The sequence below is a fragment of the Canis lupus genome, chromosome X (genome assembly GCF_003254725.2).
Source record: "Canis lupus dingo isolate Sandy chromosome X, ASM325472v2, whole genome shotgun sequence".
Lineage (NCBI taxonomy): Eukaryota > Metazoa > Chordata > Mammalia > Carnivora > Canidae > Canis > Canis lupus.
The window spans coordinates 92,801,594-92,873,682 of NC_064281.1; the positions used below are offsets into that span (position 1 = coordinate 92,801,594).

At 42.6% G+C, this 72,089-nt stretch overlaps 1 protein-coding gene, 1 long non-coding RNA gene and 1 pseudogene across 4 annotated transcripts; 1 reads left to right on the forward strand and 2 right to left on the reverse strand.

Moving 5' to 3' along the window:
• Positions 1-14,087: 14,087 nt before the first annotated feature.
• Positions 14,088-51,608, reverse strand: LAMP2 (lysosomal associated membrane protein 2). Of its 3 annotated transcripts, none has more exons than XM_025431209.3 (9): positions 51,359-51,608; positions 40,468-40,586; positions 39,602-39,815; positions 35,264-35,422; positions 33,708-33,895; positions 32,409-32,531; positions 28,111-28,174; positions 27,433-27,597; positions 14,088-15,142 (listed from the first exon to the last, which is right to left on the reverse strand). In XM_025431209.3, exons 1-9 carry the CDS (start codon positions 51,420-51,422, stop codon positions 15,000-15,002), a joined length of 1,239 nt encoding a protein of 412 aa, XP_025286994.1. In that variant the 5' UTR covers positions 51,423-51,608; the 3' UTR covers positions 14,088-14,999. The 3 variants fall into 3 exon arrangements, with proteins under 3 accessions (XP_025286994.1, XP_025286996.1, XP_025286995.1); XM_025431211.3 differs by lacking the exon at positions 14,088-15,142 and adding an exon at positions 17,435-17,946 and having other exon boundaries at positions 51,359-51,568; XM_025431210.3 differs by lacking the exon at positions 14,088-15,142 and adding an exon at positions 22,342-24,879 and having other exon boundaries at positions 51,359-51,568.
• Positions 51,609-52,094: 486 nt separating this feature from the next.
• On the reverse strand, positions 52,095-53,059 carry LOC112649155 (eukaryotic translation initiation factor 4E type 2-like; annotated as a pseudogene).
• Positions 53,060-54,703: 1,644 nt separating this feature from the next.
• LOC118353762 (uncharacterized) lies at positions 54,704-59,408 on the forward strand. The gene is made up of 3 exons (XR_007409538.1): positions 54,704-54,856; positions 57,654-57,835; positions 58,964-59,408. It is a non-coding gene; the product is annotated as an uncharacterized LOC118353762 (long non-coding RNA).
• The last annotated feature ends 12,681 nt before the right edge of the window (positions 59,409-72,089 follow it).

Consider the following 72,089-nt stretch of genomic DNA (forward strand, 5'->3'; position numbering starts at 1 on the left):
GCTGTCAACTTACAGCAGTGTTCATACTTGTTTCTTGATTTATTTTTACAACATTCATATCCAAGGGCCTGTTCTTTGTGTCTCTAAGCTCCAGGAACTTTGTATGAAGCTGAAGAAACTCCAGCTCCTGGTGTGTGAATGAATCCTTATGAAATACCCTCTGGCTCTCAGCAGGCTTCACCTCAGTGAGACTTTAACTGGTTGGAGCTAGTAGGAATGTGAAGAAATCAGGGGAAGGGAGACATTCTGGCCACATCTTGGAATAGGGGAAAGCAGATAGATTTTGTTAGAATTTGATCCTTCTGTTATGGAAAAGGGATTGACAGCAGATTTCAAAGAGGGGCTGGGAGGGTAGTATTAAATGTTAGAGATTATAGCACGTTTGTTGAATTTTGTTCATTAATTCATTGAACAGTTATTGGTTGCCCGGTATGTGTTAGGAACTACAATTATATGTTATTATCTGGTGCACACATTATAACCCAATTGGAGGAGTTTGGTTAGATGACAGAAGATCCTAATTTGGGATTCAGTATACACCAGGGGTGTCTTCTTTGCCTAGCATATAATGTGGCATTTGGGTGAACTCAATTGAAATAACATCAAGATCCATTTCTGTGATTCCGGAGGCAACGTCAAAGGCACTTTCGTGGAAGGACTTGAATGACTGAACTGCTCAGCACACAATCCCAACTCAGACAAACAGGCAGTGGTAAAGATGGGGGGAGGGAAGTAGCCTCACAAAAGTACAGGCGGGACTTTTCTGAGACTCCTGCTGATTTACTCCCTTGAAAAGGACTGCTAGTTTCCTGGTTGTCTGAAAGGCCACCAGGTTGTCTTGAAGAAGGAGAGTGTTGGCTACACACTTGAGCCCTCAGCCTCAGACTTTGGCTATCCCAAGCTCCTTTCTGTTTTAGATGGATGAAGAACAAAATGGATTCCAAGGGCGGACATCATACTATGGATGGTTCTTCTGTTGGGAAGACTAATTGGATTAAAAATAGAACGGGACTGGGATGAGAACTTTGGAGAATGCCCCCCGGCCCCTTCTCTTCCACTTGGTGTGTTCTCTGCAGGCTCTCCACCACCCCCGAGGCAGGTGGAGTCCAGGGGGTGGAAAGTTAGATGGTCTCCAGCCTGAACGAAAGTTGTTCTTGAGTTCCCCCGTGAAATCCCAGCTCACCGAGCTCAGCATCGGTCACAGGTTCCTGATTCTAATAATAAAGCGTGTGCACTTGCCTGCTGTGTCTTCTGTGAGGTGTGCATCTCGGGGCAGGTTTGCTCTGAGGCGGTTTAAACCCACACCTTCCCACCATCTCTCTCTCTTTTTTAAGATTTTATTTATTTATTCATGAGAGACCCACAGAGAGAGGGGCACAGACGGAGGCAGAGGGAGAAGCAGGCTCCATGCGGGACGTGGGACTCGATCCCCAGTCTCCAGGGTCACACCCCAGGCCGAAGGCGGCGCTAAGCCGCTGAGCCACCCGGGCTGCCCATCCTTCCCAGCATCCCACCGAAGTGAAGGAAAGTTCTCTCATTCACTATTCGAGGGCCTCTCCTCTTCCAGCGAGCTCCCCAAGAAGGGCAGGGGGAGAGGCTTCTATGGAATCTTCGGCCCATTGTGATTGTCCCTGCGCCCCTCAATGTCCACACTGTCCCTGCTGCTCCTGGGCCCGCGGGGCACGAGAGGTGGGGGGGAGGGGGCTTCTGTCTAGGCTGGGAGCCCGACCGCCCGGTGTCCAGCCCCGCTCTGTGCACCAAGAAGCCATTTCCCAGAGGCCCTGTCTCCCAGAGGTCCAGTGAGCAGGAATGTCCCTCCGGCGTTTCTGCCCCGCAATGCACGCTCCCCTCCTTCCTATACAGAACCCCATCACGGGGCTCAGGATTCTGGAAAACAGCCAGGTTTATTATTTATTTTAATTTTTTTAATAGCAACTGTTTTTCCTTCCTGCGGGCAGTTGCTATGTATTTTTTAAAAGATTTTATTTATTTATTCATGAGAGAGAGAGAGGCAGAGACATAGGCAGGGGGAGAAGCAGGCTCCCTGTGGGAAGCAGGATGAGGGACTCGATCTTGGACCCCAGGATCATGCCCTGGGCCGAAGGGAGGCACTCAACCACCAGTCTGGCAACAGCCAGGTTTAGATGCCCTGCTAATAAGACAAATGTTCCCCTAGGCAACAGGGGGTGGAGCCTGGCTGCCTGCTGTATGGGACAAGGGATGGGGCAGGGAACTGACCCTGCCTCGCCAGCTTCCTCCCTCAGGCCTGGTAACCGAGAGGCCTTGCTTACCAGAAAGGAGCTCTGGGGAGGAAGAGGACCATCCGGGACATCAACCTAAAGCTAAGTTTTCTGGGCTAGGGGCTGGTTTTGTGATACTCTCGTGAGTGCCAATAGCTCCCTGGAATTTTGGGAAGATGGGGCACAGATGTAACTCGGGAATGTTATAGTAGGTTTTTATCTGGAGGTTCTCATTGTGTGGTTTCTGGACCAGCAGCATCGGGATCACCTGGGAGCTTGTTACAAATGCAAATTCTCAAGCACCATTCCAGACCTGACTCCAGGAAGTCCCGGCAGTGGAGCCTAACAAGTGTTTCTGATGCCTGCTGAAGTTCAAGAGCCTTTGTAATCCATAGTGTAGTGTGAACAAATCACCCTAGATTCCATTATGGTTAGTTCATTTAGGGCTTCACAACTCACTCTGATGTCTACTAGAATGTCTTTAGATCTATATGAAAATAGACTCATCCCTGGGCATAGCTCTTCCATAGCTCAGTGTGATTACCCATTATTTCAGGGCTGACTTTTTTCATAAAAACATTCATAAGGGGACGCCTGGGTGGCTCAACAGTGGGCGCCTGCCTTCAGCTCAGGTCATGATCCTGGGATCCAAGATCGAGTCCCACATCAGGCTCCCTGTGAGGAGCCTGCTTCTCCCTTTGCCTATGTCTCTGCCTCTCTCTCGGTCTGTGTCTCTCAGGAATAAATAAATAAGTCTTAAAAAAAAAAAACCTTCATAAGTCTTTGGCCAGAATTATTAAGGTTGGCTCTTAATTATCCCTTCATTCTGGGTGGGCACATGCATGTAAAGCCAGTAAGTTTAGTCTAAGGGAAGAGCCTGGGCTTTGGAGCCAGAGAGACCCGGGTTCACGTACTTACTCTGCCATTCACTAGCTGTGTGACCTGGAACAAACTACTGAATTTCTCAGATCCCCAAAAAGTGTTACTTCCTTCTCCATTATCCCACTGGTGACTGCCACAGCTCTGTGAAGTATAATAGATTCCACTATTAATAGTTCTCCAAGGAGGATATCTTCCTCCCATTTTACAGATGTGGCAACTCTATAACCTACCCAAAATCATTCAGCGGGGAGTTGGTGAAGCCTGGGTTCTAGCCCCAATCTGCCTGGCACCAAATTCCATGCCCTACTATACTACATCAAACTTATACCCTTCCCAGTGACTAGCAGTTAACAGGGTCTGTCAATGCCTTGCCTGATAGAATTGACTATAATGAAAGGACTCTAAATCATAGAGGCAGTCCGTTGGAGAGGGAAGTGGGTGGAAATGGCAAGAGTCCGGCTTTGGTGGCTGGGGAGTCTTGGTGATAGAAAATAAGGTACTGGAAGAAGAGGATATTGTAGGGGATCCCTGGGTGGCTCAGAGGTTTAGGCCCGCCGTCAGCCCAGGGCGTGATCCTGGAGTCCCGAATCGAGTCCCACATTGGGCTCCCTGCGTGGAGCCTGCATCTCTCTCTCTCCCTCTCTCTCTCTCTCTCTCTGTGTGTGTGTGTGTGTGTCGCTCATAAATAAATAAAATCTTTTTTAAAAAAGAAGAGGATTGTGGACCTATCTCCTAGGGCAACAGCTGCGTGAAACCTGCAGCTAGAGGTACAGAAGATGGGGCAGCATGCAGTGGTTGACATGTTCCCAGGCCCACCTACACACAGCCCCTGGCCAACAACACCCATTGGCCTCAGCTGCAGAAGGAATGGCTCCAATCCAACCCTTCCTGGGGGGGCTTCTGCAGGCAGCATGTGGAAGGGTGTAGAGATGGGAAGAAGCACGGTCACCAGAAGCAACAACAGGCCAATGAGAAATATGCCTCTGCATTGCTTTAGGGGTGGCAGAGCTGTGCATGAAGCATGGTAAAGGCCCGGTGCCTAGACTAAAGAACGGTGTAAAATAAATGCATTTTTCTTTGAATGAAATATGCGTCAAATGAGGGGAAAGCCCTGATATCTGGTAGGAGTGGAGGCTCTGTCCTCTCACGAGCCAGCTGTCATCTGAGCAGAATGCTAGAGAGAACCAAGGAGATTCCAGACCCACTCTCCTGGGAAATTATCTTCCTGAGGCCCTTCTGGGTATCAAAGCAAACTGGATTGATCAAAACAGAAATATAGGGCAGCCCGGGTGGCTCAGCGGTTTAGGCCTGCCTTCGGCCCAGGGCATGATCCTGGAGACCCGGGATTGAGTCCCACGTCTGGCTCCCCGCATGGAGCCTGCTTCTCCCTCTGCCTGTGTCTCCGCCTCTCTCTCTCTGTGTGTGTCTCTCATGAATAAATAAATAAAATCTTTAAAAAAAAAACCCAGAAATATAAAAAGCAGTTAAAACCGCCCATGATCCCAAAACCTGGAGGTGACTGCTTGTTTAGACTTTAATGTATTTGTTTTATATCCATACAGGCATATGTAAATGTCTGCACATACATGTCTACCAAACAGGATATGCTACATGCTTTTTTTGTAGCCTCCTCAACTGCTGAAGTAGTGATTCCAGTGTGGACCCCTCTTGCAGTGGACGCGTGGGGGCAGGGGGAAGAAAAGGGTGAAGCTCCTCTTGGGTGGCAGAAGGGCAGTGGTTGATACAGATACATAGATATAAATTGATTTACCAGAACAAAATAATGATACATATTTCTTTCCGACATTTTTCACGTAACAACAGTAAGACACAAGGAATCTCATATTCATATTGAGAATGTGATTTTATTTATTTATTTTAAGATTTATTTATTTATTCATGAGAGACACAGAGAGAGAGAGGCAGAGAGAGAGGCAGGCTCCTCACAGGGAGCCCGAGGTGGGACTCGATCCTGGATGCCGGGATCACACCCTGAGCCGAAGGCAGGCGCCCAATCGCTGAGCCACCCTGGCGTCCGGAGGATGTGATTTTGAATGGCCGCATAATATTCTTTCACGGCAATATTTCAATTTACTAAACTAGTTCTACCTTATTGGGCATTTAGATTGTTTTCAAATTTTTATTTTCACACTCAACAGTATGTTGGTATACACAATTTTCTGTACCAGGGCCAAGAGTGAATGTCACCATTAAAAGTATCCTAACTGGGGGATCCCTGAGTGGCACAGCGGTTTGGCGCCTGCCTTTGGCCCAGGGCGCGATCCTGGAGACCCAGGATAGAATCCCACGTCGGGCTCCCGGTGCATGGAGCCTGCTTCTCCCTCTGCCTGTGTCTCTGCCTCTCTCTCTCTCTCTCTCTCTCTCTCTCTCTGTGTGACTATCATAAATAAATTAAAAAAAAAAAAAAAGTATCCTAACTGGGGCAGCCCCAGTGGCGCAGCGGTTTGGCGCCACCTACAGTGGGGGGTGTGATCCTGGAGACCTGGGATCAAGTCTCACGTCGGGCTCCCTGCATGGAGCCTGCTTCTCCCTCTGCCTGTGTCTCTCAGTCTCTCTCTCTCTCTCTCTCTTTCTGAATAAATAAATAAATAAATAAATCCTTTTTTTTAAAAAAAGTATCCTAACTGGTTTGAAAGATATCTTGGAATGCCTGGGTGTCTCAGAGGTTGAGCGTCTGCTTTCGGTTCACGGTGTGATCCTGGTGGAGTCTCCGGATCGAGTCCTACGTTGGGCTTCCCTGTATGGAGCCTGCTTCTCCCTCTGCCTGTGTCTGCCTCTCTCTCTCTCTCTCTCTAGGTCTCTCATGATTAAATAAATAAAATCTTAGAAAGAAAAAAAGAAAGACGATCTTGTGTTAATTTCTATTTCTTTGCTTACCTGAAAGATGGAACATTTTCTTCAAGGTACTTGTTCACTTTGTATTACTTCCATCATGATTTAGCTATTCATGTCCCACTTGTGGAATATCCGTCCTATCTTGTTTTGTATTTGAAAGTAAGGATATTAACCTAACCCTTTGTCATCCTTAAGATTGCAAATATCTTCCTTTGTTTGGAGTTTGTCTTTAAATTTGTGCCTGGTGGCCCTTTGATGATCAGAAGTCTTAGATTTTGGGGCACCTAGGTGGCTCAGTGGTTGGGTGTCTGCCTTTGGCTCAGGTTGTGATCCTGGGGTCCTGGGATCACAGGGTCCGCGTCAGGGTCCCCATGGGGAACCTGTTTCTCCCTCTGCCTATGTCTCTGCCTATCTCTTGATGAATAAATAAAATCTTTTTTAAAAAAAAGAAGTCTTAGATTTTTATACATTGAGATCTTTTCCACTGGCATTTTTTCTTTTTCCTTTATTCTTCAGAAGGTCTTCTTTATTTTGCAGTAAGATCACAGCCATCTATATTCGATTCTATATCTTTTATAGTGTTCAAAAATCTAAGTCTTTAATCAACTTTGGATTTATTTTGGTACTTACTGTGAGGTAAGTGTTTAAATGTGATTAACCTTGTATTTCAGCCTCAATATTTTATTCTTTTCCTACCAATCTGAAAAGAACAGCTTTATCAAACACAGACACACAGACACACACACACACACACACACACTGATGTTTGTGTGTGTGCGTGTTGTCTGTTAAAACTGCTGGTCTAGGGCAGCCCGGTGGCCCAGTGGTTTAGCACCGCCTTCAGCCCAGGGCCTGATCCTGGAGACCCGGGATCGAGTCCCACGTCGGGCTCCCTGCGTGGAGCCTGCTTCTCCCTCTGCCTGTGTCTCTGCCTCTCTCTCTCTCTGTGTGTCTCTCATGAATAAATAAATAAAATATTTTTTAAAAAACCCCTCCTGGTCTATTCTTATTCCCATCTAACATTTGATTCTGGCTTTCAAACACATTCTAATAATGCAGTGCAAGTTATCGCTCATTCATCTTTTTCTAAACTTTCCAGGGCGTCATCATCTGTGTATGCTCTCAGTTGACGCTTTATAATTTAACTCTCTGTTCCTCTGAGTCCCAGATGTACTCCCTTGATTTGGATTCTGTGAGACTTACCCTGTAACTTCATAATTCACTTCTCTTTTTCTTTTAAACCTAGTTTGAGTGGATTTCCATTCCTAAGGTTTTATCTCAGCCCTAATCTCTTTATTTCCTGTGTCTGTGATCTTGTCTAAACATTCGACATCTATCATCTTTGGAAAGAATGTTCTTCTCTGTATCATTAAAAAAGCCCACGCTGATTGCCTTCTGATGTATTTGGTGGCCTCAAGCTATTTAGTTCTCTTTAAAACCCTACAAGATGGTTAACAGTATCATCTCCATTTTACAGATGGAGAAACCTTGGCTTAGAAGTTAAATCCAAGGTCATACCGCCACTGTGTGGTAAGGGCCAGGATTCAAATCCTGTTCTCACACACCTGCCATGCTCTACTATATAGCATTTTAAAGAAAAGAAAGTGAATGCTAAATATTGTTTGCTTTAAAAGTGAAAATTATAGCAACCAGAGGTAGAGACTTCTGTTTTGGGAACTGAAAATGACACAAGAACCAGTAGGTCGTACCAAAGGGAGGCTGTTGTGGCAGAGAACTGAGAGGCTCTGGCTCTGACCGCTTGGGTCCGAAGCCCAGATGCAGTCGATGGATGAAAGGTAGATGGCATAATCCACATCCAGCACTCTCTACAGTGCCTGGCACATATCAATTCTGAGATGTATATTTGTTCATTTTTATACCTTCGAAACCAATGGGGTTCTCACAGCCTGTTTAATTGGCATATCTATCTTACAGTTGCTGGCATCTTAGAACTGATGAAAGGAAGTATTAAGCCCCTAATAAATGTTTAGCTATGGCACAAGATGACCACTCGTACATTCAAGAAATCTTTATTCAGTGTGAACTCTGTGCCGGGCATCATTCTAGGGACTGGGACAGAGTAGTAGATAGAGCAAAAACTCCTGCTCTCATGAAGTTTACCTTCTAGGGGGAGCCATGCCTGAAACACAGATTCACACGGAAAATGTGTGGTATGTCAGATGGTGACAGGAGATAAGCGGTAAGTGAAGCAGAGTAAGGGGAATGAAAAGCGGGGGTTGGGAGTGTGGAGTGCTATTTTAAATAGGGTGGTCAGGGAATGCTTCACTGACTGTATGACGTTTGGAAAGAGAACTGAGTAGGATGACGGAGTGAGCCTTGAGGATAGCTAGGGGAAGACTGTTTCAGGTTAAGGCAGAGCAGGTGCAGAGGCCCTCAGGGGCCTTGAGGAATAAATAGCAGGAGGGCTGGTCTGGCTGGAGTGGAGTAGAGTACGGAAGAGCAGTGGATGCGGTAAGAAGGGGGAGCACTGCAGATAGGGCTGGAAACTTTAAGTATGTGGGTATAGATTTCTTGAAATCCTCTCAAAAATGCCCTAGATCTGAGAGGAGGAACCGCATAACGGAGCTCAGGAGCACCTAGCGAGGACTGCTGGGTGTCATGGCTACACTGCACTTAAGGCTGGGAGATGGCTGGGGGGGAGGGACGGCATTAATTTAGGCAAAGTGAAGAGAGAGACAGTTCCATTTAGTCTCTTAAACACACTAATGCACAGTTAAAATGATTCACGGTGCAGAACAGTTTGAGGGCAGGATGATAATGATACGTGATCAGAATAACTAGATGAGGCTCCTCTGAAAAAAAAAAAGTGACATTCAGGGCTTACCATTACTGATGAGGCACAGCACAAACTGGCCTTGGCTTGATCTTTCAAAAGGCGTGTTGCCACAGCATCCGTCTGCCCCTCAAGTGGGCTGGAAAAAACTCAAGTTATTTTAAGAGTATTGAAGAACATTTATAGGATGACCGCATACAGGATGGAAGAGTACCAAAGACAGATTTCCCTACCCATTTAATATAAGGCATATATTTTTAAATCTATTGTACCTTAGAAAGCAGAATGCATAGTGGTTAAGAGCATGATCTCTGAAGAAAGTCCATGGTATTTTGATAGGGATTGCATTAAATGTGTAAATTGCCCTGGGTAACATTGACATTTTCACAATATTAATTCTTCCAATTCATGAGCATGGAATATTTTTCCATCTCTTTGTGTCTTCCTCAATTTCTTTCAGAAAGGTTCTGTAGTTTTTAGGGTATAGATCCTTTACCTCTTTGGTTAGGTTTCTTCCTAGGTATCTTATGCTTTTGGGCGCAATTATAAATGGGATTGACTCTGTAATTTCTCTTTCTTCAGTCTCATTGTTAGTGTATAGAAATGCCACTGACTTCTGGGCATTGATTTTGTATCCTGCCACACTGCTGAATTGCTGTATGAGTTCTAGCAATCTTGGGGTGGAGTCTTTTGGGCTTTCTATGTACAGTACCATGTCATCTGCAAAGAGGGAGAGTTTGACTTCTTCTTTGCCAATTTGAATGCCTTTTATTTCTTCCTGTTGCCTGACTGCTGAGGCTAGGACTTCCAGTACTATGTTGAAGAGCAGTGGTGAGAGTGGACATCCCTGTCGTGTTCCTGATCTTAGGGGAAAGGCTCCCAGTGCTTCCCCATTGAGAATGATATCTGCTGTGGCTTTCGTAGATGCCTTTTAAGATGCTGAGGAATATTCCCTCTATCCCTGCACTCTGAAGAGTTTTGATCAGGAATGGATGCTGTATTTTGTCAAATGCTTTCTCTGCATGTATTGAGAGGATCATATGGTTCTTGTTTTTTCTCTTGTTGATATGATCTATCACATTGATTGCTTTATGAGTGTTGAACCACCCTTGCATCCCGGGGATAAATCCCACTTGGTCATGGTGAATAATCTTCTTAATGTACTGTTGGATCCTATTGGCTAGTATCTTGTTGAGAATTTTTGCATCTGTGTTCATTAGGGATATTGGTCATCTTAAGATTTGTGTGGAATGAGAAAAGACCCTGAATGGACAGGGGAATATTAAAAAAGAAAACCAGAGCCGGGGGCATCACAATGCCAGATATCAGGTTGTACTACAAAGCTGTGGTCATCTAGTCAGTGTGGTACTGGCACAAAAACAGACACATAGGTCAATGGAACAGAATAGAGAATCCAGAAGTGGACCCTCAACTCTATGGTCAACTAATATTCGACAAAGCAGGAAAGACTATCCACTGGAAAAAAGACAGTTTCTTCAATAAATGGTGCTGGGAAAATTGGACAGCCACATGCAGAAGAATGAAACTAGACCATTCTCTACACCATACACAAAGATAAACTCAAAATGGATGAAAGATCTAAATGTGAGACAAGATTCCATCAAAATCCTAGAGGAGAACACAGGCAACACCCTTTTTGATCTTGGCCACAGCAACTTCTTGCAAGATACATCCATGAAGGCAAGAGAAACAAAAGCAAAAATGAATTATTGGGACTTCACCAAGATAAAAAGCTTCTGCACAGCAAAAGAAACAGTCAACAAAACTAAAAGACAACCTACAGAATAGGAAAAGATGTTTGCAAATGACCTATCAGATAAAGGGCTAGTATCCAAGATCTATAAAGAACTTATTAAACTCAATAGCAAAGAAACAAACATCCAATCATGAAATGGGCAAAAGACATGAACAGAAATCTCACAGAGGAAGACGTAGACATGGCCAAAAAGCACATGAGAAAATGCACCGCATCACTGGCCATCAGGGAAATACAAATCAAAACCACAATGAGATACCACCTCACACCAGTGAGAATGGGGAAAATTAACAAGACAGGAAACAACAAATGTTGGAGAGGATGTGGAGAAAGGGGAACCCTCTTGCACTGTTGGTGGGAATGCAAACTGGTGCAGCCACTCTGGAAAACTGTGTGGAGGTTCCTCAAAGAATTAAAAATAGAGCTACCCTCCGACCCAGCAATTGCACTGCTAGGGATTTACCCCAAAGATACAGATGCAGTGAAACGCCGGGACACCTGCACCCCGATGTTTCTAGCAGCAATGTCCACAATAGCCAAACTGTGGAAGGAGCCTCGGTGTCCATCGAAAGATGAATGGATAAAGAAGATGTGGTCTATGTATACAATGGAATATTCCTCAGCCATTAGAAATGACAAATACCCACCATTTGCTTCAACGTGGATGGACCTGGAGGGTATTATGCTGAGTGAAGTAAGTCAATCAGAGGACAAACATTATATGGTCTCATTCATTTGGGGAATGTAAAAAATAGTGAAAGGGATTAAAGGGGAAAGGAGAGAAAATGAGTGAAAATATCAGTGAGGGTGACAAAACATGAGAGACACCTAACTCTGGGAAACGAACAAGGGGTAGTGGAAAGGGAGGTGGGAGGGGAGGTTGCGGTGACTGGGTGATAGGCACTGAGGGGGGCACTTGGCGGGATAAGCACTGGGTGTTATGCTATATGTCTGCAAATTGAACTGCAATATATATATAAAGAGCATGATCTCTGAAGGCAGACAGAGATGAGCTCAAATGTCAGTTTTGTCACTTACTTCCTGTGCAACTTTGGTTAAGTAGCTAACCTAGTCACGTCATCTGTGAACTGGGAACCATACCACACAACCTCAGAGAAGGGCTGTGAAAATTAAGTAAAATAATGTGTGTAAAGTGCACAGCTCTGTAACTGCTCACTGCAACTCTAGCTGCTTTTTCATACTAAAAATGCATTGTATTCCAAGATGTCTCCTGTTTCTTAAGCATATCTCTTGAAACAAAGGGACTCACGTTTACACTGCCATCAAAATACATAGAGAATAAAAGCAAAGAGAAAATAAAATATTTCCTCTCACAGTTCTAAAGAACCACTCTTGTCGCTGCCAATAATCTCCAAGTGCTTCTTTTCCAGGCCCGGTGAGGTACAAATTTGTGAAGTACAGTCACCAAAGAAGCTAAGAAAGATGGGTTCTACCACAAACCCTCTTGCCAGTCCCTCAAATGCAAGTAAGGCCTTTAAAAAAAAACTTAATATCCATTAAATGTCTAACAATCAGAAAATGAAACCCTATTACTCAGGAGCTATAGAGAGAACCAATGTTCAATTCCCTCTGCCACCCACAATGCGCCCTATGGAAAAAGAAGTGTGCTGTTATTTAATCCAATGATAGAACATTTGAGCATTAGACTGGGTTATAAAGAATCTAAAGAAATTTGCAGATAATGGGTAGCTCCTCATCCACCCCTGCCATATTCCCAAGGTCTATCTTGCTCGAAATGGAATGAACTTCAACAATGAGTACAGTTCATCAAGGAAAAACAGACATATGCTGAAAGTACATTTATTAAGAAGCTCTTACATTTGTTAGATTTCCATATTTTATTTTTAATGTTTTCTTGGAATTTTCATGACCACATAGGCTCCCGTATTTGAAGTGTCTGTACTAAAGGTTCCTAATGCCTTCTTCCCAATGGTGCTTGGTTAATTTGCAGACCTATGAAATCATACGATTCCTACTGACAATTCAAGAGACTAGAATTTGAGGAACTTAGATTATACAAATCAATCCAAGCTCTTAAGGCTGAGCACCTGGAATAAAAATGAAGTTATCCATAGTGATATGGATTGTATAATCTTTATTATCTTTGAATCCACTGGTCTAAAAATCACACATATCAGATTAAACAGAAATAACACAGTATGCTTTATCTTGCAGGTATTGATTAGTTCACTAAATTGATATATCCAAAACTTTAGGTAGCAGCAAGTATCACTTCTTCCAAAGAAGCCTAGGTGAAAAACTATCCTTTATACCCGTGAGTTCAAAGTCCTGCTGTCTGGTTCACTGTTGTACTGACAGAAAAATGAACTCAGTGAGCAAAGCTAACAGAATCCTCAGTTCATAGATTTGGAGTTTCCCATATTTTATTGGAATTAAAGCCACTCTTGTTTTCACCCTCTACGAATATTTTGTATTTTAATCTTTATTCTCAAACGAGAATTAAGCACATTTGCTAATTATCTAAGATAAAGCCATGACACCTAATGAAGAAATAGTGCTATTAGTCTCCAACCCAGAAGGCAGAAAACTTTTAAGCAAAACCTCTATTTTGAATCCATCTGAATTTCCAGTTCATATACTTCACAAGGTCACAAGCTGAGTTTACACAATCTGGCTTTCCAGACAATCATCTCAAAAATATTTGTTGAAAAAAAAATATTTGTTGAAATGAAGCCCCTGTTCTTTATGGTGCCATCATTTTGACCAAATAACAAATAAGCAATTGTTTTCACAGGAGAACATTTTAAAAGAAAACTTTCTTTCTATACTTAGCAAATAGAGGAGAGCCTGAATCTGCAAGTCAGAGCGAGAGAGCTCTAAGGAAGATGCAATTGAGCGATCTGATGTGCCATGTTGGAATAGATGCTTTCAAGATGAACATATAGGTAAGACAGTAAAGAAAGATGTTGATGAAGTTTCTTCCTTGTAACAAAATTTTCTAATTCCAGTTATTGGCAAAGAGTTCTGGCATCAGTTAACGGTGGCAACACAGTGGTGAGCATTGGCATTGTGCTGAGAGGTAGATTGGAACTTAATCCTTGGATTTCATAGCAAACTAACTTTATTTAAAGTTTAGGCTCCATTTTTTAATCCATGGGACATTTCTGAAGCAAAGGCAGATCTTTGGAGACTTTTGTTTTTAGTTAGAGAGAAAATAGCCTGGTAAAATAAACATCTGCCTTATGCTAATAACAGGTATGCAAAGTAGCCATTTGGGCCCTAGAGAAATACAACACTGTGCTTCCAAATCAAAGGGCAATTCAACAGCCTAGCCAACCAAGCAGGCCCTGGGATGAATGGTCTCTAGTACCTTGCTCCAGAAGCCAGAGCCATTAGAAGTCCCTACAGGGACATGTTTCAATTAAGATCAACAAATTTATAGTATAATCCCAGTCTAGCTTTGGCTAGGCAGCCATCTGACTGATGACACTTAGGAACCCACTAGCCTCTAGAGTTAGTTAGCATTTGCTGCTGCAAGAAAGAAGAAATCAATACATTGAAAAATGTCAATTAGAATTTATTCATATAGGGAATGGGAGAGTGCAGGAGGCACACAAAGTATAGAAGCATTTTTTTTGGTGGATGAATTCACTTTCTAGACAAGTTAAGGCTCTAAGGAAAAAAATTCTAAATCATAACCCTAAAAAAACATAACCGATCCTATATCAACACTTAAAAAAAAAAGCTGAAGATCTTAATTCATCCTTCAGCATAAATATCAAGTCTGAGATAATCAATATATTCCAAACTCCAGAAGGCAAAAAATAAATAAATAAAATGAGAGACATCCTTATTAAAATATAGTTGCCACTAACAGTAATGAAGAAAACAGGCAGACTTTTGCTATTAAGCACAATATTGAGAAGCCATTTCTTTCTTTTTTTTAACAGAAAAATACTAAACAGATTTAAACAATTCTGATCAGGAGGCGAGGAAAGGAAGTCTTATTATGAACCAAATTTTATGCTTGCCACCAGTGAAAAGGAATTCAGTATGTTTTTGAATTTATTTCCCCAAGCAAGTTAAATTCTCTAACAGCTTTGATTTTGCAAATACCGTCAAATAAAGTAGCAAAATACAAGTAGCAGCAACAGAAAATTATTCTTCAGTAGAAATGCTTTCATAATTGAATCCAGAGGCTTAAAATCATTATTTACTCAAAAACATAGTCTAAGCCACAATTTTTCTTCCAATTACACTTTAACAAAGGAATAAAAAATAGAAAAAAAAAAGAAATTGGTCCTAATACATTTTTGTCTTAAATAAGCGCTACTCATGCCCAAGTTAGCTAGCAATTCACTGAGGTCAGTCTGCATAGCTTAAACAATCCATCGCATAGCAATTCCTGGCATCTAGCCAATGGAAATGTAACTTCTGATGGCAAAAAAAAAGCACTAGGTTTAATTGATTACACAGATTGATAACCAGTACGACTTTTCCTCCTTCCAATCATATAGGAGATAAAGACAACAATTATAAGGAAGCCCAAGGCCACACCCACTGCAACAGGAATAAGAAAGTTGAGGTCAGAGTCAGCAGAACATTCTTCAGCTGTTAGAAAAGAACAGAGAGCAAGGAAGTTAGTAAAGAATGCAATTAAGCAGAAACAAGCCAACAAGAAACAAGCATTTTGAAAATGAACACAGATTAGTCTTTAATAGCATTACCTCCATGTCCCTATTTTCTCCATATCCACCCAAATACATGTACAGAACCCATCCTCCTCTATCTCTCATTATCATGTAATCTCAGATCACATCACACCTAATTCCTCAGTACAAAAGGCAGAAGTTAAAGGACGAACCAGGAAACATGTGTGCTCCCCTAACATGGGAAGATTTTATGTTTAATTGTCTAATGGCACCAGGGAAAAGAGCTATCATCTACACTTAACACACCACCTGTGTATTTTCCCACTCCCTTTCTCCCTTGCCATCACTATCATCAAAATATAAATGAGAATTCGGTATGAGTAATAAAATTTAAGCTAAAGAGGACTTAGGATCAAGAAAATGCAGTATAATTTTTTTTCTCCATACGGGCATTAGGTAGTTGTCAGGTTATATACAATTATTTGTAGCTGAGCAGTGCCCTGGAAGAATAATAATATCCAACACGTCGTAGTCCATTCCGGGACCACTAGGAAGGCAGTCTGCATGTAGATTTTGAGCTTTGGACTCAGATCGAACCGAGCTGGGATCTTGGCTACTTCCATAACTAGCTAAAGGACCTTCATCAAGTGATTTAAACCGGGCCTCACTTTCCTTATCTGTAAAAGGGGGATAATGATACCTGGACTTAAGCTATTTGAGGATTAAATACAATTATATTTCTAAAGCATCTGACACACAGCAGGTGGTCAACAAGTGTTCATTCCTTCCTCCTTTCCTCTCAGGTCTGTGATCCCATCCAGGGTTTAGATTTTAAAGAAGCAGAGATCAAAAGCCAATATTCAGGACTTTCAAAAAATACTTTAAGTTGACATCAGGTGTTAGGTACTGAAAGTAGTTAGTACAGAATCTCAAAGTACCCCCTTCTGATCTCATAATTGCATGTTTAAACTAGTTTGACTAGTGAGTGAGTAGACTTCCTTGGGACAACTGTTACCAAAATGCTAATAATGGTTTTGTGGCCCACCAGATATATAACCTCAGTGAAGTCACCCCCTTTTCTGTGAAATTACAGGGTTAGAGTTGATAATCTTTAACGCTCTTTCCAAGTATAAGCCCTAATGCAATTATCAAGATGTGATATTTGGTCTGATTTATGATTGAGTAATAACTTTGCACTTTCTCCTCTAATTTTATCTTTTGCTCCTCTTGCACTTTAGTCATTCATTAAAAACACAAAACAAAACGAAAAACAAAAAACAGTTGCTGAGGTTCCGAGTATAGGAATTTCAGTAATGACCATAGTCTTTATTGGAAGGATTCAGTGCATTTCACAGAAAGCCTTCAGAGACAGATAGCTGGGTACTAAGATGCTGTAATCAGTGAGTTATAGAAATTCTGAACAAGCCAATATATTCACAAAATGAATTAATAAAATAATCACTTCAGTGTGAAAGTCTGCCCCAGTCCACTGATGAAGAAGCTTCTTCTTATTTGTCTATACATTCAATATCTGAACTGCACTTAGGACAAGGGGCATGTTTCAATAGGAGCTGATTATCTAGCTCATTTTAATGCTAACAGCTTCTCTCTACTCCATCCCCCCCCATCTATACTCTGCCCCACGGGGGCCTTCTTGAAGAAGCAAGAGCCTACTTGCTATGCTTCACTGCCTCCCTTCTGAGATTGCTGTTAGCTTACATTTCATAAGTACCAGTCTGATGACAACACTAAATAGATTTTAATGCTCTAGAGATCAACAAGATGAGGTAGAGAAACACAACACAATCTGTCCTAATTAGTTCATAGAATATTTCTATCTTTCAATGCTAATCAGGCATCCAAAGAGAAAAACACAAGGAAAAAAAAAGGCAAGTGGTTAAATATGCTGGAGTCTTTTCAGTCTCTATTGCTGAAAAAGAAACAATTTTTCTAAAACTCTAATTCTAAAGCCAGTTTAAGTTCTGTTGTGGCCTCTTGGGTCTGTTTTTTACCTAGGGAAAAAAAATCACAAGCGTGAGACAGTGACTCCATCCTTAAATTGAAAAAGAAAGCAGCAAAAGTCACATAACCTCAAAAAATGTTGATGGTCCTGAGGACATTCAACTGAAAACCAAGTTTGAGCGTATCTGATGGGCATTTATGTCACATCGATATTTATTTAATGAACTATATGCAAAAGTACTGTGATGAGTTGAAATCATGATAGCTCTTATACATTAAAACAGAACACTGGTAGTGAAACAAAATTTATTAATTCCATTAAGAGGCAACTACATATTTTTTTCTTATAATGGCCGCATTAATAAGCTTAAGGCATCTCAAGTTAGGATCAAAATTTGGCTGAGGCTTCTTAGGCTAGACCTTAACACACCACACACCGATGATTTTAACCAGTCTGTCTTCAGGACCAGTGAATACAGTAATTTTAAGCTGATAAAAGAGAACGGTTTTTATTAATAGAGACTTAATCTCAAAATGCTGGGACTGATTTAAGAATTAAAGTTTCAACATATCAATCTTAAAGAGCAACGTGTTTCAAAATTGAGAGGCAAGAAAAATTTTATGTGCATGTATTTCTTTATAATTGATTGGACTGCAGGTCCTAAAATTGCTCATATCCAGCGTGATGGCGCTTGAGGCCGATAAAGTAAGCCAGCAACACTAGAATAAGTACTCCTGCCAAGGCCGCTCCCACCGCTATGGGCACGAGGAAGTTGTCGTCATCGGCACTGCAGTCTTGAGCTAGACGTGGAGATAGGACAATTGAGAACAGAAAACAATGACAAAATGTCAAAGCCGCAAATGTTAAGTTAAAATGGCACCACTCCCTCACACACGTTTGTCTTTTACACCAAGGGAACGCATCACTGGCATTCCTTATCAGCAAATGAGAGGTTCCACCAAAGTCATCCTCCAAATAACCAAGTCATACGCTTGCTTTCAGGGACTTCCCTCCCCCCGCCCCCCCCAAATATAGGCATTTTGGATGAGAGACATATAAACTGATTCCCTACTTCCCAGATTTCCTAAACAGAAGGATAAATATCATTAATCTTTCCATGATGCTCAGGCTGTGAGCTTCTAGGGGCAAACTGCTATCAAGTGGCAGCAGCACCACGCCTGGAAGCCTGCGCATTGTGAGGCACTATTGAAATGAAGCACGTGAACAACGATACAAAGCAGACAGACACACTCCAGGTGTGGCAAGCCGGGGTCCGGTAGTGGAAAGAAGAGAGAGGCGGGCCTTTGCCTTTGACGGCATAACTGTTTGCATCCAGCGAGTCAGACAAGAAAAGCAGGGGTCAGAATTTCGAAATGTGCCTTAACGGGGTGGGGGGGAGGGGGCAGGCGACACACAGAGTGTCACAGCAGTTTTCCAGGGGCACACCCAACTCAGCCTTGTTACTCAAGACACACATCCGTTGAAAGTGGTGACACTGGAGCCGAGCTGTGAAGGCCGAGTAGGAACTAACCACGCAGGTAAGGGGGAAGAGCATCGAGGGTCTAGGAAACAGCGGGGACAGATGTACGGGGGCCAACGGGACAAGGCAGCACCCCAGGGGAAATGCAGGCAGGCTGGCAGAGCTAGGGTGCCTCGACAGGCACTCCTGGCTGGAAAAGAGGGGGAGAAAGGGTACTAGGGCCCCTCACAGAGGCACGGTCTGCTCTAGGTAGTTGCACCTTATCCTAATGGAAGGAAACATGAAGACGGTGGGACTTTTGGCAGGGTATCTGTTTTAGAAGTTATGGCAAATGGAAGACTGGAAGTAAGGAGGCGTCTCTATTGCTAGAGGCCAGAAGACCAACAGCAGGGTCCCGAACTGGGTGAACGAGGTGCGGATGCAGAAAGGGCAGACTGGAGAGCCAATGAGAAGGCAGGACCGAGCGAATGGGTATCGGGGGTGTGGCAGGAAGTAATAAAAAGGCTTCCAATTCCCCACTTGAGTGATCCAGTGACACAGGTGCCATTCCCATCATGATAGGGAAGACGGGAGAAAAGACACCTGCATTCAGTTTTGGTTTGTAGTTATTTTCGCGTGTTGGGGGCGGGGGAAGGGTGCGGAGGGATATGTGGGAGGAGGCATGCAGTTTCGGGCCTTCTGGGCTTCAGATGCCTGTGTCCCAACCAAGAGGAACCTAAGTGGTAGTGAAAACCAGGGACACATTTATTTCTCAGCAAGGGCAAACAATTTAAAAAGGATCAGAGCCAAAACCCTCGGGAACACTCAGATTTGAGGAATAAAGGAGCAAGAAAAAGAAAAAGGAAAGGCAGGTAGACAACAGTGCCACAGAAGCCAAAGAAGGAAACAGTTTCGATCAGCACAGAGAACAGTAAATATTACAGAAGCCTATCGGATCTAGCGACTAGAGGGTACGGCTGTGAGTCAAATTGCTGCCGGTTTAGGAACAATGGAAAGTGATCGGTTAGGAGATCAAGAACGTGAGATGGGGAACATTCAGTAGTCATTCCGAGAAGTTTAGGAGAAGAGAAGACACGAGGGAGGGAGTTAGAAGGCGAACAACATGGTCAAGAAAGGGTATCTTTGGAGTGGAAGAGACTTAAATGCATTGGTGGAATGAAGGCAAGAGCCTCAAACAACGACTGTAGACAACGTACAAGGTGTCCCAGGAGGCTGGTGAAATGGGATTTCAGAAGCATGGACTGGGAAAAGCCACCTCACTGAGAGTGGAGAGGAGGAAGGGGTGGTGCGTGCAAATGGAGGTATATCTGCAGAGGGAAGGCAGCCGGGATGTTGAACCACCACTTGTTTCCCATTTCCTTGTCTCTTGTGCTAGTTCTCCTCCTAGCTTGCAGTCTACCGGGGATTGATAAATCAGATAATTGTGCTTATTAGAATTGTGTCAAAATAAGAATGAATAGGCTGCTAGGCAATTTTGATTGTGCCCACATTTAAGAAATGTGCCAGGCTTTAGCTAGCCTCTGGGGCAATAACTGGGAACAAAGATGCAATCCTGAAGTTTATGGACTTTATGATACAGGCTTTGGCTGCCAGCTCAATGATCTTTTTTACTTGCTTCTTGGTTCTGTTAGAAATCCAGATAGCTGAGATTGCCAGATATGACTTGGGAATACACGGTGTGAAGAGCACCCAGTTAGCGGACTCCTCCCCTTCAATTTCCCCAATTACCACCTGGCATATAAACTATTAGGTGACACGAACCATAAAGTATTATGCCTTGGATTTAATTTAACTTGGTTTTTAAAAAATTCATTAGTAGATTAATTTCTTATTCTGGCAACGGATTCATACTCCTCTCTTCCCTAAATTGGGTATTTGACCTAGTACTGAAACGACTTTCATAAATACTGCCAATAAGGCTTTCATGTAAGACAAATATTCCCAGAGTAGATCAAAAAGGCAATTCCACTAATACAAAGATCTTTCTAGATGCTGTCACTTACTTAAAATGCTCTCAATTAGTATGTGAAGTATTAATTTATAATAACTATTGATTTTATGAATTCAACCTTTAAAAATTCTTTAGATAATGGAAAGAAATTTTGGAAAACAATGACTTTAATAGGAACACATCCTGAAGAAAAGAAAAATCTCATTCTATAGAAGTCATTTTGACCTGATTTATTTGCATAATGTACACTTGAGACCATACTGAAAATATTTCTGGGGAAAGGAACAGTGTATTTGTGGAAGAGCTTAATAATTACAGAAGCAGTGAAGATTTTTAAAGATAAAGTTTTGTGGCCACTGAAATTTCAATTAAAAGTTTCACGTAGATTAAAAATACTATTAATCCTCAATTATCTGTTAGCTCAAACTTTTCAAATACAATTTTCAGTGTGAGTTGGAAAGCTGAGATATACATTTGTAATGAAATATAAAACGAACTCATCCTAAAAACCAATTGTATCAAAATTTCTCTTTGGAACAATCAGTATTAAGAGTCATATTCTTATGTGACATCTTATTATATACCTTTTAGATCTACAAACTGTTTGAAGTATATCACATGAATCTGAAGATACCTGAAGCTATTCAGTATTACCCAAACATGTCTATACTAGTTTCAAAAACAAGATGTGGTAATTATTGATGCCGAAAGTTAGTGACCCAGAATAAAAGAGATGGGTGGGGAGAGAATGAGCCCAAGACGATGTAACCTTATCTACTTAAAGAAACAAAGATGAAGTGCTATTATCTTAAAAATATCTGAGTCTTATAAGAATTCCTTGTGAAAAGTGCAAGAAACTTCAAATGGCACATTTTACACTGTATATAAAGTATGTCCTTGATTATAACTAGTAACTGCTTATCAGATTTCTTCTAAAAATACTCAATTTTCATTGAAACATTTGGAAACTATCACTTACAGAAATTAAGAGGAATAGGATTTTAAAGCCCTCAGCTCCCAGGTGAAGAAACTGGGACCCCAGAAGTTACGCAGCTTGGCCAAAATCACATAGCAGCTAGCAGCAGAGTTGGGAGTTGTGATGATTAACTGGCAGTCACATAGCTTAAGTGGGTAATCCAGAGGAAAGTTACTAGCCAGGTTGCCAAGTTTTTGTGGGTGGGAAGCTATGTGAAAACTGGAAGGTTCAAGTATTTTAGGGTGATCTGAGAGAGTGACTACACACAATCCTATTTCAGTTCAGACCAATAGCTGGGTTTGTATGGCTGTAATGTACAGCTGCTGTGTATACACATTAAATATCAGCCTTAACTTAGTGGTTGAGAAAAGTGAACAAAGAGAAACTCTAAAGCATTTCCTATCACATAAATATTCTAGATCACTGGTTCCCTGATTGGCTACCCACTGGATCCCACTGGGGAGCTGACACACCCACACCCCGCCCCCACACACACGTGCACGCACACACACGCCCAGACCTGCTAAGTGAAATCCTCTAGGAATGGAGCCTGGCATGTGAATTTTTCTATCAAGCTTCCTAGGTCATCTTATTCTGTCACCAGCCCAGGATCAGTACAGACCTATCTATGTATGGGACCACTCTTCCAGACGGTAATACACAGAATATTTTGGAAATAATTTAGTTCCACTTCTAAGCTTTTCTGACGTTTTCCCTTTTGGAAGAAATTGTCATCATGTAGTTATACAAAATTTTTACTTTGACCAACGGGAAAAAATGTGAGCAAATTTCCTTAAGAAATAAAAGAATCTTTATTGTTTGTTTTAGAAGCAATATGTTGAGCAAATGGACAGGCAAATATCTAAAGAGAAACACCATACATCAACTAGTGGTTTAAACATTTGAGAAAAAAACATGAAAAGCATTTACATGGACCAGTTTCTTTATACAAATGCTAAAACATGAAAAACACCCAGAACCAAATAGCATGTCAAACCATCAAGGTATAAACCCCAGTAAAACAAACAAAACTACAAAAGGTACAAAGAACATGTGGCTATAGGAAATAATAGTGTAAATAAGAGAGTATATGAACTGGCCCATGTAAAATACAAAAATATTCAATGAAGTCAGATTTTCTATAAAACAGTGCTAATTAGAGGTATTTTAATATGAATTAGGCATATAACCTAAATGTAAAAACTTTTAGAAACATTAACAGCATTAAGCTAGTGCCACTCACTTGTGCTTCCAATTTAGGTTTAAAAAAAAAAAGGCTGCTTTGTTTTGATTCATAAGTATCTGACGCCCATATTTTCATAAGCATTATCCATTCATATAAGGTTAACAATTCTACACTAGAATGTTATTTAAGTAAAAATACGTTTTAAAAATCAGATTTATATTTAGTCCTTAAAAAGTGCCTTAAGCTGGCAATGCAGCTCAGTGTAGCTGTAAGGGAGGGACTGGTCAAGAATCTGATTCTGAGCCAGTAAGGGTTTCAGGCTACTCTAAGCAGAGAGCAAATTTAAGTGGGAGAAAATATTTACCACTCTAATATAACTTGAAAGATACTTGTACAGATATATACATGCTAACATGCAATTGCCTCTGTGTGTGTGCTGCATAGAGCTAGGCTACTAAATTAATTCAACATCAATAATTGTTTGGAACACATATCCCATTTTCTAGTGTATATGGGGGCATATAATCTCCCACTCCCAAAACATAAGAACTTCCTATATATGGCTGCATATTAACAACTTTTTAATATTTACTCAGCCATTCCAATACAAACAAAAAACAAAATAACAACAACAACAAAAACACCTCCTGGAAGCAGTGAGAAATACTTGATGTATTAACTATCAAGCTGAAATGTGTTGCTTTATCATATAAACATTAGGTGGTGCATGGTAAATGTGTCCATTGGTGTATCTCCCCAGAGCACAAAATACATGAATTAATAATGATTCTACCATAATGAACAATAATAACATTAAGTTTTGATTAGCATAGAACCATTGAGATGTGAAAGCCAAATTAGTAAATGTTGACGCAATCAATGCAAGCTGGAAACAAAGGATGACTTTTTAATGGACTAAGAGAAGACCAAGACTTTTGGGTTAGGTGCAAATTGATGGCTAAGTGTAAGTGCACTTCTTTATCTGGGTTCTAGGACATCCTGGCATTTCTTCTTTAAGAAAGAAAGGGAAAGGAGAAGAAAGGAAGAGAAAGGAAAGGAAAGAAAAAGAAAACAAGAAAAGAATACAACATACTACCACCAACAAGGATACTGCAAAGCTAAAGAGAAACTACATTCATTTTAGCAGTGCATGTAGAGGCCAATTTACAGGTACAAAGGACTAACACCCCAAATTGGCACAGCCTAGCAATTATCTCTAAAGCACCTAGAAAATTGATTGAAATGCCCAGTTGGAATAGTCTTGTGTCTTGCCATTTAAAAGACTGAAAAATCCAGGTTTTTTTCAAAAAGGGATTAAACAAGAAGATTAACACCTATTCCAAAATGTATACAGCTTTTGTACCTCTTGTCATTATAGCCACATTAAATACAAGTATATTCAAAAGGCATTAGCAAAGCATTCATTGCTAAGAACATAATACTAGACTGTTCAAATCTACTGGCATATCTCTCATAGGTCAAATATGCAGCAATGCCAAAGTAGCTAAGTTAACCTGCAAACAAAATCACTCACTCACACACACACACACACACACACACACACACAATACAAAAGGAGCAAGTACAAATTCACTGTAGAATGTGCGGTCCCAGTTTTAACTATATGCAGGAAAAAATCTCTTTTTTTGCAAATTGAGTTTTCTATACTGTGTATTTCTGGTCAGAATACATAAAGTGAAAACATGGACATTACTAACTCAAGACAATAGAACAGAACCAATCATCCAGGTTATTTTGCACATGCTTTTTGCTGTAGAAATAACAGTTTTAAATTCCTTGGCTGGGGAAACCAAAATCATGTGGCTAATTTGTAGTTTATAGTTTTTAGGGTGTTTTTATTTATTTGAGTTTGAAATCCCCCACACCACCCATTCTAAGATCAGAACTGCAACTAGATATACCTCAAATTGAACAGTACTGCATATTGGAACTTGTACTTGCTTTATTATTTTGTAACAGAGATTACAGATAGATTAGTATTACAGAGTCTGATATCCGGCATAGCTTTTTCTTCTGCCAATTAGGTAAGCAATCACTATAACGATAATCAAGCCTGAAAGACCAGCACCAACTATAATTGGTATTAGAATGGTGTCATCATCCAGCGAACACTCCTGGGCTGTAGGTGAGAAAAAGTGTGTAACAAATAATGAGTATAATAAAAAATGAATGTCCAAAAGTAAAAGATGTTGTTTCAAAAGTCAGAAATGTTCTTACAAAGTCAACTTTAATTAAGACAGGTATATTTTAATGATAAAGCTATAGAAAATTATGGATTGTTCTAGAATTAAAATTTACTTGTCTTTTCTTCTGTGTTATATATGTATAGATAATTCGAATGTATGAATAAAAGAACATTATATCGTTTATATCTATGAGTAAACACATACACATGTGTATGTGTTTCATAGTCCAAATCCTTTCTAAAATAGAGGAGTGAAGAGGGGCATCTGGGTAGCTTAGTCGGTTAAGCACCCAACTCTTGGTTTTGGTTCAGGTCATGATCTCAGGGTCCTGAGATTAAGACCTGCATCAGGCTTCACGCTCGGGGCAGAGTGTGCTTGAAATTCTCTCTCTCCCTCCCTCTCCATCCCTCCCCCAGGTCACGTGTGCATGCTCTCAAATAAATAAAACTTAAAAAAAAAAAAGAAAGAAAGAAATGAAGAGAGCTAATTCTAATCCATTTCTACATAGCCAGGTTAGCCTCTTAGTGCTAGAGTGAATATCTTTTGGGAAACTGAGAACAGATGAGAAAGGTTTAATCATGGGATTAGAACCATGCTGGCTCTGGAATCTTTTAGAGCAGAAAACAAACTATAGCTTGGAGGCCAAATCTGACCCAAGAGCTAAAAGTGGTTTTTCCACATTTTTTAAATGGCCAAAAAAAAAAAAAAACACAAAAAAAGGAAGAGATTTTGTGACACATGAGCATTGTATGAAATTCAAATTTCAGCATCCATAAATAAAGTTCTATTGGAACCCAGCCACACTCATTTACTTATTGCCTCTGGCTATTTACATGCTACAACAGGAGGCTGAATAGTGGTGTCGGAGCCCATGTGGTCTCCAAACCTAAAACACTTACTTGTCTATGCCTTCCAAATATACTCTGCGGATCCTTGACCTAGAGTATGTGATCTTAGCAGCTACAGAAGTCAAGAAACTGGGACCTCTTAACTAATTTGCGTGTGTTTACTACATTTATCAACCTAGTCAGGGCTGGCAGCCCACAAGGGGCGAGCTTTTCTATTTCAGAGAGTAGTCCGATCCAGTAAAATCCATTCAACACTCTTTTCCCTTAATACAAGTCTACTCCCTCCTCCCTGTACAGTCAAATACTAGTGGTATGTTGTATCTGTAGGTACCCACGGTCAAGAACCTAGCTCCACAAATAGATGACACGTTCATTGCCAGTATTAAATGTTGTATACTCCTTTGGGTACCATTTTGAATTCAACATACATAAAAAGCAAAGTTTCAAGTTCGAGAAAGAATGTAGCTCATCTCTATTTCAGCTGACTAGATAAACAGACTTGAGCTGGTATCACGCTGCAAATGATTCAATTCTAAACAAAAATCTGGACCTAAAATTAGGGTAATAATGTAGAGGAGCTTGATAAAGACTCAAAAATAAAACTATGAGAGGATCAAAATAATTATAGTACATAAGCAAAAATAACAAAAGGGGAAATGAATTCCTGAAAAAAAATTTCTAAGTGTGAATAACCTCTCTAGTCACAAGAATGGTAGGGTGGAGATCCCAACTTATTTTGGCCTAACCAAGTCAGGTCGGGGATCCAGCACCAGTGCAAAAGTGGTTGAGTGGCTCATGGAATATTGACTTTTAAACACAGCTGCCATATTTCCTTCTAAACCACAGAATTAATTGTTAAAAAGGATGTGGATGGTTTGAATAGCTCTGCTCAGCAGAGCTGTGATCCACAAACCCCCAATTTTAAGTCATCAGTTTCAAAGGACAAGTCAATTAAGGAATTTTATGTACTTTTTTACCTATGTGCAGATTTTAATCTCATAATGCCAAATACATCCTTCATATTCATATGAACAATGAGCCCTCCACAAAAGGTTTCACTAAAAATCTGACAAATACTGCCTAATATTAGCCCTGACTCGATCTTCCAGAAAGCCTCACACCTTGGCATATGCTTTTAAAACTCTCCAAATCATTTTGGCTGGCCAAAACACTGTTCATGGTATTTGAAGCTTTGCTAACCGTAATCTTTTGTCTTAACAAAATAAGACCAAACTGCTTTCATTCGGGTATGAAAATATTTCCAATAAGAAGATGGCTCCAAGAAAATAGATCCTAGCTTCTCAAAGCTGCCATCCTTCCCACAAACTAAAAACTGGCAGGGAGTGTCTCTACCTTAAGTAAGGCTCGCTGACAGCTTCCATCAGTTTTTAGTTTTAAGAACTTGGCTGCAAATGGGTTTCAGGTCCACACACAAAAAAATCTACTTTGAGCAAAATGATGAGCCAAATACGGAGTTTACAGAACTTGCTCAAGGCCATGCGAACTCTCCAACAGAGTCACAAGAGGTGAATTCATATTTCTCTATTTCACTGCTTAAATTTCCATGAGTCAAAGGAAAAGCCACCTATTAGTCAACATAAGAACATAAATTATTAATAAAACTTGCTCAGTTCTTACCTGTAGAATATTTTCCTTCCATCACATTGAAAGGCTGAACCCTTAGATCAAAGGTATTTATCTGAAATGCTCCAGACACTGAAACAGTCTGCTCTTTGTTGCACATATAAGAACTTCCCAGGGGGGCATCCCAGTAGCTCAGATTGTTGTTTGCAATGCTGAAAACTTTAAAGAAAACAAAGATGTTAGGAACTTCTTTCTTTTTTTTTTTTTTAAGTAGGCCCTACCCGCAAGGTGAGGCTCAAGCCCTTGACCCAGAGACCAAGGGTTCCATGCTCTACCGCTTGAATCAGTCAGGTGCCTGTTAGTAACTTTATGAACATAAGAAATGGGACAGTCCTCAGAATTTTTCAGTGAAGTATGGGAGCTTGGGGTACAGAGTCTACCAAAAAAAGCAATTCTTACGATCACTAGGTTTTCTATCTTTCTATAGATGTTTCTGTGGTCTAAAAATCAGTCACATCCTTAACTATTATCCACCCTATTTGAAAACGAGGGAGACTGAAAAGATAAAACACTATAGTTCTCAGTTATTGATTTTCAATTGTGGTCAAAGCACAATTTTCACACAGACTCCTCTGTTCCATTAAATAAGGCACTATTTGGTAACAAAACAACTATGGTTTCTATTCCTTCAGTGTAACCCACTCTTTTCCCCGAGGCCGATGCTTTGCTTACCAGAGCCATTAACCAAGTACATGCTGACATTCACTTCCTTCAGATAGAATCGATTTTCATTTTTCTGTTAGAAAAAGAGCTTCCAGTTAATCAACACATCACAACTGTCTACAGGTCCAGTTAATATCTACAGATGAAAGGCAATCTAATACTATTACTCAGAAGATAAAACCACGGATGAGACCCGGACCAGCTAGGTAAAATGTAACAGAATCCTTTTCCCTTTTTGTTTTGTTTCCAATTTTTGGACCCGGGGGTAGTCACGGGGTCTTTGACACTCAACGATCCATCCCCTCGTTTTAGGTCTCCTGCCACTTGCTGAGCCCCCGCCTCCTGCCGCCTGGATCATGATCAGTCTCCTAACTGGACTCCCTCCCTGCCTTTCAGCCTTTCCAGCTGGGAGCTTCCCTTTGCCACTATGCTCTCTGTGAAGCACACATCTGATCAGCCAGTCATTCTAATCATGTTAGTGCTTAGCATGGACAAGGCAACATATCCGCGTGCTCTGGGGAGCTAGCCGAGTGAACCAGATGTGGATCCTGCCCCCACCATGTTTGCAATCTGCCACGGAAGATAACTACACAAAGAAATAACCATATTGCGGGGATCCCTGGGGGGCTCAGCGGTTTGGCTCCTGCCATTGGCTCGGGGCGTGATCCTGGAGTCCCAGGATCAAGTCCCGCATCAGGCCCCCTGCATGGAGCCTGCTTCTCCCTCTGCCTGTGTCTCTGCCTCTCTCTCTCTCTCTCTCTCTCTCTCTCGAATAAACAAAATCTTTAAAAAAAAAAGAAATAACCATATTGCAAAAATAGCAATAGATTATAAAAATTAAAAGGAGATAGGTGGACTTCCAAGTAGGGGAGAAGGCAAGTGATATGAGCTTAGGGATGCACCATTTTTTTTAATCTAAAGATTTTATTTATCTATTAATGAAGGGGGGGGGCAGAGACACAGGCAGAGGGAGAAGCAGGTTCCATGCAGGGAGCCTGACGTGGGACTCGATCCCGGGTCTCCAGGATCACACCCTGAGCTGAAGGCAGGACTAAACCGCTGAGCCACCGAGGCTGCCCAGGATGCACCATTTGAACTGGGCAGAATTCAATTAGGAAACCAGCAAAAGAGGGTATCTGGGAAGGCAAGAGCACGAGTGAAGGTAGCCAGAAAGAAAGCATCATCACAAGCATGCTAGCATTTGAAAATGTATTCAGTGCTAAGCGATGTTCTTAAAACTTTACATGTGGGGCCTCATCGAATAATTATAACACCCCATTCTGCGACAGGGTGATCAAAGTAGGGTGACACGGAGTGATTTTCCCCAAGGCCATATGGTTAGTAGTCAGGGAAGTGGGATTTGAACCCCAGAAGTCTGGCTGCAGAACCTGTACACTGGCTGCTACTATGCTCTCCTACCTCACTGAATGGGCACAGGGTGAGGGAAGCATGGGATGCATGGAAAGGGAAAGAAGTAAACATAACGCCAGATACGCAAGTTCCGCTGTGTGCGGGAGGCAGTGGGGGGGGGGGGGACATAAAACACCCTGCCGTGAAATTTAGATGTTATCTTGTTGGTGAAACAGAACCGCTAAAACTTTCTGAGGAGGAGTCGTGCTTCAGGAAGATTAAACGGATGCAGAAGAACACGTCGTGGCGGGGGGCAGAGTTGAGGGAGGAGAAGAGGAGGAAGAACTGATGTGGGAGGCTGAACAATCCAGGTAAGAGGTCACGCAGGCTGGACTCAGGGCAAAGGCAGTGAGGAATGAAAACGGAGGGGATAGGGCGCCTGCCTGAGTGACTTCACTGGTTAAGTATCTGCCTTCAGGTCAGATCATGATCCCAGAGTCCTGGGATCAAGCCCACATTGGACTCCCTGCTCAGTGGGGAGTCTGCTTCTCCCTCTCCCTCTGCCTGCTGCTCCCCCTGCTTGTGCTCACGCCCTCTCAAATAGAACCTTTGAAAAAAAAAAAAAGGAAAGAAAACGGAGAGGGGGACAGATGCAGAGAGAACTATCAGGAAGAAGCACAAAGGAAGACTTGACCACTTCATCACATCTCTCCTTCCCTGAGGCCATGTCTCGGCTCAGCATTCAAGGCTCCCCACAATTTATCCCTACTGCTTTTCCATAACGTCTTTTTTGCTAAACATGCCACATGCCTCATTCTCCTAGCTGGTCTTGACTGTGTTCCTTTGTCCAGAAATAACCTGTCCTTTTCCGCTTACTCCCCTTAGCTCCATGGGTACAAATCTGACCCATCCTTGAAAGTCCAGCTCAAATGTCATCTCTTCCGTTAAACCTTCCTGACTCTCCTCCACCCAGAATTAACCACTGCCTCTTCTATACTCCCACAGACTTTGTGTTTTCTTCTGGTCTATCACTCATCCAACCTAGAATGCAACTTCCACACCACTCTAATTGCCCACAGGATCCGGCTCAAAAGCCTTAGCATAGCATTCAAGGCCTTCCCCAAAATGGCCATTATTTGTGTATTTCAATCTTTACCACTAAACCGTGGGCTCCTTATCAAAACAGGCCTTCTTCTTTGAATCCCACCATGGTATCCTGTACACGGCACACTGAAATTCAATAAATTCTCCTTAAAAGGGTCTATTGGGACAGGGTTAAAGATGGGCCGCAGTGAAGTCTGGTGGTTTTACAAGGGTTTCTTGACTCTTCAAAGTGCCTGTAGTGCAATTAAAATGTCACTGTTTTGAACTGCATTCTAAAATAGTCTGTTGGGGAAATTAAATATTGTAATTATTAAATATTTCCCAATAAGAGTCAAAAGAAATCATGTTTCTTTTAGGACCTGACCACAGCTAGAAAGACCAAACTCAATCATTCCAAAGAGAAGGAATCTAGAATCTTCCTTTCTTCATTCTTATTTTTTTTTAATGAGAGAGAGAGAGAGAGAGAGAGAGAGAGGCGCGCGCAGAGACACAGGCAGAGGGAGAAGCAGGCTCCATGCACCGGGAGCCCAATGTGGGATTCGATCCCGGGTCTCCAGGATCGCGCCCTGGGCCAAAGGCAGGTGCCAAACCGCTGCGCCACCCAGGGATCCCTCTTCATTCTTATTTATAGTACAATCCCGATGAGATGACTTTAAAAGAGAATATGTCTGGGGAGGCCTGCTCCTACCACATTGAAGAGGACGAGCCTGAGCAGACATTTTTAATACTCATCCTCTGGTCATATACATACTGTAACAGAGGAATGATTTCCACACTGGTGAAGGGAAGACTCTTACAAACCTTTCTGAAATATAATTGCCCAATATAACCCTCAATTTCGCTACATATATTCCATAGAGAAAAAAGGCTTTAGACTAAAGATACCAAGTTCAGAATTGAAACAAATACCACATACCTAAATTTTTATGTATCAGATGTTGAGAGTGTTTCCCCATCCCTAGTAGAGTCATCTGATTTAAAAGCAGAACTATTTGTTAATCAATCTACCTAAACAATCAGTCTTAGTTGGAGAACTGCTGACAGTTTAAGATTTTCCCTCACTCACACCTGTGCCCTCTTTCCCACACAGCCCCCTCAAAAATTGTGAGGGTACTAACTGCTTCTGAGAAGGTAGAAATAAAAGTCCTCAGGGATGAATTTATGCTAGCAAGAAGTAGAGCACGTATACTAAGCCTTCTGTTTAGTGTTCAGCCCTTGATACAAGCATGAACAAAAACTCGAATGCTGCCATTATAAACTATCCTGATTTAATGAACTTATGCATGTTAAGTACTTACACAGAGCCTTATAGATGGCATGTACTCAATAAATGTTAACTATTATTATTACTGATGCTATGACAAACAGCATAGCCTCCAAAAAAAAAACCTCAAATATTAGAATACACAAACACAAGTTTCCTAACCAATAACAGAGAAAAATATTCTGGAAATTACTTTTTATCTTTTATAATATACATAAATATTTCTACTTTATTATTAAATATTTCTATATGGGATACATGAGAGAGGTTTTTTTTTTTTTTTTTTTTTTTTTTTTGGTGTGGGCTAATTCTTGCTCCTACCCTGAAGTATATATAATGGAAGAATAGTGACTTTTGATGATCATGAACATGAATACAAAAGTCCAGCTCATAGACCACTGAGGTGACTCTGAGGGATTAAGTGGGATCAATGGACTACACTTTATAATTAAGTAGTGCTGAAATGGAAAATAGGGCTAAACATGCTCTACAGACACCCACCCCCCCACACCCCCCCCCACAGAGCCATTTAGACTTTCAGATGTTTCAAAGCAAAATGGACCTAATCTTAAAGAAATCTGTTACTCACCACAGCAAAGACAAAGTCAAGGTACTTTATGTTGCTGCTGTTCAGTCTAAGCAGGGCAGTCTGTGGCTGGCAGCTCCCAGTGAAGTCAGTTGTATTGGGGTTGATGTTAATAACCGAAGCTACCTTTAGCGGAGAAGAGGGAGAAAGGTACAGCTCAACCATATGAGTCCACGGCAAAACCTTTATACCCTAATAAGCAACCTCAGTGTAGCAAAAGAAATCCTGTTGTCTGAATACTTAAGTTTATGGTGTCTTACTTTCAAACGAAGTTGGCCCAAGCCATCAAGCTATGACTCCGACAACTTAAAAAAAAAAAAAGAAAAACAAGAGAGAAGCTTCCTCAATAATGAGTCAAATGAAGACACATTTTTATGGAGCACAAGAGCCATCTGTCTAGCTTGTTTAAGTCGCAAGACTCTGGAAATGGGATTTGTTGGTCAGCACGCCCCCTGTAGCCTCTGTGGAACACTGCAACCAGAAGTGCCCTCCCCTACTTGAGCATTTCTACCATCTGAGTCATCGTGGAGCTGGAGAAACAGCTGTGCTTTCCCAGCACATCAACCTACACTGTGTTTCAGATACAAATGAGGAGTTATATTTTAAACTGACTAGAATTAAAAATCGACTGTACTCCAATCTATTGATGGTAAATTGAATCTAAACCCCAAAGAGTCCTTGAAAGGGCTAGGTTTCCTGCTGGCCAAGACAACACCTTGACAGTGACATTAACTCTTCGTGGTTACAGTAACTCCAAATTAATCAGACCTCAACAAGTCAACATCAAACCTCCATTTAAAACAGAATCAGGGGACACCTGGGTGGCTCAGCAGATGAGTGTCTGCCTTGGACTCAGGTCGCGATCCCAGGATCAAGTCTTGCATTGGGCTCCCCAGAGGGAGCCTGCTTCTCCCTCTGCCTATGTCTCTGCCTGTCTCTGCCTCTCTCTGTCTCTCATGAATAAATAAAATCTTTAAAATAATAAATAAATACATACATACACAATCAGTCTAGTGGTGCTTAGGTGGCTCAGTTGGTTAAGCGTCTGCCTTCAGCTCAGGTCATGAGGGTCCTAGGATTGAGGCCCCGTGTTGGGCTCCGGCTCAGCGAGGAGTCTGCTTCTCTGCCCTTCCCCCTGCTCATGCACACATGCTCCCTCTCTCTTTCTCTCAAATAAATAAATTTCAAAAAATCTTTAAGGCAGAATCAGTCTAATAACACTACTCTTGGGCCAGAGGTAGGATATACCATATTTGACAGGAGATACGAGAAGAACCTATCAATAAAAACAGACCACTATACCTTATTGTGAGTGATGTTCAGCTGCAGCCCCATGGTAGCCAGAAGACAAGTACCATTGCTATTATTAACCGAGTAGGATCCCACCTCTGGTTTTTCCTTTGGAGTGGGTGTTGTAGTAGGGGATGGTGTGGTGGTGGAGATGGTGGGCACCACAGTGGTTGAAGTTTTATCTTTTTCACACAGAAACTCTAAAGAAACAAACGAAAGACAAAATAAACTAACTGGCCTTTTTCTTAATCCATAAGCCCAGGGAAGAGCAAACTATTTCTTACAATAGAAGTCCAAAAGGTTTTATTAAGGGAATGAGGCAGAAGTTCATTCCTAAACTGCAGCTTCAGATGCCAACAATCTGTAAGAGTTATGACACACCAGACACTGCATACAAATGCTTTATCTACTTTATACTTTATTTACCACACACTCATTTCTTCAGACCCCGAGGTCCCTTTATGCCCAAAGAATAAAGAATGTCACCTGCCTCTGATGTGAAAATAAGAAATTTAAGTAAGAAAACATTTCACCCCTACCTATGCCTCCCCTCTTCTTTCACACACACAACCACTATAAGGATGGAGAGGATTTACCAGAAAAAAAGTTTAAAAATCATTAAAGGGGGGCAGCCCTGGTGGCGCAGTGGTTTAGCACCGCCTGCAGCCTGGGGTGTGATCCTGGAGGCTCGGGATCCGGTCCCACATCAGGCTCCCTGCATGAAGCCTGCTTCTCCCTCTGTCTGTGTCTCTGCCTCTCTCTCTGTGTCTCTATGAATAAATAAAATCTTTAAAAAAATCATTAAAGGGGGGGCAGCCTGGGTGGCTCAGCAGTTTAGCGCCACCTTCAGCCCAGGGCGTGACTGGAGTCCTGGGATGGAGTCCCATGTCAGGCTCCCTGCATGGAGCCTGCTTCTCCCTCTGCCTGTGTCTCTGACTCTCTCTCTCTGTGTCTCTATGAATAAATAAAAATCCTTTAAAAAAATCACTAAAGGGTGTGAATACAAATGAACCTTTTATTTGTATCACCCCTACAACAAATCGGAGGCATTTCAACCTCTTCTTAGGAAGTGTTGGTCGTTTTTCAGAGCTGGTAAATGAGAATTATGATACTTCAATAAAGTCACATAGAAGTGATAAAAACAGTTTATACAATTCAAGATGTGAACACAAAAACCTCATTCCTGAGCCAAGGTCTTGGATCGTCAAAAGCTAAAGTGCTGATGATCAAGCTATTTGAGGATTTGTTCAAAGATTAGGTTTAATCAGCTGAAAACACTACAGGTCCAGCATTTGTGTAAAAAAAAAAAAAAACCACACACACACAAAAAAAACAAAACCACCCATCGCACAACATGCACATCATCAACTTATAATTGCAAGTTCTGCAAGAACAAGACTGTTGTTATTCACAAAAATGTTATAGTCCAGCGTAAGCTACAAACAAGTCTTAGTATAGAAATGCTTTCGGATAACAATTTCTTTTTTTTTTTAACAATTTCAATCAAAGCCGGCTAGTATACTCTAATCTTAAATTCAGGTCCAAATATATATACTTTAAGTACTCACCTTTAGTGCTCACTGTACCATTCTGGACAAAAGCTTGTACGTGAACATCCCAATAGTACTGGACAACACCATTCTTTTCTAAAGTTGATAAACTATTGCATCTAAAGATGTTGTTCAAAGGAATTCTGAATCCCACGAGGTCATGGACAGTCAAAATTCCTATAAAACAAGATTAACACCAGCTGTTTCCAAGGTAGGAGAAAAGCGATCACATAACTCTATTTGTAGATCTTCTTCTCGTCCTGCCTGCCTCACCCCATCCTTAAGTGACAATGGACATGGCATGTTCAGGAAATGACAAATTCACTGGGGCCGAAACACAAGGAGAAAGAGGAAAGATGTGACGGGGGTCAGGAAGGAAAGACGAGCTGCAGGTGGCCACATGTTGAAGCAAACTGGAGAAGCTGAGGGCAGGTCAGGTTTTATTTTGTTAGTCGTGAAAAGTTAGCTTCAGTTTTTAAAGCTGGAAATAAATAACACACATATAATTTATTATAAGGGAGATGGCAAAATTGTAGGGGCCAGGCAGGGGAAAAGACTCTAAAGGAAAGTCATTTAAGATGGGAAGTAAAAAACTTAAAAAATTAAAAAGACGGGAAGTAGTTAAAAGGCTGCTGCTCTGGTTAAGGTAAAAGGTGAGGGGTTTGCCTAAATTAAGGTAATAGAGAGCAAAGAGGCCACACTGAAAACATAGCTAAGGTCCAATCAACAGGACTTTGTGACCAAAGGAGGAAGAAAGATGGATTCATCAGGGACTTCAGAGTAAATTCTTATTTTTGTGCTACTATTTCAGAGGCAGTTACAATTACTATAATGAGCTTTCGGAACTCCTTCCTGGATAGCATTTAAAGACTGTTCCATTTCAGGAAATCTTCAGAATATGAAAGTGTTAAAGAAATAAGTTACAGCCATCCCATACGGAGTTTTATTATAATGCCTGTGGGGATGCTTCAAGACTAGGATCACAATTATCCACCCAAATGGCTTAGTTTCTTTTGGAGAAGCAGCAAGAAAGGTATGCAAGGTCCTTAATAGAGGCTGCCTTCAGGGCCTCTCCATCATGCAGCAAGGCAGCCAATTAATGCTGTCTTGGCACCCCCTAATGGCCAAAGGAAAAATACAATTTTTAAACCAACATACTAGAAGAACATTTTTCCCCAAAACCGTTTCTCACTGTTAACATTAAGCGAATAGATATCTGAACTGTCTTATATAGACAGACCTCAAAAACAATCTATAGACACACTGGAGTTATACTATGAAATGATAATTTTTTAAACAATGTATTATTCATGAACATGTACATATTAGTCAAAGGTAAACAGGTGGATAGGAAATTCCTAAGAGTGGCTGCCTCTGGGGAGGCAGAGAGGAAGATGGCTCTGGGGAGTGAGTACAAAGGAAACCTCAAATGTATCTTAAGCTTTTACTTCTCTAAATAAATAAAAAGATGAGGCAAATATGAAAAAACGGCATTTATAAACTCTGGGTAACTGATACAGGTATATCTATCATATTCTTCTCTGTACTTTTCTGTATTTTAATCATGAAAAAATTTTAAGAAAACAGCAACTTCAAAGTTGCTTCAATTCTCAGACGCCTAAAAATAAAACACTAAATTATTTCAAAAACAGCAATCCATTTAAGGAGACCATGTTAAATTCCAAATAGCTTCACATATCTTATTACATAGATGCTAGTAATAAAAAAAAATTGCATCCTCCCCTTGTTTAAAATAAAAAGGAAAAAAAAATAAAATAAAAAAAATAAAATAAAATAAAAAGGAGGGAAGCTAACTGTTAGAGTCCATAGTTTTTCCATTCAAATCTGTCAGATTTGTCCTTTTACTACCACCCCCTTGACCTAGGCACTCAATTACATCATCCCTTGGTTACTAGAACAGCCTCTTAAAGCTGGCATCTCTGCCTGCAGTCTCCTCACTTCCAAATTAATCCTACAGAACATTCTTTACAAACTACTGTCTTTGCTTTTGTTAGGTCATGTTCCTACTGAAAAACCTAAAATGGTTCCCCAGTGCCTACCCCATCAAGTTAAATGCCTCTCCCTGGCTCCCAAGGCTCCCTATAATTTAGACCCACCAGGCCCAGCCAACTTGATTTTCCTTCTGCTACATGCACAGCCTCTATTTGAATCAGGTAGCTCTCCAGCTACTGCTGCCAGTACTATGCTTCCCCCTGCTGGAAATCCTCTGCTCCAATTCTCCGCTTGACTCAAATTAGACCATTAGCCGAGCTTCAACATCTTTCTTGACACCAAGATCTCTCACTCCTTCCACACACACTGACCTCTCCCTTCTCTCTGCTGCCAAACAGACCACTTGCGAGGACACATTTGGATCAGGTGCAAACAGATGGGCTCGGGAAATATACAGCATCTGCAAAATTGACTCTGTACCCTGAGGGGGGGTGGTGTCTATGGCCTCTCTCATGTTGCTACTCCCCAAACAGAACCACAAACAAATCACACTGCTCTCAATGCTTTCTACTTTGGCATCTCACCTAGAAAGCCAAATTTGCTTTGTCTCCCAAACTAGTTTTAAAACTCCTCACTTGAAGGTGAGGGAGCAAATCCTATACTAATTCTAGAAGACAATGCAGGGCACAAGGCTAAATATAGAAAGTAACCCATAACGGACTTGCTTTAGTTATCCTCTCAAACTAAGAGGTTAGGAAAGAGAAAGCTAGGATTGATTTCCAAGTCTGAGTCCACATTACCCACCAAGTTTTACATGAGCTCATTCACTTCTGGGTTCTGGACATACATATCTTTGGATATCCATACATCCAAATGAGTCATTTATCCCAGGTCTTGCAACCGAAGCCAATCTGCCTGTGTTTCTGGGGTAAGAATGAAATACTATCTACCTGTGAAAAATGCTAAGCTACTACAAACCCCATGTTAACCCAAATCAAAAGAGAAGGGAAAGAAAGGAGAATTATATGCTGGATAAAATTGAAATCTCCACTATCTGTGCACCTTCAAAATTTTAGTACTAAAAAAAAAATCTAGTACATGTTTCAGCTCTAAGATGGACAAGAACGCCTTATTGCTGATGCTTTTCCAAGTTTGATTTTACGTGAAATTGTCTCAAAATAGCAACAAATGTTGACTTCAGTCATTTTGCCTTTAATCATTTACTCTTCAGTCCAAATCCTATCTAAATGGTAAAAAGAGGGACGCGTGGGTGGCTCAGTGGTTGAGCATCTGCCTTTGGCTTAGGGCATGATCCCAGAGTCCCAGGATTGAGCCCTTTGCATGGAGCCTGCTTCTCCTCCCTCTGCCTATGTCTCTGCCTCTCTCTCTGTGTCTCTCATGAATAAATAAAATCTAAATAAATAAATAAATAAATAGTAAAAAGATTGAAGATGAAGTTTCTGCTGATCTACGGTTACTGAACGTGTACAGACTTAATTTTTTTAAAGATTTTATTTATTTATTCATGAGAGACACACAGAGAGAGAAAGAGAGAGAGAGAGGCAGAGACACAGGCAGAGGGAGAAGCAGGCTCCATGCAGGGAGCCTAATGTGGGACTCGATCCCGGGACTCCAGGATCACGCCCCTGGGCTGAAGGCAGGTGTTCAACTGCTGAGCCACCCAGGGATCCTCCGTGTACAGGCTTAAAATAGCTATCAGTAAAGGATTTTCTCATTCATTCAACATTTGTTGATACCCGCTACTGGATGAAATAAATAATAATAGTGAAGTGCACGAACTCTGTAGCTTAACAGACTTTAGTTCAAACTCCAGCTCGCCCACTTGCTGGCTATTTGACCTCTAGGAAAAGTCATTTAATTTGATCAAGCCTCATTCCCTTTACCTGTAAAGTAGAAATAATATCTACTTCCCAGGCTTGCTGTTATGGACTAAGATGCAGCTAGACACACACTTTGGGTACTCCATAGTACAAAGTAAAGCACTCAAACAATGACAGCAAGTATCATCACTGTGTTGAACACTGCTATACATGGGGTAGGGGTGAGAAATACAAAGACATGAACTTTCCATTCTAGTTAGAAAGACAGACATGCATACAGATGATTTTTAAATTACCTACATTTTTATTATTAACATAGAACAAAAGAGGGGCACCTGGGTGGCATGGTTGGTTGAGTATCTGACTCTTGGTTTCAGCTCCGGTCATGATCTCAGGTCATGATATTGAGCCCCATGTTGGGCTCCATGGGCTCAGCGGGGAGTCTGCTTGGGTCTTCTTCTCTCTCCCTCTGCCCTTTCCCTCTGTCCTCTCACTCTCTCAAATAAATTAAATCTTTGTTTAAAAAAGAGCATGAGAACATAAATTTAATTCTTAAATTTACCTTTTTCTTTAGCATCAGGAAATGTTGCATTATCACTGAGGTTGTAGGAAAATGAGATGCTGTCAATTAAGTAAGCCGATTCCTTCTTCGTAAAATTTACAATCCAGGAAAAACCAGATCCGAATTGCACCACTATTTTGGGATTGTTCTGGTCATTCCCACAAACGCTTCCATTATAGGTTGCAGTGCTAAAGTCTGAAATGGTTGCAGTTTTCTAAAACAAAAAGAAGTTTGGGGTAAGTAACACACACAGTAATGAGCACCAAGCATTTATACAGGATGTGCCAATTTAATCTCCATCACATGAGCCCCCATGGCCAGGTTGCCCTTTGCCTGGCCTATTGTGTAAACCAGTCCCAGATTTTTCACCTATATACCAGTCCTCTGGACAAATTCATGTATGTCTAAAAGGAAAAGGGAAAGTGGCCTGAACTTCTGTTCTTGATTTGTTTTTAAATCAGGTTATAAGCAGGCAGGACCTTAAATAAAAGAAAATAAGAAGGCAAAAGGATTGAGAGGACACCCCCTCCCAAAAAGGAGATTTTAACAGCAAACTATTAAAAATGGGAAAGCTCTGATGTTAGTACATGTTAAAGCATTTACAGATGTAGTTAGACCTGAACGCCACAGTCTTCGGATCACTTGCCCTTAATCAACTGCAAGAACTCAAAGGACCTATGAAATAAAATATTCCTTCCAACACTAAACAGAATACCTTCAAGTATATATGTTTTTTAAAAACCCACAGAATTTAAGTGTTAAGCAAGTCAGTTAACATGAAATCTCATTTACATAAATATATACAAAGGATAAAGGGTAGAACTGAGTTCCTACTATAAAACTCAAAGGAAAAGGAAAACACTTACAAAATTTTTGCTTGTAGTGTTATACTGTATTGTGAAATTCATCTGCCATTTTGCATAAAGGCAAGTGGCTTTTTCTGAGTCTGTCACGTTAACTTCCAATGCATAAGATGAGACAGCTCCTAGATTAAAAAGAGTAAGACTGTAAAATTGTACCACAAAAACATATCTAAAATAAAAACAAACTCTATCCACCACTGAAGTTTAACCAGCTTTAAAATGAAACAAAATACTTTGAATATATATGGTATCTTGGTGATGGTTTTTCTTTGTATTTTAAGTAGAATCCTATTGATAAAGTTAGCATTACTCCTTCCAGAAGGAATGGCTACCTGACCTAGGATGCTTATGCAATGGCACAGACCAGTGACATTTGCCGTTTGCCTCCTAATAGTCATATCCACATTCGTCTGCACCTTGCCAGTTTTGTTTTAGGAAATTATAGTTTGCTGTTGGGACTTTTGTTTTTAAGGTAAATGGGTTTAAGGGGGAGCTTGGGAGAGGTGTTAAACTGTCTCTCTCATTTGCAATAAGGATGGAACTAGAAGGTATTATGCTGAGTGAAATAAGTCAGTCAGAGAAAGACAATTATCATATGATTTCACTCATATGTGGAATTTAAGAAACAAAACAGATGAACATAGGGGAAGGGAGAGAGGAAGAAAATAAGACAAAATCAGAGAGGGAGACAAACCATAAGAGACTTATAACTGTAGGAAACAGGGACACGTGGGTGGCTCAGAAGCTGAGCATCTGCCTTCAGCTCATGTGGTGATCCCTGGGCCCTGGGATCGAGTCCTACATCAGACTCCCCGCGGGGAAATGCTTCTCCCTCTGCCTGTGTCTCTGCTTCTCTGTGTCCCTCATGAATAAATCAATAAAATCTTAAAAAGAAACAACTGTAGGAAACAAACTGAGGGCTGCTGGAGGGGAGGGGGATGGGATATGGGGTAACTGGGTGATGGAATGAGCACTGGGTGTGATAGGCAACTGATGAATCACTAAATTCTACCCCTGAAACTAATAATACCCAATATGTTAATTGATTTTAAATAAATTTCTTTTAAAAATCAAAACTAAAAACCAAAAAAACAAACCTGTCTCTCTCAAACCAGCCAGTGGAACTTCCCCTGCCAAAATAATGATAGATCAGGTATTCTATGGTCTTGTTGCTTTCAATCCTGCCACAAGCTACGCGACCTATGACACACGGATGTCTTGGCAAACTATTTTATTCTGAGGTGAAGATGTGGGATCGCTCTTTGTAAGCATCTGTACCATGTGACCAAAAGAACAGAGTTTCATTTCAAAGGTTGTTAGGTCCATAAGCAAAAGGTTAATTTTTTATAGATGTGACATTCATCACTCTGTTTTACTTTAAAATCCAACTGATTAGGAAGGCTGATGAACCTTTTGACATGGACTCAAAGTCAACTTCCTCTGTTCTCAACCTGCTACCTCTTCAGGGGCAGAGAAACCTTATGGGGACAAAAAAGCCTTGGGACTTTTGAGCTAACTTGGCTCTGATCTACACTAGGCTAAACACAGGGACACTGCCATTACACCGAAGAGCCCAAGGACTCAAAGTACTATGTGCCAGCAAACACAGCAGCAGCATAAATGACAGGCAACCATTTAAGGATTTTCTTCACTGTCTCACACATTACCCAAGGGGCAAGCTGTTTCCTGTTAAGACAGATGTATATCCTTTAATGATATCTGAGCAATCCAGCACCATCTACAAGTAAGGACATGCTATAGACCGTAGAGCATAAAGTCCTAAGAGGAATACCAAGAAGGCGTCCCTCAGCAACAGCTTTCAAGTTGTACACAAAAGCCGATCGTCGTGATGCTCCAGAGACCAAGCTACCTCTCAAGCCTGAGTATTATGCTAAAGCTTGTGGTTACTGAGTGCCTAAACATATTGGTTAAGACTTGACCTCGTGAGGCTTAAGTAGGTTTCATAGCCGGTCTTTGCTCAGTACACTGTGGAAGGGAGGAGCTGTCACCCCTGACCCAAGGCTACCCTTGCAGTAGGACTGAGAACTCTGGCTCCTAATTTTTCCAATCAATTGGAGGCCTGGTTTTTTTTTTAAGATTTTATTTATTTATTCATGTGAGAGACAGAGAGAGAGGCAGAGACATAGGCAGAGGGAGAAGCCTCAGGTCGTGATCCTCTGCCTCAGGATCATGACCTGAGTCAAAGGCTGACGCTCAGCCACTGAGCCACTCAGGCATCCCTGGAGGCCTGCTTTTTATATATTCTCTCTCTGTCTCATTTAAAGTCCCTAGCTTTAACATATCCTCCTTGTAGCCAAAGGATTCAAAACTGCTAGAAATAACCGAGAAAAGCCTTGCGAGTGTTATTCATTTACTTGCCAAAGACACTGATGCAACAGAAAGAAAATGGTGTAAAGCGGTAATGGCAGCAGCATGTGCCCGCGTGGGAGACCTCAAACCCCACGAAGCAGAAGGCACAAGTTGCAGTTCAAATTTACCACTTCATTAAATTCAAGATCGGCCAGCTACCAACCTAAAAAATGAGAACTGAGAAGTGCCCTGAGGGCTCCAGCACTTTCCATTCCAGTGCCTTCCCAGCCTTTCTCCCGGTGAGAGCTATTCCTTCCACAGAGCTTCCTTCCCTCCACCTCTCCCCACGGCCCAGGGACCACTTTCACTCAGTCTCTATCACCTCAAACTCAACAACTGCAACACTAAAATTCACTCATCTACTTCCTCTACATCAGTCCTCTTCTTGGCGTCTCTAAGCTCTAAAGGAAAGGCAGGACCAAGTAGAGTCAGTCAGGCTCAAAAGTTTGGGAATGAAGCTTCCACTCCATTCCCTTCATGAAGTCCTATTGATTTTTTTCCCCTTCGAGGCCTCTCTTAAATCCAACCTTTGCCTTTTATTTCCATTCCCAACCTACCACCCTACCCCTAAATTACTACAGACGCCTCCTAGCTGTCCCTAGAAATGCTCCCTGATTAATGGTCCTTAAATATCTCTTCCTATCAGGACACTTGTTCAGATACTTTTATTAGCTCCCCAACTCCCATATTAAATTTAAACTCTACCACCTGACTTTCAAAGCAATCCTTCATCTCATCCCACCCTATTCCTTCAACTTCTCTCAAACCATTTTCCCAGAACACACCCTTTAATCTGGTTAAACTAGTTCCACTGGACCCAAATGCCATGCTCTACTCAACCTCTACCCTTAGGCGTCTACTGTCCCTAACATTTGAAATTTACTTTTTTTCTACTGACTTAAATGTTCACTTCAGGAAGGACTTCCTTCTCTTTTTGGCTGCCCCCAAATCTGAAACACCAACACCCTCTGCCCCATGCCACTGACCCTGCCTTTCCCTAATAATTTCTGGCAGATATCAGGGTAAAAGCTGAAAATGTCAGCTACTCGCTTTCCCAACCTCCCTTGCAGCAAGGGTGGGCACTTGTGGTAGGCTTCACCTAACAGAGGCATCCACCCCAGATTTTAGATAGGAGGGCAGCGGAATGGAGCCAGGAATGGAACTGTCACCCTCAGGTGGAAGTCACTACAGTGGGATCAAGGACTCGGGCCACAAGGCCAGCCAGCAGGCTGGTGGCAGTGGCCAGTAGTGCTTGAACTGCAGTTTAATGCTTGGTGGTGTTAGTGTGGTTCAGTGGCGTGACTGGGGAAACTGGGACCAGGCTTGAGATACATCAGCCTGGAGCTCTGGTAATTGTGTTACCTGATAACACATTTTTTCATACAGTACAATTTTATTGATGTGCAACTTATATACAGAAAAGTATACACTAACACACGGAAGGGAAAAGTGCATCTGACCTTAAGCATACAGATCAAAGAGTTTTCACAAGCTAAATCTACTCTACTGATCTATGGGAGATCATATATGGCATGTGGATAGTTTCCAGTGTGGTCCTATTACAAACAGGCACATTGGCAAACACATGTGGATGTGTCTCCATTGGGAGTATATCTAGGAGCGGAATGGTGGGAAGCCTACGCAGAAGCTCTGATACCTTTCTAGTAAGTTCCCCTTTTCTGCTTAAAAATCAATCAGATTTTATCTCTGGTGCTTACAATTAAGAACCTGGACTGATAAGCTAACCCATTTTTCAGCAGCCAATTTCTCCACCAAGATTTCCTTACCTGTAAAAGCCTCGAGGAGCAATCATACATGTGCATACCCCCACCCTCCTGTGTATTTTATACTATCTGAAATTATTCAGCTATTTTATGCCTGTTGTGCCTGTAAATCCTGACTCCTGTATCGTCACAAGCTCTAAAACAGCAGTTTTCAACTGTAACTTCACAACAAACTGCTGTGTCATGGTAAATTATGGTATACAGCTGATAATTCGTTAGCTAATAAAAAAAAGGAACTGAGTCTGTGAATGATTGATATATATGGATTCAAGATTCCCTTTTGATAATGTCCGCCACTCATCTGAATTCCAAAATTCTCCCTTACCAACAGATGATCTTATCTATGTCACAGCCCCAAGGAGTGTGCCTTTTATATGAATGTCATCCATCACAGGTGCCATGGTTGGGGAGACTGCATCTATTACTTGTCCTCCATCTCCTATCATTCCTAATCTTGTAGAATACATCTCAGTCTCTCAATAAGTACTGACTGAGCCTATCAAGGTAAAAATATCCTGCAGTAAGGACCTGAAATATAGCTTATGCTAATTACAAAAAGCCAATGTTTCCCCCAAATCATGAATCTAACCTATTGGTCCTCTGGATGCACCCTCAACCCCCAAGTCAGTTTTCGCCTCAATAAATTTTGAGATGAATTTCAAGCTAGGAAAGATCTATTTCCCCATAAAGCATGTTGATAGCTAAAACGTCTACACTTATTATATGCTAAAAAGTCTCCAGCAAACCATTTCCATCCTTATTGCTGTATTTGATTTTAGCATAGCTAAATTGTTTTTGTTTAAAGGTCTCTATGACATTAAAAAAAGAAAAACAGGGATCCCTGGGTGGCTCAGCGGTTTGGCGCCTGCCTTTGGTCCAGGGCGTGATCCTGGAGTCCCAGGATCGAGTCCCACATCGGGCTCCTATCATGGAGCCTGCTTCTCCGTCTGCCTGTGTCTCTGCTTCTCTCTCTCTCTCTCTCTCTGTCATGAATAAATAAATAAAATATTTTTTAAAAGTTTAAAAAAAGCACAGCTGTGTCAACTATACTCAAATAAAAAAATAATTAAATTTAGTTAAATGTTTAAAAAAAAAACCCACACAGCTGAACATATCCTAGAGTGTATAATTATAGAGCTGAGAGTTTATTCTCCAAAGAAAAAAAGGCATGCCTCAAAATCAACTTTCTCAAATTTAATTATCCTCTCAATCTTATTTCCAAAAAATTCGTTTATACGTTCTTTTAGAATTCACAATTTAGTTCTCCAAGCAGGAGATGCAGCAAAAAGTGGGTAGGTTTTTACAAGTCTATCTGACTGCAAGTGTACTTGAAAGATTTGCAAACATTTGCAAACGAAAGGGGGGTGGGGTGGGAACATAATACTAGTGGTAAAACAAAACCAATAAAAAACAATGATCTAAGAAGCAATATAATGAGGCAATTAAGAGGCCCATCCCTGGCATTGAAAAGCTAGAATTCAAATCAAGTCAGTCCAATTTACTAGCTGTGAGACTATAGGCAAGTTATCCTTGCTAAGAATTGGAGTATTTCTCGAACAAGTTCTTCGAAAGCATGCAAGACCTTCACAGCTAAGATAACTTTGTCAAGCAAGTTAGATATCCCAACCTCTAAGCTTCCCTCCTAATAAATACAGCACCTAAAGGAATCCTTCCCAAATTTTAGTTGTATGTTTGTTTACTTTCATCATATTAAACCATGAACTCCTAAACTCAAACTCATCAGTTCAGAATGATGTTGGGCAAAGGGTTTAAAAAAAAAAAACACACAACATGGGGTGCCTGGGTGGTTCAGTGGTTAAGCCTCTGCCTTTGGCTCCAGTGCATGATCCCAGGGTCCTGGGTTTGAGTCCCGCATGGGCTTCCCCCGTGGGGAGCCTGTGTCTCTGCCTCTCTCTCTGTCTCTCTCGTGAACAAATAAATAAAATCTTTAAATAAATAAATGAATAAAGTTTTTTTTAAAGCACATGACATAGGCATACAAGTACCTATTTATTCTTTCTGTTCGTAGGTTTAATAAATCAGATAAACTGTTCCTCATTTACAAGTCCTCATTTATGCTTCCTAATATAGGTACAATCACCCCATTCAGTTGCTGATACTCTCAATTTCTGGTAAATCTCTTTTAAAAAGAAAAGTAATGAAATGATTCTAAGCTACAAAATAATTTATTTTTAAGACCAGAGAGTGGGTAAGGAAGTAAGATTCAACACTATTCAACTAATGGAAAATGCTTATTGCTGAGTGAGTGGTGTTTGGCAGACCTCCAGAATTCTTTTGCAATGCACAGCAAGATACCAACAAGTACTTATAAAGTACACTTTTGGATCTGAGGCGATCTCTGATCACTTTAATATGAAATTATGATGGGAATGCTTTTGTCACTACAGGAGGAAGAGAAGTCTTCCTGCACCAAGGATCACTTAAGTCAGCTACAGTGCTGTGAAATAATTGTTGATCACAAATTCCACTCAAGGAGATAGGGGAAGAAAGCTGCACTCCTGGGAAATATCTGAAGATCTAAAATCCTATCAGATGTGATAACCAAAGACTAATGGACAAATAATAAGCCTATTCTTTCAAGTATCTCTATTACAGCTAAAAATAATTTTAGCATAACCTTGAAATCAAAGTTACCCGTTTAAGGAAAGGTTACAGAAAGATCTCATGCTTACTTTCTCTCTCTTTTAGATCACCTCCAAAAGGAGACAGATTGGTTTTTTATGAAACTCTTATTCTCTTTCTCACCAAGGACTTCCTAGTTCTCCATGCTAACCTACCCTACTGTGGAGGTGTATCTGAAGGGGTACAAGTAAGATACTAGCATTATTATATGGGATTATACATCAGTTAATTGTCTTATAATTATCTGTACAGCTTAGCACTGATCTTGAAGTTCTCAATCCAAAGACACAAAAAATTTCTTGCAAAACGTAATTTAAGGTTCACAGAAGACAAAGGAGACCAAGCGGGTCTAATTTACAGTCATATCCCCAGTGCCCACCAATGAATACCCTCAACAAAAATGTACTGAGGGTTGATCGTTGTACCAGGTGCTGTGCTAAGTGGGCAATGGTAAATAACAGTGCATAAGAATAGTCTTTGCTCTCGGACACTAGTGCCATAGGGGAGTCTTAACTGGCAAAAGTATTTTTAAAAAGAGTTGAGAACAGGCTAGCCTAATAACCCAAGAGTTTGGGAACAACAAGATTTACTCCTATTCTCCAGATGGTCACCTGGCTGGCCCTCCTTGCAATGCTGGGGTCTCTGCTCACCAGGCAATCGATAAACATCTGCGGGAGGGAGGGCTTCCTATCAGTAAAGTACATACTCAGGATATTTATAGGAGGTTTCTCCCACCCAGAAAGGCATCAACCCAGGGACGACTCGGTGGCTCAGCGGTTGAGCATCTGCCTTGGCTCAGGGCGTGATCCCGGAATCCAGATCGAGTCTCCCATATCAGGTTCCCCGCTGGGAGCCTGCCTCTCCCTCTGCCTGTGTCTCTGCCTCTGTGTGTCTCTCATGAATAAATAAATAAATCTTAAAAAAAAACATCAACCCTATAAAAACCAGAAGTCAAACTAGTTGTAAAAATCAATAGCCACAGAATTCTGAAATCTATGATGTCACAAAGAAAAAACACTTAGACGATGATGCTAGGAAATGGTTTTTATCCACTACTCTCTTTATAATGCATCTGTAGAGCTTTGGAAAAATCGTATCGCTTTTCTTCAGAAAGTTCTCTAGTCAGTTATAATTCATTCAAATGAGGAGCATGACTTAATCTCTGTGAAAAGGACCAATACATAACTCCTAAGAACTCTTTCCTATACTTGCCCTAAAGTAGCTATTTTTAAAAAGTTTCCGTGGAGCTAGGATAGTTATAAAGTTACAAAGTGAAACTGGCACAGCTTGAGCACTCAAGCTAATGAGACTATAAATCCAGGGCAGATCCCTCTTCACTGGTACCCAGAACAGCAGCACAAGATTCACAACAGGTACTTTACAAATATTTATTGAGTTTTTAAAAACCCATTCTTGGTATTTTGATATATGAAAAGTGACGTGCCAACCCCACCAGGCAACTGAAGACCAGCTCGATTCTTAAGAGAGAAAACCACATGGAAGGAACCTGAGTTCCGCACTGAACCAACAACTGTCAGGAAAAGCAGCCCAGGAGAAGAGAGGATTTCTAGTTCACTGATACCTTCTAAAAATCTAATCTAGGTACATTATGAACTTTTACTCCCCCCAAACCCTGTTCTAAACCTGGAAGTGGAGGAAATCGATCTTGGAACTCTTCCAAGAAGACGAATCTAGTTAGTCCAGATCAATAAATGGCAAACTAGCAGATGAGCTGACGGGTTCTTTCATGTGCTTCTTCTTGCTTGTTTATTTTCTGCAATGAGCAAGCATAGCTTTTGTAAAAACAAAACAAAAAAGCTTTCATAAAAAAAGAAACAACAAAAAAAATCTAATGACACGAAAGCCAACAAGTAGGACAATTATTATTTTTTTTTTCACTTTCTCTGAACAATAACCGGGTTGTTTGTGCAGATTCAATTGGCAGTGAACTACTGATTAACAGATGCGTTGGTCAGATGAGTTCTAGCCACTGATAAGGTGCTTTTCGTTGTAAACAATCCTCTCTTAGGGTCGCTGGCCCCTCAGTAAGTGCCTGGCAGCAGTGTTAACAACAGCTTCGAACTGTGTTTGAGCAAAGTCTCCAAGGCTTCCTTTCAGAAGGGCTACAGGGGTGTCTCCTGCCCTATGTGCACAGCTGCACTAGATTGGGGAGTCTGAAACGTCTGGTGTCAGGACCCTTTACTCTCTTATTCACATTGGTTTACGTGCGTTATATCTGTCGGTATTTGCCATATTCGAAATAAAAAATAAGAAGTGACTAAAATACAACATCAGAGCCATGAGAGTGGTGGTGATGTCATCACACATTGTGTAGCCTCTGGAAAACTCCACTGTACACTGGTGAGAGTGTGAGTGAAAGAAACAAATAACTTCTTAGTATTATTTTAGAAATAAGTTTTTATCTGACAGGTACCTCCTCAAAAAGATCCTTGAGAAGCACTAGATTAGATCATCAAGAACCCACCCTTCCAGCACTCTCACTCTGGGGCAAGATTGCTCAACTCTAGCACTTCTGACATTTTGAGGTGTAAAATTCTTTGTTGGGGGATGGGGGCACTATGCTATGCCCCGTAGGATGTTTAGCAGCATCCCCAGCCTCTACCCGCTAGATGCCAAAAGCAATCTCCTGTTGCGACAACCAAAAATGTCTCCAGATAGTGCCAAATGTTCCCAGTTTGAGAATCCACTATTTTAGGGTGCTGATTTTATTCTACTGAAATGAGAATTACAGACTGTGTACCTCTCACTGCCCTTTCGGACCCTTAATAAGCCTACTCCCTCCCCTCCCTCCACCACCACCCCCACCACCTGGGTTTGTTCCCCCTTTCTTTTATTTGGTCACAAACAGCAAGCTGGTGGATAGCAACAAGCACAGGATGAATCAGGTCAGGAAGAGACACTCTGGTCAAAGTTCACCTTTCAGGCATTACAGCCCTCAGGGACCCAGTGATCTTTGGGGGAGGGGGGGATAATACAATCAGCCAACATTCATCCAGCCTTTCTTATGACTTGGTAACAACCCAGTCTTTGGCAAGTCACCTATCCTCCTCCTCCAAAAATGAAGTAAAAGGCCAGTTGTGTCACTGAGAAGAAAACGAGCTTCGGAAGGCAGAGGCAGTATACACGACTCAATACTCCACCCCCAAAACCGCACATCTGGGAGGCCCTCCCAGCTGAAATACCCGGAGGTTTCTGGTTTTTGGTTTTTTTGTTTTTTTGTTTTTTAAGGCTTTAAGTTGGTTTGCCTGCTTGTTCTTAATCAGTATCTGGCTGGGAGGAAGTAGCAAAACTGGTAGAAAAGCGACATCTTCAGCACCTCCAAGTCAGATCACTCCCCGCCAAAGTTCCCCCTCATCCCTTTAGTCTCCAGAGGTTAGGTCCGAGTTTTCTCGCCTGTTAATTGCCCCGGGGTCACCTTAGGTCCCTACCCCTCAAAACTCCCAACCACCAAACTCAAATCCGGCAGCGGTCCTCATCTCTCTCATCACCCTTCCTCCACGGCCTCAAATTTCCACCCACACAACGCCCCCCGGCCCTCTCACTGTCCCCCAGACTCTACGGTCATAAGCGCCCCTAACTCCCCACCATTCCCCCAAGGCTCTGCGCGCAGGCGAAGGCGGTTCCCTTCTCTCCCCAATTTTCGCTCCCACCCCATAATTTTCCACCATCTTCAAAACTCTACCCAGATCCTAAGAAACCAGGAGTCTCCCAATGGTCTCTGCCACCCCAGAATCGCCCGTACGTCCCTCCTAGACTCACTCTTTTTAGTCTCTTCCCCAAGTTACTCTTCCTCCCCAGGGCTGCTCCACTCCCCACTCTTCCCCCCCTACTCCCTGGGCGCCCACCCGGCTGGCTTGCCCCGTCCCCCTCTCACGGGCCCTTCTTCCCCGCCATCTCTCGGTCAGGCCTTCCGTAGGTCACGGCTCGCCTCCCCGGGCCAAGCGCCGCCGCCCAGGGTCAGCCGCGCGGCCTGCCCCACGCTCCCTTCCCCCGGACCAGGCTTGCGGCCTGTGGCCTTGGCACTGGGCTCCCCGGGCCCAGGCTGACGGACGGAGCAGGAGGGCCCGACAACTCACCCAGGACAAGGCAGAGCAGAACGAGCCCCGAGCCCGGAGCCGGGGACAGGCGGAAGCACACCATGATTCCGCCAAGCGGGGGGGCGGCGGCGGGGCGGGAGGGGGCGGTGGCAACGGCACAGCAACACCCGGGAAGGGGCTCGCCGACACCGGGCGGGAGGACCGCGGACCACCGAGCGCGGCACTGCAAACGCCAGGACGCGCCGCCTCGGTGCGGGTCATAAGACTTGGGGCGGGGCCCTTTCTTGCGCTTAGCCAATCGCCTCGCTGGAAAGCGGCGCGAGGGGAGGTGATGTAGGAGTCGGTGGGCGGGGCGACCACGCCCTGGCTTTTTGGTTCACAGTCCTTCTTCTGCGCCCAAGAGATACGTGCGGACGGCTCTTTCTAAGGCTTAATAAGAGAGAGGATTAACTTTTCGCGGGGTGTAGGTAGTAGAGTTTATTTCAGTTCCAACTCATTGAGGAAGAAGAGAATAATTTTGCTGGATTAAAAAGATTGCTAAGCATCATAACGTAATATGAACACTAATAACACGGAATTATTCTACGAACGCCTGTTCCATAAGACGTGTTTCATATGCCCCTGCAGTTCATGTGATTAAATGGACAAGGGAGCGGGTGGGTAGCCTGGTGTCGCGGACAGCCAGAGCAGGACGGCCTTGAGGTTCGCCTAATTGCAATACCCTATTTTTCAGATGGAGAAATTCAACTCAGAAAGAGGAAGAATCTTCTTTATTTTTTTTTTTTTAGTTTAGCACCATTTATTAAGTGATCTCAGCTGTTGTTGTAGCTGCTGTATATCAGCCTGTTCTTAAAACATAAAATGCTCTTCCAATTCCTCTTGTCCAGGACAGAAGGATCTTCCAGGTAGCACGCCAACAGAACAAGAGACTCCGATGATGCCAGCTTCAATGATGGTGCCATCCAGAGAGGGAGAGGGTCATGGCACATTCAACCGCGGCTTCCAGAGGTTTTGAAAAAGGAGCCTTTGGGGGCCCAGCCTGCCTGGCATTTTGATGCTGTCGGTGTGGGTTTTGTACTCCATAATGGTGTTGGGAGGTAGGTTAAGCACTCGCCGAAGGGTATCCCGGATGCGGGCTGTGGTTGCTTGGTCACTGGCAGTCTTATTCCATATTGAAATAATGTCCTCCTGAAACCGGACAGAGACCCACAGCCCCACAGATCTCCTCCCCAACCATGAACTGTTCCCCCAACATGGCCAGGATGAGATTCTCCCAGCAACGGGATGCCAAGCCCTTCCGCAGTCGAATAATCCACTTGCCACCATTTTTATTTGCATCATCCTCCCACATGGGCTTAATTCCTTCTTTGAAGAGATGGAAGTCACTGTGGCCTGTCAGGTCCCCAGGACGTACCATGTGGCTATAAAACCTCCAGAACTGTTCCACAGAGGCAAAGGAGCCGATCTGTTTGATATTCTGTTCATAGCTCTGTGAGCTGGTGGGACGGCCAGGGGTTCTTCTGGAGTACCAGAAAGTATAGTTGTACTGCAGGGGATGCTCTGCTGGCCCAGGGACAACAGCCTTCCTCTTACTGCTGCCCTGACTTTTGTCTCGTTCCGTTTTTTCCTTCTCACCATCTTTCTGTGTGCTGTTTTCTTCATTCTGATCATGGTCCCCACTGTCATCATCTTTCAATGCGTCGAACTTGTTGTTCATCCTCTCACCGCCGCCGTCGCCACTGCCCAGAATCTTCTTTAAACACAGAAAGAAAATCTATCCTTCCACTTGTTTTTCCTGTGCATATCCACATGTGAATATGCTTTAATGAACTCATACTAGACATACTATTTGGTATGCTTGACAGGTGAACAGATGAAACCTCAGTCAACAAATGAAAGCATTCAAAAACTATAAAAATCTCAAGTTGGGATAAAGCACTAATTCTCAAATGTTAGTGTCCGAAAGAATCATCTAGGGAGTTTTAATATATTTTTTTAAGATTTTATTTATTTATGAAAGACACACACAGAGAGAGAGAGAGAGGAGAGAGAGAGAAAGACAGAGACAAAGACAGAGACATAGGCAGAGAGAGAAGCAGGCTCCAGGCAGGGAGCCCGATGTGGGACTCGATCCTGAGACCACGGGTCACATCCTGAGCCAGGGGCAGGTGCTTAACTGCTGAGCCACTCAGGCATCCCCGAGTTTTAATATCATACAGACTCCTATACTTCATCCCACAGAGATTCGGAAACGGTAGGTCTATGGCTGTCCTTGGAAATTGTTTTTTGAACAAACACCCCTGATAATTCTAATTTCTCTGGTTCCTGGACTACACTTTGAGAAACACTAAAAAACAGAGCTCCAAAAGCATCTAATCCAGGAGATCCTAATACGATGTCAAAGGATGAATTTGAGGGGGGTGCAGTTGGGGAGTAGGGGACAGTCTGTGAATCTCCAGAAATTACACGCAACATTTATGTATGTGTATTTTTCAGCAGGGGGGGAGGAGTTATAGCTTTTATTAGTTCTCAAATGGAACCTGTTAGTTTTCCCCAACACCCACCCCAAATATTAAGAATCACTGATATACCATGTCATTTACTTTAATGTGATTAATTCCTGAAAGTGAGAACACTTATTCATGAATGTCTTCATGGGTGGAACTGAGTCATGAGCAGCTGACTTGCTCTATGAGGAACTAAATATACACTACAGTATTAGGCACTGCTTTCAGCAAAAGGTCATTTGACTGTCCTCCCACCAGGCTGACTTGACGGAAACCATGTTCTGGAGAATCCTTGATTGCATTGAGTCCTTAAAAGTTTCCCCACCCACCCTTTCTGATGGACCCTGTCCCTTCTCCCTCAACTGTAAACCACCTAACTATGATGTTCAGCAAAACCCTAAATTCTAGAAGACACAAAAGAGCATAGTGGAAAGAACACTGGCTGGGCTGTCAGGGAAGTTAGGGGTAAGATACCACTTACTAGCACTGTGACCTTGGGCAAATCACTTTGTCTCTTCATATATATGCTGCCAAAGTGAGCACAAGTCACTTCATCTCTTCAACTTCTGTATTGTGAGACTACGGCTGTTTCTCAGTCCTGGCTGCATTAGAATAACTTGTGGGATTTTAAAACTAGTGTTGCCCCTTGATCCTATCTCTGGAGACTCTGATTCAGTTGGTATGATGCGGGACCTGGGCATTGGATTTTTCTCAAAACTCTCCAAGGCAATGTTCATGGGCCACAGACAATCTCTAAGGTGGTTCCAGCTAAGATTCTCTAAGAATAAATGCTCACTTATTTCAAAGATAAGGAAACTGTTGCAATTAGTCAAACATCCAGTTTACTCAATTGTTGCCCTTAACATTCTGCAGATGTCATCAAATTAAAAAAATGGAACACAGTGAGACATAAACAGCCTGATAAGCTAAACCTCCTCATCACAACCTTTTCCCCTGACCAAAAACAAACATGGATTCCCTGACTGGAACTCCTGAGACAGAGTGATGTTTTGAAGTGGTAAATCAATTGGTGAGTATCTTGTTAGAATGAATAGATTAAACATTCTCAAGTCTTTGGTCTGAGCTTCCACACTCACAATTGTTTGTGTGAAATACTGAAAATGACTCCCTTCTGTAGGCAGCATCCCAGGACCCCAGCCCAGCTGAAGGAGCTTACCCCAAACTCTTCTGTATTGAAGGCAGATCTGTATGGGGGACTAGCATGCATGTCTGAGAAACTCTGTGAGGCCCCCTCCCCTCTGAGCTTCACATCCGGTGACTTGAGTTGCTACAGCTGCATCCAGAGTACTTTTATGTGCACTTCCTCTCCTGCCATCCTGCATACCTCCCCCATGTACAAAAATTCTCAGCTCACCCACTCCCCACCCTCTACCCCCATAGGTAGTTTATGACTCTTCTTAAAAAGTTTTTATTGGGGATCCCTGGGAGGCTCAGCGGTTTAGCGCCTGCCTTTGGCCCAGGGCGTGACCCTGGAGTCCCAGGATCGAGTCCCGTGTCGGGCTCCTGGCATGGAGCCTGCTTCTCCCTCTGCCTCTCTCTCTGTCTCTCATGATGAATAAATAAATAAAAATAAAAAGGTTTTATTTATTTATTCCATTAAGTAATCTTTACATCCAACATGGGGCTTGAACTCACGACCCTGACTGTCAACTGAGCCAGCCTGTTTATGACTCCTTTTTTTTTAAGATGATTTTTTTTTTTTTTTTTTTTATTTGAGAGAGAGAGCGCGCGCACGTGTGCAAGCAAGCAGGAGAGGTGCAGAGGGAGAAGAAGAAAGCAGACTCCTCTCCTGAGCAGGGAACCTGACGTGGGGCTCGATCCCAGGACCCTGAAATCATGTCCTGAGTCGAATGCAGACACTTAACAGACTGAGCCACCCAGGCACCCTATGACTTTTTTTTAAAGATTTTATTTTGGGGATCCCTGGGTGGCTCAGCGGTTTGGCGCCTGCCTTCGGCCCAGGGCGTGATCCTGGAGTCCCGGGTTTGAGTCCCATGTTGTGTTCCCTGCGTGGAGCCTGCTTCTCCCTCTGCCTGTGTCTCTGTGTCTCTCTCTGTGTGTCTCTCATTAGTGAATAAATAAAATCCTTAAAAAAATAAAATAAATAAAAGATTTTATTTTTAAGTAATCTCTATGTCCAATGTGGAGCTCAAACACACAACTCTGAGATCAGGAGTCGCACACTCCTCAGACTGAGCCAGCCAGGTGTCCCTATGACTTATTTGAACAGCTTTGAGAGCTCATGACTTTTTGGCCAGGGAGCAGGGAATCGCTGGCAAACACATCCCTACGTGTGAACACTGAATGGTGTGAGAAATAATGGTCCTGTCAGATTTGATAGATGATAGATAATGAAATGTGCAGGTCAGAGGAAGGAAATGGATGTAAAGATATAGAGATTTAGAATGGGAAAGTGATAAGCGTTTATGAAATATAGGGGAGGGGCACCTGGGTGGCTCAGAGGTTGAGCGTCTGCCTCCGGCTCAGGGTGTGATCCTGGAGTCCCAGAATCGGGTCCCACATGGGGCTTTCCACAGGAAACCTGCTTCTCCCTTGGTCTATGTCTGTGTCCATCATGAATAAATACATAAAATCTTTTTTAAAAAGATATTTATTAAAAGCCATACAGCTTTACTTCATACTTTCAAGTGGCTGCTTAATATTTGTGTAGCTATATCGTAATTCATAAAATACAAACATGCTTAAACCTCTCCTTTCAAACAAATCCCTAGATCTGTCTGCAGCATCACCTTGTGGTTCACCTAGGAATTGCATCACAGAACAACATCAATATAAGGGAATTTTCTTTTCTTTTTTAATATTTTATTTATTTATTCATGAGAGACACAGAGAGAGGGAGGACCCTGGGATCACGCCCTGAACCGAAGGCAGACGCGCAACCACCAGACAAACCACCCAGGCGTCCCAAGGGAATTTTAATAAACCATTTAGACTGAAGTCGCTGTTTTGAAACTCGGAAACTTAGCACAAGGTAAATATTGCTGGTATGGCCAGAGCAAAGTGGAGTCCAGCAGCTGTGATGCTGATGTGGTTTTTTGGGACCCATCCACTCATTACATTGTCATGCAACCTTCGGACAATACTTCTTGCTTTGCGCTCCTGTTATCCCTCTCCACGCCCAAATGAAGCATCTCCCCTGTGCCCCTCACCCCGACTTGGAGGAGACAAGAACACAGTCAGCTGATGGCAAGAAGTTGCTTCTTAGAAGAGGGTGAGGTTAGAACACTAGCTGATCCCCTGTGTGTATCGCTTTACTCTGTTAGAGAAGCGCGGCAAAGCCTAGTTGGTGGTGATGAAGCGGGGCTCTGGCCTTTGGACTGCCTCTGACTCCCGCTTCTCCCTCCTCCCAGTCGTGTGACTTCTGGGCCTCAGTTTCCTCATCCATAAAAAGGGGGTGATAACAGTAGTATCTATTACATAGAATCATCGTAAGGACTAAGTGTGAGGTATGTGGGAAACGCTCACATATAGAAAGGAACTAACAAACATTTCCAATACCGGGATTAGTAGTGGTCATTATTGTGTTCCCTTCCCTCCCTGTCAGGCTGTCACAGACCTAAGGAAGTTCTCACTGGTGCTCTCTGATTGAGGGAGGGCCATCGCTATCCTTCAAATCCTAAAATCCCTTTTATATAAACGTAATATATGTCCAGTAATGAATATCTGTACAACACTGCTAAGCATGAAGAAAAACGTTTAGAAAGCCTATAGTCCTCCTTCTGCCGAGAACATTCCTTCTCTTCCCACTTCCTCCAACATCAGGCTGGCTTCTGCTTCTCCTTCAGGTGACATGACTTTCTCCAAAGAAACCTTCTTTTAATCAGCCACAGCGGAATTGGCGGGGGGGTCACCAACGTGCTCCCCCAATACCCTGGACTTCCTTCACCACGCTGCAATTGCCACACAGTGGCTGTGAGCTTCCTGAGGGCAAAGACCAGGCCATGTTTTCCATCAATCTCTTCTCATAGTAAGTGCTCGGAAAATGTATATTGAATTAATGAATGAATGACAGATCTAAGAATAGGTTTCGGCTTTTGGAGACTATGTGATCTAAGTGCTGAGCTGGAGGAATGGTCTCCTCGGCAGAATATTTCCCCAGGTTTTTCCATCTGAGTCACATCAGGGAAAGTGACAGGCTGTGTGCCTTCTTTCCCCTAGACTGACCTGCTGACCATTGGCAAATGTCTGGCTTCCACTTCCACCACTTTCTCTTTGTCTCTTTGTCTCTTTGTCTCTCTCTCTCTCTCTCTCTCTCTCTCACACACACACACACACACACACACACACTTATGTCAGCCTTATTTCTATCTCTCCCGTGATCTCCACATTCTCTTTCAACCAACAGATCACGCAGGCCAGTAGTCCCAGGACAGAACAACCCAAAAAACTGTGAAATGATGTATCGCTTAGCAGATCATGTCACATTTCCCTTCCTTTGCAGGAGGGGTTTGGAGGAGGGGCTTCACATTCAGAAATCCTTAACCCCACTTTGTGTCTCCGTGATGTTGATAGCCTGACTCTGCCCATATAGCTGGGAAGGCCTCGGCCAGCTCTTCTGCAAAGAGGGCGGCCTCTTGCTGCAGACTCCTGCTTTGGAACGATGGATGTTTTCAAATCAAAGAGCCCTTGTCCGCTTCAACCTTTTCTTTTTGCCCAGGGAGCTCAAGTTACTTGCCCAAGTCTGCAGCCAAACAGGCACCAGAGCTCTCACCTCTGTTCTTCTTGTCTGGGGCTCTATTCTCGGTTAGCTCCCACCCTGTGCTCTAAAAGGCCCCATTCACGAAAGTGTCCTGACAGTGAGAGAGGCCAGGAACACACGGAGGGCGCCGGTCGGTGCGGCTACGGAATTAATCAGATGGAGCTTAGCACTCTTAGGGTCTGCACTGTGTGCGTTTCCCAGAAACTGCACTCTTCCAGATGTTTTCCAGCTGACTGTCCACCTAAGCACTGGCTGGCTTTATGGTGAGGCTTTAAGGAAGACAGTCCATTGGCCAGCCCCTTCATTAGGGCTCTAACAGAAGCCGAGAATAATAATGAGCGTCACTTGATTCCATCCCTTTCTTTCCATCTGCATTTCTCCATCCTTTCTTCCCAGACACAGTGGTTCCTGTGAGCCAGGGTGGCTTCCTGGGGTAGACGCGTCTACCTGAAGACCTGTAGAGCAGGATGAAGATGCCAGCCCTCCAGATAAAGCCTAAATGATGGGCTTCAGCCCCCGCTGAGGTTTAACCATAATGTCACAGCTGGCCCCCTGCTCACACCGAAACTTCGCTCACTCTGCTCAGCATACAAACCAGGAAAGCTGGTTTCTGATCCCAGTTTGGCCACTAATCACTCTGTGGCCTTTTGGGCCACTTAATCTCTGTGGCCACTTAATCACACTTTACTGTCTGAGTGTTTAAACTACGTCAGTGTTTCTCAAAGTGTGTTCCATGGAGTCCTTGGGTTCAGGAGAAGGATCTCAGAGTGAGTAGGGAAGACAATGGCTTCGGTTTTCTTTGTTTTAGAGCATAAATTTTTGTGGCTCGGTGGCTACAAAATTACAAGAAACATTGGACGAGAAAACTGTCATGTTCACTTTCAGTTGTAATAGTATAAAATCCTAGGTTCTTTCCCAGTTTCCAAAATGCACCTGTCTTATAATGAAAGATTCTGGTGGGTTTTGTTCTAAACATAGAAGCTCAAATGAGAACACTCAAAGAGCACATCCATGGCACTCCTCTAGAATCATCTCTAAGCTGGTGACACCCAAAGGATGCTGGCCCATCCTGTATGCCAGGGACTGTTGTGATGTACTAACATGTGTGATACATTTACTATCTCGTGTTGTTCTCATGGCAACTCTATAGAGTAAGCACTGTTATCTCTGTTTTACAGACGAGGAAACTGAAGCACAGAAAGTTTAAATAACTTGCACATCTTTGTCAGTTTGAATTGCTATACTGAGTTATCATAAGTTTTCATTCATTTAGTACAAATGTTCATTATGTCTATGGCAGACTCGGCTTGCTGCCTATCAAAGAGTCATTCTCCCTACTTCCTTAGTGACACAACCTGATTACATTACAGGTGACAGTGTGTTCAGCTGTAAGAGATGAATCACAATTGCTTTACGCCAGCCATGCAAGCCTTTGCTAGTGATGGATATAAAGGTGGCCAGTGACCTAGTTTTGACTAACGGCACATGAGGAGGACCCTCAAGGAACTTCTGAAAGAGATTTTTCCTCTCTGAAAAAGAGACGCATATGAGAAAGGCCTGCACCAACCTATTCCTTGAGATACAAGGGTTAGGAAGCAATGAATGGTGCAGTGGCAGCCATCTCTGAACCATGAGGGAAGACATTCTTATACTGTGGATGTCAGAGCAAAAAAGACAAAAATGTTTTTTTAAGGTTTTATTTATTTATTCATGAGAGACACACACAGAGAGAGGCAGAGACATAGGCAGACGTTGAAGCAGGATCCCCACAAGGAGACTGATGCAGGACTTGATCCCAAATTCTGGGATGACACCCTGAGCTGAAGGCAGACACTCAACCACTGAGCCACCCAGGTGCTCCAAGACAAAAATATTTTTAATATCGTTGAGTTGCTACACAATCCCCTCTGGGACTGCCCTCCTCCCAACTTCTTGTTAAGTGGGATAATAAATGTCCATATAAGCTTAAGTCACTCTTAGTTGGGGAATTTAATTGCTTGAGTTGAAGTCATCTAAATTAGTATCCTTCATCCAGGAAACTGTCCTTCTGTTTCACCATCAATCCAGGTCTTGAAATGTTTTCGAGATGTAGCTCAAACCCTATCTGCAGACCTCATCAACCTCTTTCTGTTGAGGTTCTGAATTAGTGTTTACCATGTGTCCTACAGTTCAGTATTTCATTACGATGAGGTTTTGTGAAACTTTTCACTCCAGTTTCTCTCAGGTTCATTTTGACTCTCCAACTAGACTAAGTTCCTTGAGGAATGTGCCTTCTGCTAGCTTATTTATCACCAGCACTGCCAGCAGTACCTAACACTGTGCTGTACATATGGTAGTCATCAAACTTCTTTGTCTGAATAAAAATGATGGCAATAATTATCGAAATTTTTAGCACTAAGAGGCACCTCGTGTCTCTCCTCACGATAAGTTCACTTTTACTCTAGGACAAGTAACTCAAGTCCAAAGTAAACGGGTGACATTTTATGAGCTCAGGGCATTTTCTTGAGATTTGACAAGTTCTTAAAGATTATTTGACTCTCAAATCTATACTGTAGAACCTAGAAATTGGTGTCTCTCTGAAATGGCTGTACATTAGAACCACCTGGGGAACTTTTTTAAACACACAGATACCAGGGTCCCAACCCAGAGATTCTGACTTCATAGGAGGTGTGATCTGGGCAGGAGAGGTTTTAAGAGTTGAGACCCACTGCTGTAGATGGCTGTGTTGAAGTCCTAAAGCAGGGTGCTTAAACTCTAGTGTCCATAAGAATGACCTCTGGTTTAATGTCAAATGAGGATTCCTAAGCCTCACAACTGGAGAATCTGAGTCTGAGTTGGGCCCAGGGGTCTGCATTTGGAGAAAATAGCCAGGTGAGTCAGATGTATGTGGTTTGTGGGCTACATTTTATAATCAGAAAATTCTGTGGCCCATTTTTTACTTGCTTAAAAGTACACTTTTAACAGAATATTTATCTGTAGCTGTTATAAATCAGATAGGGGAAGGAGCTCCTGGATGGCTCAGTCGGTTGAGCATCTGACCCTTGATTTCATCTCAGGTCAGGACCCCAGGATCCTGGGATCAAGCCCCACCTTGGGCTTTGTGCTCAGCACATGCTCTCTTGCTCTCCCTCTCTCTCAAATAAATAAAATAATCTTTAAAAAAAAAAAGGAGAGAGAAAGCTCAAGTCAAAGAAAGTGATAGCCCAGTGGATTCTTTTTTTTTTTTCTAAGATTTTGTTTATTTATGAGAGAGAGAAAGAGCACCCAATGCAAGCAGGGCAGAGGGAGAGGCAGGCTCCCCGCTAAGCAGGGAGCTGGATGCAGGATTCGTCCCAGGAACCCGAGATCATGACCTGAGCTCAAGGCAGATGCCCAACTGACTGGGCCACCCAGGCGTCCCATCCCAGTGGATCCTGGCCCAGAGTCATATATTCGGTTCTGGATACCACAGTTTCAGGACACTAGGGAGTCTCCAGCGAAGGGAGACCAGCGTGGAGAGGAACCGGGAAATCCCATGGCCACATGCACTCAGGCTGGACGACAGAAGTCTTCTGGGTTAGTCTTCAAATACCTACGGGGCAGACACGGGAGGAGACAGACGGTTCTCTGGAGCTGCAGAGGGAAAATGGGAAGGTTAGTTTGGAGTTAACGAGGAGCCGGTTCAGTAGGAAGACTTTCTAACAGTAAGACTTTAATAAGTACCAACTCCTAATGACTTGTTTTGAGCTGCCGTCCGAGTTTAAAAAAGAGAAGCTGAATGAGCATTGGTCCAGAAAATGCTGAATGAGTTTCAGCACTCGAAGAAAAATTAGATAAGATGACCTCTCAGCGCTCCATCAACTGGATGCTGCAGCTTGCAGAAATACCTTGGTGCCTCGGGAGTTGTTAGGGTAGGGAACTTAGAATAAACGGAAATGCAGAGGACGGTGGTATCATAAAGGAAAGGGACCACAGGGTAAGGAATGCGGGCAGCCTGCAGAACTAGAAAGGGCAGGGAAACCTCTTCTTCCGCAGAGCCCCCAGAGGCAATGCAATCCTGCTGACGCTTTGATTTGGGGACTTCTGGCCTCCAGATCTGTAAAATAATAAAGACGTGTGGTTGTACGCCAAGTTTGTGGTGATCTGTCAGAGCAGCGATAGAAAACTAATAAAAGGGCAGCGCGGGTGGCTCAGCGGTTTAGTGCTGCCTTGGGCCCAGGGCGTGATCCTGGAGACCCGGGATGGAGTCCCGCGTCGGGCTCCCTGCATGGAGCCTGCTCCTCTCTCTGCCTGTGTCTCTGCCTCTCTGGCTCTGTGTCTTTCATGGATAAATAAACAAAAATCTAAAAAAAAAAAAAAAAACCAACAACAAAAAGAAAACTAATAAAACCACCTCCGTATGAAAGACCAGCAGATTTTAGGGAAGGAGAGGTGGGTCCCTGGGCATTTGGCCACTGAAGTTGGCATTTATAAGATTTTTTGGGGAAATGTAGTTTGTCGTTTGGGGGTTTGGGTTGGTTCATTGGCTTCCTTTGCCACTTAAAAATCCCGGAATAAGAAGAGCAGATGCCAGTTTTCGATGGTCTCCAGACAGCTTTCTTATCTGGCCCTCCAGAAACCTGCAAGTCTTGACAACGATCGTGGGGCAGTTTGAGGGCGCGGCTCTGTTTCATGTGCCCTGTCCACCCTCCCCACACCTTGCACCCCTCAAGTTCTGGGAAGCCCACCGGGAACCTCCATCTGATAACTTTCTAACTCAGCAGCTGCTCATACCTTCGATCTGCCACGTGGGTAGAGTTCTTTTTCATCCTTGCTAACACCTTGCTTTGTAATGGGGTATCTAGCCATTTACTCATTTAAGCAATAAACTTTGCTCCTCTCCATGCACGTTAGCTGATTGCTGTTTGGATACAGTCCCACTCCAGGACTTTATCCTGGCTGTTTGCTCCAGAACGTTCTTTCCTCAGATATCCGGATGATGAACTCTCTTATTTCCTCCAAGTCTTTGCTTATCTGCCACTTACTTTTTTTTTAGATTTATTTATTTATTTATTTATTCATGAGAGAGAGAGAGAGAGGCAGAGACACAGGAAGAGGGCGAAGCAGGCTCCCCATGGGGAGCCCTAATGTGAGAGTTGATCCCTTGATCCCGTGACCCCGGGATCATGACCTGAGCCAAAGGCAGACACTTAACCGCTGAGCCACCCAGGCGTCCCTGTCTGCCACTTTCTTAACGGACCCTACCGTGACTACCCTACTTAATATTCACACACACACACACACTCAAATATTCACACACACACACACACACACACACACACACTCCCTTTTCTTGCCCATTTTTTCACAACACCTGTCTTCTCCTAACATAAAATACGACTTCTCTATTATGTTTATTGTTTAGGGTCTGTCTTCCCCCCATTAAAATGCTAAGGACACAAAGTGCTGGAATTTGTATCTTTTATGTTCCCCAATAGAGCCTAAGCACCAAGAATAATTCCTGGAACATAGTAGATACTCCGTTGAATGAATGAATTAATTCTCCTCTGTGCTCATGCTAGGCCAGGTCCTGGGGAATAGCCATAGAAGAATACGAGCTTGCATGACTTATGATCTGCCCACCAGTACCGCACACAGGTTCGATTTCACTTCGGCTAAGCTGTAAACACTTGGGGGCACGTCCACTTTCTTACTTCCAGCCAGTCCCCAGGTACTCAGCCCCGTTCCCCCACTCCTCAACACATTGCTGTTCTAGTGTTGCCCATTCGCCCACATTTCTCTCCTCTATTCAGTGGAAAGGAATGAGTGCAAAGGGAGTTAAATCACTCCTTTCCACAGATCTAGGTTCTTATAGATGCATTAAAGTGCTTTGAGAAAAGCACAGAAGATGTTTAGAACAATAGTTTTGGGGGTTGTCCAACATACATTTGTAGGGAAACCTCAAACGACTCCCAGACTTCAACAAAAGTTCAGGTGTGCTTTGCCTTCCATAAACCCAATACAGGAGAGCTCAAAGACTTATGAAGGGGAGCAGAATACAATACCCCAAAGTGTGTGTCACTTTGGCATGTGGAATGTTTTGAGCTGAAGACAATTAAAACCCAACAAGCTCAGGAAAAGCTTTCTATCTCCCCCGTAACCGCTTAAACGAATTTAGATAGGATGCCTGTACCAGGAAGACAGCTATTGCCAGAGATCACTTTTTTTTTAGAGGAAAAAGAGGTGGGGAGGGGCCAGGGGGGAGGAGAGAGAATCTCAAGCAGGTGCTGCACTCGGCATGGAGCCTGATGTGGGGCCCCATCTCACCCCCCTAGGATCACCACCTGATCGGAAATCAAGAGTTGGATGCTTAACCGCCCGCACCACCCGGGCGCTCGGAGAGATAACTTTTCATATCAGAAAGATGTACCTGCCTGGCATGGTAAATATTTGTTTACCCAACATTTGCTCTTCTCATCTTCGAAGGACTTGCCCTCTTCCCCTTTGAAGCCCCAGACCGCTACCCTGTTCTCCTCAGCCCAGGATGACACGGAACCCTCTGGTATCTGATTGCCTGGGAGTCACATATTTTTATTTGTTTGTTTTTCTCCTGTTATTCTGTCTCATGTCAATTTGATTATTAGGCCAGCCAAAGAATCAGAGAAGTGCCAAAAGGACAAGTGTTTCTCTCCTACGCTTATAAAACCAGATTGGGTCTGAGAGTGGCAATTTGCATTTCAAAGGATGCTTCACTTCACGGAAAGAATTTACTGCAGGGTTATTTTAAAGGGTTTGCTCAATTGAAAATTTTGAGCCTGAATGTCACAAAATGGAGGATTAAGTGATGCATGTTACATTCCTACGGTGGACTATTAAACGGTTATTAAAAGCTGTGTCCCTAATATAATGGGAAGGTGGTAATGTTGTAATGAGGGGGAGAGTTAGAAAGGAAATTGTATAATTACGTAGGGGAGGAATATTTGCCAACCTAAAATGTGTTTCTTTGGCATGTGGATTATTTTAAGCTGATTATATTTAAGAAATAGAAGACTCAAGTTTTTCTTTTCTGCCTCTTCTCTAAGTGCCTAAAAGAATTTAGAGGACCTGTTTCAGGAAGGGAATAAACAGTCACCCTGGATATCTACATTATGATATGAACCAGGGCTGGTGGACAAGAAGGAAGTGAGCAAAATCTGTTAAAATTCCTCTCTATGTCCCATTGTTTCTATATGATCCAGCAAACGTTTGTTTGCTAAACATTTACTCTTTTTTCATCTTCCTAGGAATTGTCTTCTTTCTTTGGAAGATCCAGAACCCTAATCCCTTCTCCTTACCTCTAGACAGCATAGAAACTTCAACTGCATAACTGCCTGGGAGCCTCATATTTTTGCGGAGCCCCCTCCTGTTAACCTGTCTCAGGTTAACCTGTCTGATGTCTCACTTTTTCCTTTAAATCTGTCTCTTGTCAATTTAATTCTTAGACCAGCCAAAATATCCTTGAATGGCAGAGAAAACCTGTACTTTTCAACAATTAAAATGGTCTTTTAAATTCCATAATAAAGAGACTGGAAAAACACCAACCAAATTATTAACAGGAATTGTTCCCGAGCACTGAGATTGCAAATACTATCTTTTGTCTTTTGAATTGTTTGCCCACGTTTTCTATACTATCATTTTCATTATGAAGATTAAAATAAGGGGTGCCAGTCTGAGAAGCATGCAACTCTTCATCTCCGGGTTGTGAGTTCGAGCCCCACATTGGGTGTAGGGATGACTAAAATAAACTAAAATAAATAAATAAATAAAACAATACAAAAATAAAGATTAAAATAAACCTTTAAAAACAAAAATCCACCTTTGTATCCTAAAAATTCAGTTCGCACAAAACTTATCTGAATTGTCCTTATTGGGGGATGTGGGGGAGGGAGAAAAAGTTCTGGGACAACTGCTTATTAAATCTTTATCTAATTCTCCCATTTACTTAAGAATGGATCTGTAATGTCCAGAACTAAGGCAGAAGAGTGGAAAAAAAAAAAAAGTCGACGATCCTTTTAAGAAAACGCGTGGCAGTTGCTTCCGTGGAGAATGAGGGGAATCACTTACGCGATTATTTCAAACCCCTGGCATTTTGCGGGCTGGAAAGGAATTGGTTCAATGGGGGTCACAGCTGATTTGTTCTTTGAATCCAACGGGAGAATTCCGCTTAAAGGCTCAAGACTGGTAGGTAGGGCTGTACGAGAAGAGGTGGAGGCGGTGATGACAAACCAATAAATTAAAGGAGGCCGTTTGCAGAAATCGCTGAGTCAAGAGTCGGGCAATCACGTGAAGTTTTTAATAAAAACGAAACTAAACCAAAAGTGGGGAGCTCCCCCCCACCCCCTCGTAGTATGGTCACAGGCGCGGGGAGCGTGGGTAATGCGTGCTGCGGCTCCTCCGCTGCCCCCCGCGCCCCCCGCGGGCCGGAGCCCAAGGCGCGGCGGGAGGAGGGGCTCTGGGCGGCGGGCGCGCCTCGGCGCTGGTGGGTGCGCGTGTGGGGAACCGCAGCGCGTCGATCCGACCCGCCGAGACAGCGGCTTTGCGCGTCTCCGGCGTTGGGCCCGTTTGGGGACCTTGCTCGGCCGAGCGACTCTTGCACTTTGAGCGGGTGACTCCGGCGGCTCGGCCGCTTTCCAGGCACTTCTGCAGGGGAGCTCTCCCCCTGGAGGCCTAGCTTCTAAATGCAGCTTGTTTTTGCCGGGCGAGGCTGGCGCCGAGAGTGCAGTGCGGTCCTTACCGGCGGATTATGGCTCCGGGAGGAAAGCACAGTCAAGTGCGGCCCTTCGTGGCCAAGGGAGCCACTTCTGGGCTCAGTGCGGTGGGTGCTTTGACGTCTTTTACTCAGCGTGCGCACGCCCCGGGGAGCCTTTATGAGCGCAGGAACCGCCCGACGCCCGGCTGTGGCGCGCATATACACATGTCAAAGCTCATCACATTGTACACTTTAAATACGTGTAGTGGGGACGCCCGGGTGGCGCAGCGGTTGAGCGTCTGCCTTGGGCTCGGGGTGTGATCCTGGAGTCCCGGGATCGAGTCCCACGTCGGGCTCCCTGCATGGAGCCTGCTTCTCCCTCTGCCTGTGTCTCTGCCTCTCTCTGGGTGTGTGTGTCTCTCTCTCTCTCTCTCGAATAAATAAACTCTTTAAAAATAAATAAATGCGTACAGTGTATTGAATGTCAACAATACCTCAACAAACCTTTCAAAAAGAAATACATTCAGAGAAGTAATCAATGGTAATCAAAATTGAGGGACTGATAAAATACAAAAAAAAAAGGGCGCCTGTGTGGCTCAGGTCATGATTTCAGGGTCCTAGGATTGAGCCCCCCCACCAAAGCTCTCTGCTCAGTGGGGAGTCGGCTTCTCCCTCTCCTACTGTGCGGCTCTCTCTCTCAAATAAAATCTTTAAAAAGTTAACAAAAATATATTTCTTTTATCTTTGTCACTGAGTAGTGAAAAAAATCATGATCTACTGCCTTTTCTTCATGAGTAAACTGTTATTTATTTTAAAGTTTTGAATTTCTGTAAATATAGGCACACGGTTTTACCTGCGAAGTTTTTCCTAAATGAGGACATTTCATTAGTACTTTATTTACTATGGCTGTGACATCTAAGAAAACAATGCTATCAGACCTCAAAAACAGAAGGGGGGCACCTGGGTGGCTCAGTTGGTTAAGCCTGTGCTTTCAGCTCAGGTTGGGAGCTGAAAGCCAAGGGTCCGGCTCAGAAGGGAGTCTGCTTCTTCCTCTTCCCTTGCCCTTCCCCTCTCACAGCTTGTACTTTCTTTTTCAAATAAATAAATAAATAAATAAATAAATAAATAAATAAATAAAATATTAAAAAAAAACAACAAACATCACTGTCCAGTAGAGGTAATGCATCACCAATGTCAGGAAGCAGCCTAAGGAGTCAGGGCCACCCAGGTCTGAACTCATACCCTTAGTGTTTTCTCTGAGCCTTAGCTTCCTCACAGAGTCCCGAGAGAATCAGGGTCCACAGAGGAGGAGCAGAAAGAGGGATCATTTGACCCTTATTCTAGGAGGGCCTCCAATCTGGGCTGCTGGGTAGTAGTAAACTTTTGTGGAATTGCTGGTAGAATGGTTATCACAAACGTTGATCCTAAGTGAAGTCCATGGAACTCTGCTATTAAGGGGTGGGAGTTGGTGAATGTCTCCAAAATCTGAAAGCTTCCCAGGCCTTGGGGACCTTTAAGGAATAAATGAGATAATAATGAGTGTGAAGGCTCTGAACAGTACCGTACAGATAGTAAGTACTGCATTTGATCAATTGACTTATTTTTATTTTGTTATTGTTTGTGGTGGAACCACCTACCCCATAGTATCCTTGTGAGCAGAGCATTAATGAAATCAACAAGTCAAGTTCCTGGCAGACAGCCTGAGATATTTAGAGGTAAACTTAGTGGGTATTTGTTCTCTTCCGCTTTCTCTCTCCTTACTTTGAAATGTTCACCTCAAACTCAGCCCACTCCATGAAGCTTTCCCTACTTTGTGTCCCCTGGCCTAACATGGGGAGCCTTTCCTGTGGCTATGGGGCAGGATGTAGGTGTTGGGGTGGTGGATTTTCCTCTAGCCTTCAGAGTTCTTCTGGCTGGCCTAAAAATTAAATTGACACCAGACAGGCTAAGAGGAGAAAATAAAATGTGATTAAGTACGTATGGGGAGTCCACATAAACATGAGATTCCAAACACAGGCAAAATGAGGCCTGTCCTCTTGAACTAAAGAAAAGCAGAGTAGGATTCTGGGACTACAAAGGAAAGGAAAGCAACTCACAGGAAGATGAAAAAGTAGGTGTTTGGTCAACAAATGTTTGCTGGGCCATCCAGAAACAATGGGACACAGAGAGGAATCTTCATAGACTTTTCTAAATTATTTTGTCTGCAGCCCCTAATTCATAGTATAATGTAGTTATCTGTGGTGGTCACTCTCTTCCTGGAGCAGGTCCTCTATCCAAAGTCTTTTAGGCAATTAGGCAGAGAGGTCAAAGTTTATTCTTGAGTCTTAGGGGCCTTGTTTTCAGCTTGAAATAATCTGTGTGCCAAAGGAGCACATCTTGGGCAAGCACAGGGTGGGAAAGCTAGGTTGGGTCACCTGGCACGGAGGTCAGGACGAGCAGCATCTCAGTTTGCACCAAAGTGTTGCCCTAAAATTTGTGGACTTTAGTTGCTATAAGGGCAAGAAGTGGGGTGTGACAGATTGGGTTTTCCAGAAGCAGGTGCTGAAGTGGAATTTTGGGTGCAAGATGTTTAGAGATCAATATCTGTAAAGGAAATGGGTGGGAAGCAGGATTGGGAAGAGGGAAAAGTTGAACAGTGATGCCAGCCTAACAAAGCCTTGGCCAACTTCACAGAGAGGTCTGGAACAAGTATGGCCCATCAGAGTGTCCCACAACAGGCTAACAAGACCAGGCCTTTATCCCCCTCCGTCTTTCAATCATGAGATGTGGGCTGTCCCAGGAGGGGCATTACCTCATGACATGAAGTGGAGGCAGACCGTGAAGTGGCTGACAGCTGGTGTCCGAGCACACATTCCAAGGTTGGGCAGCAGGTCCTTCCTCCGATGGTGATCAGGATGGTATATTCTCTGTGACTACCACACTGGGGGGTAAACCAACAAGTAACAGTAACACATACCAAGGAGATGTGGTAAACAAAGGGCAATCCCAGTGGGATCCTAAGTTACAGAAATAGTGTGGGTTTCCTCCTAGTCAGTGCCCTGAACTTCCTGACTCTAAGCCAGGAGTCCTTAACCTAGGTTCTGTACATAGAGTTCAGAGGGGCTCATGAACTGGGATGGGAAAAAACATAGCGTCTTTATCTGAACCAGCCTTTTACTGAAATTGAGGATTTCCTTAAACCATGGATATAGAAACAACCCACAGTAAAATTAGCAATACTTTTGACTTAGTCACCAATAGAAACCGTGGATATGTTTTATATCACATCACTATTGTTGTAGGTATCTTGACCCGTGGTTTACGCTCATCAGTATTTCAACATTGTTACTTTTTGCATCTCTAGATCTTGATATTTAATGTGTTAATAGAGAAGCACACACATTTTTAACACATATTATTAAATATTTTGATATAATTGGTTTCCTTTGTAATCTTTATGTATGTTATTTTATTTCATTTATTTTTTTAATGTTATTACATTTAAAACATTATTCCATGTCAGGGATCATAAGCTTCATCAAATTCTTAAAGAGGTGCATGGCACAAAACACATTAAGAAGACCTGTAGTAGAAAAGTCTACATAGCTAGTGGTCACTTACATTAGGTAGTTTACATGCAAGCCATCCCCCAACCCCGTACAAAACAACTACTCCCAACATTGCTCCCCATTATTTCCCAAATAAGACACATTAGAAAGAGAGAGAGACGGAAAACTCTGCTTCAGGACCTTTAAGTTGGGTCATGCAGTTATTTTATTCACTCATTCATTCATTTACTTATTCATTCCAACAAGTATTTATTGAGCACCTATTATGAGCCAAGGACTAACTATGGTGGGTACTGAGGCTACAGTGACGAATAAGACAAATATTGTCTCTTTTCTCAAGGAGTTTACATTCTAGTAGGGGAGACTAGTGAAGATCAAGACAAACTAATCTCAAATGTTATTGCTTCATGAAAAAAACAGAGGATAGAGATAATAACAGCCAGTATTTATTTTTTTAATATTTTATTTATTTATTCATGAGAGACACATACAGAGAGAGAGGCACAGAGACACAGGCAGAGGAAGAACCTGGCTCCATGCAGGGAGCCCGACGTGGGACTCGATCCCAGGACTCCAGGATCAGGCCCTGGGCCGAAGGCGGCACTAAACTGCTGAGCCACCCGGGCTGCCCACAGCCAGCATTTATTGAGTGGAATGTTTAATATGTGCCAGATACTGTTCTAAGCTTTGCATTGACTAACACAACTCTACAAGATCCCCAGAGGTTTAATATCCCCATTTTAGAGATAAGGAACTTAAGCTACATAAAAACAACCAACAATACATAGCTAGTAAATTTCAGAGCTAAGATTCAAACCCTGGCAACAGTTCCTTTTTAGACATGTTAATTTTGAAATGTCTCTAAAACATTCAAATGGATATGTGCGGGGGGTGGGGGTGACTGGGTGACGGGCACTGAGGGGAGCACTTGATGGGATGACCACTGGGTGTTATGCTATATGTTGGCAAATTGAATTCTAGTTAAAAAAATATGTTAAAAAATAAATAAAAATATAAATAAATAAATAAATAAATAAATAAATAAATAAATAAATAAATAGAAAAAAAATGGATATGTTGAATAGGAGAGTGAGGATATGAGTCTGGGTATGAGGGAAAACCCTCAAAGTTGTAGGTATAGATTCAGGAGCCAGCAGCACAGAATTGTTTTTTTAAAGCCACGGACCTAGATGAAGATCCCCTGGGAAGAGAGGGCAGATAGAGAAGAGAGGTAGGCCCAGGAGCGAGCCCTGAAGCCCTCTAACATTTAGAGCTTGGGTGGAGAAAG

Excerpts from the sequence above, each read along its gene's own strand:
- LAMP2 (XM_025431209.3), bottom strand. The coding sequence starts at position 51,422 with ATGGTGTGCTTCCGCCTGTCCCCGGCTCCGGGCTCGGGGCTCGTTCTG. Across the intron at positions 35,423-39,601 it reads TCCTGATGCTAAAGAAAAAG|GAATTTTGACTGTCCATGAC; the intron begins GTAAATTTAAGA and ends CTTGTTTTATAG. Across the intron at positions 33,896-35,263 it reads TGGTACAGTGAGCACTAAAG|AGTTTCTGTGTGAAAAAGAT; the intron begins GTGAGTACTTAA and ends TTGTTTCTTTAG.